The sequence below is a fragment of the Capsicum annuum genome, chromosome 4 (assembly GCF_002878395.1).
Source record: "Capsicum annuum cultivar UCD-10X-F1 chromosome 4, UCD10Xv1.1, whole genome shotgun sequence".
NCBI classification, from domain to species: Eukaryota; Viridiplantae; Streptophyta; class Magnoliopsida; order Solanales; family Solanaceae; genus Capsicum; species Capsicum annuum.
This window is the reverse complement of record NC_061114.1, coordinates 207,370,158-207,442,246: the sequence shown is the minus strand read 5'-3', so window position 1 is coordinate 207,442,246 and position 72,089 is coordinate 207,370,158. Positions and strand designations below refer to the sequence as shown.

The following is a 72,089-nucleotide window of genomic DNA, read 5'->3' as shown; positions in this document are numbered from 1 at the left end:
CTGATTATAAAGAATATTGGGGTAGAGAAGGTCCAAATGGATAATGTATATTAAGGAATCATATGGCGGACCCTAACTAGTTTTCGGATTGAGTTATCGTTGTTATGTAACTCATTTTAAGAATACGGCCATCGTCATCCTTTGGACTCACATGGTACAACCAACAAAAAACTTTTCGTTGAAGTGGGTTAATGTTACAAAATCATCTTTCAATTACAATTATTAAATATAGTGCTTCTTAGTCTCAAGAGCACATTGTCCTTCCCTCTTCTATTACAAGACTATTCTTTTTGGGTCATTTCAAGATAATGTTTGTTTCGTTTGAAAGAAAGTTTACCATTACTTGGATCTGTTCATTGCCTTGAAACGCCTTTCTCACTCTTTTTATTCCTTGAAAACCAAAAAAATTTCATAGAAAACCAGCGTTAAATCACGTTAAATATGTATGCAATGCGTATATGTGCATATGCACATACATAAAATATGCACCAAGCGTTGTCTCGCTGTCTTTTCATATTAGTAGTTGTAGTATTGTTCCTGTAGTCTCTTGTCCTTCGATTTCTCTTACTATTTGTTGTTTCTTGTACTTTGATTATTGTTTGTTTTGTTGTTGCACCAGGGATCAACTTTTAGTCCGTTTTTATTCGCTTTGGTGATGGATGTGTTGACACGGAATATACAAGGCGAGGTGCCTTGGTGTATGCTTTTCGCAGATGATATAGTTTTGATTGATGAGTCGCGACAAGGGGTTAATGATAAGCTGGAGGTTTGGAGACAAACCCTGGAGTCTAAAGGTTTCCGGTTGAGCAAGAGCAAGACGGAGTACTTTGAATGCAAGTTTAGTGGCTCGAGGCACGAGAAGGAGGTGGTAGTGAAGTTGGATTCTCAGGTGGTTTGCAAGAGGGATAGTTTTAAGTATCTCGGGTCTATGATTCTGGGGAATGGAGAGATAAATGAGATGTCTCTCACTGTATTGGGGTTGGTTGGATGAAATAGAGGCTCGCTTCAGGTATTTTATGCGATAAGAAGGTGACCCACAAGCTAAAAGGCAAATTCTATAGAATTGCAATCCGACCTTCTATGTTGTATAGAGCGAAGTGTTGGACGGTTAAGAATTCTCATATCTAGAAGTTGAAAGTGGCGGAAATGAGGATGTTGCGTTGGATGTGTGGTTTCACAAGGGCTGATAGGGTTAGGAATGATATTATTCGGGAGAAGGTGGGAGTGGTATCTGTGGAGGAAAAAATGCGGGAAGTGAGGTTGAGATGGTTTGATCATGTGATGAGGAGGGGTACAGATGCCCCAGTTCGTAGGTGTGAGAGGTTGGCCTTGGAAGGTTTCAAGCGGGGTGGGGGTAGACCGAAGAAATGCTGGAGAGAAGTTATTAAGCGTTACATGGAGCAGTTACAGTTGACTAAGGACATGACCCTTGATAGGAAGGTATGGAGGAAAAACATTAGGATAGAGGGCTAAGGATGTGGATGAGTCATAGCCAGTAATTAGGTGGACTTTGGTGTTCTTTGTTTGGCAATGTACAATCTTCTGTGGATGTCATACCTATGTTATTTTATCATGTTCCTTGCTTTTGATGCTTTTGTATACTGTCTTTAATCTTGAGCCGGGGGTCTTTCGGAAACAGCCTCTCTACCTCTTTAGAGGTAGTGGTATGGACTGCGTACACTCTACCCTCCCCAGACCTCACTTTGTGGGAATATACTGGGTTTTTTGTTGTTGTTGTTGTTGTTGTTGTTGTTGTACTATCTGCTATTTTTGTCAGTGTTTTTTTTTTCTTGTACTTCCATTACTTCTGTTTTTCGGGATTGCTTTGGACTTTTTTCTTGAGCCGATGGTCTATCGGAAACAGCCTCTCTACCTCTTAGGTAGGGGTAAGGTAAGGTCTGCATAAACTCTACCTTCCCCAGACCCCACCGTGTGGGACTATACTGGGTATGTTGTATATTTGTTTACTTCTCTCTCTCTATTATGTGTGTCCAATTTGGATGGCTTAAGACATTTGAATTTCTCAGCCCTAATGGACGGCACTTTGGCACATGCAAGGAAATTTCTTCATATTTGCTTTTTCTTCATGGTGAACGGAATGAAAATCTTCCTACATATGCTAAGAGTAGTGAAACTGTTGAGATCACTAATGCATGTGCTTTGGTTAGTGTAAGTTTTAACTTATTTTTTAAAATATAGTTTTTTCTCTTTCTGCTTTCTTTTTCCCTTACACAGTTTCATCAAATATGTTTCAGACTTCAGCAGATCTCAGAGTTCAAGATGGCGGCGAAAAGGAGAGCTCTCTTTTTCATAACTCAGCCCCTGCCGTTGGTCATGGGGAGTTTCAAGGTTTATTAAATTTTGGAGAACTATCAGAGGTCCAAGTAGGAGATCTGTTGCACTGTGACAAATGCAATGTGACGTTTAATAATAAGAATGATTTATTGAAGCACCAGTTATCTTCTCATCAGAAAAGGAGATCTAGAAATGGTGGTCAATCCATTACTGATGGAGTAATAATTAAAGATGGAAAATTTGAATGTCAATTCTGCCATAAGACATTTGAAGAAAAGCATCGGTACAATGGTCATGTTGGGAACCATGTCAAGTACCAGCTAAAGACTGCAGATGGATCTCTTCCAATCAAAATGGGAGGGTACGTTGAACCTGTGGTGTCTAGCAGAGCCATGCTAAGGGAGCCCATTATGCAGGATTCAGTTGTTCCGCTGAGGAACCTGACAGAAAATGCTGGTGCAAGTGTGGATGATGGTGACAATCATGCACCTCCTAGTAAAATCCAGGAGGACGATCACATGGAGACTGATGATAAGCTAGAAGGTCCAGGTGAGGCTATGGATAGTGCCTATAATAAAATTACTTTGTGTTTTTAAGTTTTGAAGCTGTGTTACATTTAATAACAATGATGATAATTATTGTGGAACACCATGTAACTCATTGTTTGCTGATATTGCAGCTGAAGGAACCAATAAGGGCTGTCATAACCAGGAAGATATTTCTGTGAGTTCCCCTATTTCATCGAACGAAAAAACATGTACCGATATAAGCAAAGTAATTGTCTGTTCCAACATAGAAGAACCTAAACAGGAAGGTTTACTTTGTTCAAATGGCGTTGTTGATTCGTGTGGTGTTAGTGTGGAAGATGGCAAGTTTTTCCCTACAGTGGATGAGAGCAAATTAGAGAGTGATAGGTTGGTGGATGCTGAGTCAACAACTGCGTTATGCAGAAATGCCAGTCTGCCGGATGAGAATAGTTTGATAAGTGCCAGACAGGTTCCACTCACTGAAGATCACTCAGGGAAGAACATTGATGTTCTGAATGGTGTATCCTTTCTGTCAGAAACATCCAAGGAAAACAGAGATTTTAAGAGCAGCCTAGGTACCCCATCTTGTGACAAGGAAGGATCCACGGTAGATTATGTAGGAGTTCATTCTGGGCAGGACAGCTATTCATTTGTTCCACATCCAGATGAACATGTAAATACAGCTGAAAGAGATGTGACTGATGTTTCTGCTTGCGTTCTAGACGGTCTTGCGCAGCAGAAAGGTGACGGGAGCAGTCTGCTTTCTCCGTCATGTGACAAGAACAGTGAGATTGAATCTCAGATTTTTAATGATTTGAAAAGAAGTGCAGATGAGCCCAAGATTAATCAGCTGCAGAGTGTTACTAGTGATATAGTGGGATTTACTTCTAGTAACAATCATGCTGTGCAAAAAGTTGATGCCAGTAACATAGAGAAGGAAAAAAGTCTTGCATTCTGCTCGCTTTTTCCAGTCACGAATGCGAGGGCATCTTGTGCAGAAGATCACGATACCAAAGTTTACCAGAGCACAATGGAAGTTAATGATCAGCAAAGGTCTGCGAGTGCATTATTTTCTTCAACCAATGTGCCAGAAGCTTCCACCAAGGAATACACCATGAACAGGAGCTATAACAACTCTTTGGATGAATCTAAATTTGGTCTTGAAAATTCTCGACATCATGATCTCAATGTTGTTTTCAGCAATTCTCATGTGGATCTAGGTGCAAATTTGAACTGTACAACGTTCCAACTTGGCATGGAGGAAACATATGGAGTTCAGGATAATCTCCATAGAAGATTGGAGACCGATAAACATGGAGAAGTTGGGATTGATTTAAGTAATTCAACATTCAAGGGAAAAACGGGGGATTTTGGAAGTAACTTCAACACAGTTTTTCATGGTCAGTTGTGGGATGAACAGAAAGTAGATGAAGTTGATAACTCTGGAAAGAAGATAATTACTAGTTTTGGTTGTGGAGATGCCAAACCTAATGAGGATGTCATGGCCGGAAGCATTTGGAGAACGGGTGTGGAAAATGTCATTCAAGGTGGCTCAGCAGACAATTCAACCTCAGTAGCCCAGTCATCTAATTGTTTCCAGAACTATGATGTTTTGTCAGATAAGGTATGCCTTAAAATATATTGTGGGATTTCACTGGGTGTGTCGTTTTCTTTCTCAAAAATTTACAGTTTGTGTGTGTTTCCAGACCCCACTTTGTGGGAATATACTGGGTATGTTGTTGTTGTTTTATGTTTGTGTGCGTTTGAGACTACTTTAGTATGAGAAATATACCATTTCTGCCATGTTTTTGAAGAAAAATGCTATAGCATATTAAATTCGTAGTAGTTGCAGTTCTCTTTGCAGATACTTTTAACTCATTTTCCTACAAGACACGATCAGAAAAGACTTGCAGATGTTTTTGGTTATGAAGATTTTTATGAATTTATTATCCACCAAAAAAAGATTGTTGTGAATTTATTAGTTCAAAGCTTTTTATTGATCAATTGACAATTACATTTTGCCATACCTCCTGACTTTGATGTTGACAGGAGGCTGACAATAATTTAAGTTGGTTATATTCGGCAAATTTATCATATGTTTCTCAACATGCTATTTTGGACAGGTTCACACTCTCTTCGGAGAGAATGAGAAGTATGACGGCAACACTGGCTTTGATGGGTTGAGATCTGACAGAAGTGGACCAGTGGAATATAGTTTCATGGGCACACACAGTTTAAATTCTCTTCAAGAAGAGCCTCAAGTTTATATAGAACAAGGATTTAATTCGTCATTTTGGCTTGGAAAAGACAATGTAATGCCAAATTTAGCAGGCAGGAATCCGACGACCGTGGTATGTGTTTGGTGCAGAAATGAATTCTATCAAGAGCCTGACCAGTTAGGAGCAGAAGCAGGTTCAATTGGTTTTATGTGTCCAACCTGCAGTGGGAGGATCTCAGGGCAGTTTAGCTTTATGTAGAACTTGTCATTGATCCACATTGAACGTAGTTTTCAGACGGAGGATTTGGTCAAAGGGAGAGCTGAAAAAATTAATTAGAAACTCTAGATTATGAGTGGATCAAGATCAATGTTAGTTAAGTTAGCATGTAACCTTCCCTATTCTTTTGACTGAAGTAAGTCAAATCACTTACTGTGTTTTAGAGAAGAATTTGAGGTTTTAAGCTCCTTTAGCCATTTTTTTTTTGTCAATGTAGTCATACAGGATATGTTAGGATCAGAATCCATCAGTAGGACCTAAACATTTCCTGATTATTAGATTATTAGGTAGGTGCTGATTTGTTTCCGATTTGAGTTGTGGATGGGAGCATGAAGAGGCAGCTTTGATCAGTTAGCAGCAGTGTGACGGAGGATGGATGAAGAAGCAACTCTGATTGGTTAGCAGCAGCGTAATGGAGGATGGATGAAGAAGCAACTTTGAGATCAGTTTGTAGAGATGACTGTGATATCCTCCTCCTACCAATATCTCATTGAGATTCTTCTTTCAAATGATTCTATTACTTGTTACTAATTTGAACTTTTACAAGTTTCTTGTAGAATTTGAATTTGCAGCTGTGTGTTATGTTTTCTTTTTTGCCTTCTGATCACTGATTTGACTTTTATGACCGGCAATCACACTAAGGGGTTGTTTGGTACACTGCATAGGATAAGTCGGGATATGCGTATGAGACTATTTTATTCCACCCTCCATATGGGATAGTAATCCCACCATTTCAGGACAAATTGTGGGATAAAATAGTCTTGGGATCTGTTAATATCTCAAACTAAACACCCCCTGTACCAATGACCCATTGCTTAGGTGATGGAGTGATGAGCAGTAGCAGCTTATTAAATAATGTGTAAGAGTGTTGATTTAATCTAAGTAAGATCTAAACTAACCATCATATAAAGAGAATGAGGGTTAGGGGATTCATTTTACTTGCACCTTTTGGACAAGAGGTGTGTCTTTATTTTCTAGACCAAGGTTTATTTTTTTAAAAAAAGTTGTAATCGTTGATATTCATCAAACTGTAGGATATCCTCAAATTATAATGCTCCCTTGACTAACTTGGATATTCTTAGGTTTGAAAGTTGTCCTTTGGTTTTACTTCTAGGCTAAATTAGTTCAAATGTAAAATCAGTTTTGTGGAGTTTTTGGGTTTCAACTCAAAATGGCCATAACAAAGTGCCTAAGATCCATTTCCCTTTTTCATATTAGTTTGGTGGAACTACAGTTCAAGCGCTACAGTTGTTCCAAAAATCATACATCATTGATATTGGAATGATCTTAAGAAGGTAATGTATTTGTTTTATTGACTTATCTCTGCTTTTTATGAACATCGAAAGTGCTTATAGCAGAAAAAAATTCCTCAGTTGGTAACCTCCAAGGTATGATACTTTTCTGGCTTATAAAATACTTTTGGTTTAATCTAACTTTTTACGATCACCCCTAATTATTTTGTAATTGTTGAAATACTCTTCTAAAACATAGTAACCTATATTGATCTATGTATTCTATTTTTGTTTTTCATCCTTTTTCTGTTCAAGTGCCTTTAATTTATTGTTTATTTAATGCATTTTTGATATTTTAATTAAAAAAAAAGGTGTCTATTAGCATTTTTTTTTTTTTTTAAAACAAAGCGCATTAGTAACCTATTTATCAATTTCAACACTTCCTATTCAAACGTAACTATTTTTTATTTATCTACAAAATTAATTTCAACACCTACTTATTATCTACTATTTTTAATTACCTAACCCAAACAGGGTCTATATGGAGTGACCTAACATTGAATATTTTTGGGGATTTATTGCGTTTTTGTCTTGCCCCTAATGGATGGAGATCATAGTGTGACTGTGACATGTGCTATAGCAAAAACAAATCGTAAAATGAATTTATTTGAGCCTTTTGACTTCTACTCACAGTAGATGAGGAACTAAATTTTCTTATTAGTTGGAAAGAAAGATGGCAAGCCTAATCAGGGCAGATATTTTGTTAATGTTATGCTTGAATTTGTGGGGGAATCCAATTTTTATTATAGGGATTCAAAATATAAATTAGTTGAGATGTGAATAAGTCAAAGAAATTCAATATCTACTATATCTATCTGTCTCTCTCTATATATAAATTATAGTACAACACAATTTTCAATTAAGAATATTTGAATGAATCAACAATAAAGGACTTGTACTTTTATAATTTGCAAGTGGAGTCAACCAACTTGAGCGTCACTATTGATCTTTTAGGACTTGTCGGACATTATATTCCATATGCTATAACTTTATGATACGTTTATTATAATTAGGTTTAATGTATACATGTGAGTGCGTATTGCATCAATCAATAAAAACATTATATTTTATATGCAATAACTTTATATGACACTTTTGTTATGACAAGATTTAATATAGGTAAAATGGTTCGATAGATTCTTATATTATATTTGATTTGTAATGTGGATACATGCCATTTTTGTTATGACAAGATTTAATATAGGTAAAATGGTTCGATAGACCATTGTACTATGTTCGATTTGTAATGTGAATTTTTTTACTTACATGTTTGTCATCTGGATCTTAAACCCACTAAAAAAGCAACATTTTAAACTCCTCTAACGGTGTGTGTAACACATCGCCCCACATCAGCTGCCACATCATTTTTAAATATTACATTAAATTTCATGTAATTTTTAAAATGCTACATAAAAAATTAAATATTAAAATAAATTTAATTAAATAATTTTTTTTATAAATTGTAGAAATTCTAATATACAAATACAATAATTTTTTAATTTAAATTAATTTAAATTTTTAACTATAAATTTAAATTTTCAACTATAAATTCTAATACACAAACACAATAAATTTAACTAAACATCAAATTTTTTCCAAATAGTTGAAATTTCTTTTCAATTAATTTAAAATTTTAACTATAAATTCACGTACATAAACATAATGAATTTTTAATTTTTATTTAAATATCTTTAACAATTTGTAAAAGTTATAAAATTAATCCTAAACAAAATAAAAAAATAAAATTAAGAAAGTGAATTAAAAAAAAATGGTGGGGTGTGTGTGTGGTTTAGGGGGGAGGAGAGTGAGGAAATAGATTGAGCTGGGGGGGGGGGGGGGGGGGGGGGGGAACGGGGGGGGGGGGGGGGCCGCGGGGGGGGGGGGGGGCACTTTTTTTATTTTTTTAAAAAAATTATTATTTTTTAATTTTAAAAATATATTTAAATTTAAAAAGAAGGGGGACTTTTTTTAAAATTATTTTAATATAAAATTGACCCCACTCACACGCACGCATTTCGTCCTACTCAGCTATTTTAATACGACATAGGTCTAGTCAACGGTCAAAGGGTTTAAAATGTTGCTTTTTAGTGGGTTCAAGAGTCCAGATAACAAACATGTAAGTAGAAGTATCCACATTACAAATCGGACATAGTACAAGAATCCATCGAGCCATTTTGCCTTTAATATATTCATGTACATGTGCATTGTATCAATCAATAAAATATATATACAAGAAAAACATATTTGATTACATTTAGCGAGTGAAAAAAACGAGTCATCTATAAGTATAAAATCTACTTTTATAAAAAGTTGCAATTTATAGAAGAGTTAAATTTAACATTAGGCATTTGGATATGAATTTGTTAATATTTTTCTTTTTTTAAAAAAATATCCTTTGAAGTTCAATTAGAAAAAAGAGAAGCGTATTTTGCAAGTGATTGTGTTTGTCAATCTATTTTGGTATGGCATATAAAAATTAAAGGTGCCCTCCAAGTTGACATAGTTTTGGGACCAACGTTTTGATTTTGAATGCGACTCTTTCGATAGGATGAATTTTGCGAATATAATTCACCTAACTAGATTTATTTATTTCTTTCAACTTAGTATTTTATATACATATGAAAAGAAAATTTTAAAATATGCATTATAAATAGGATTACACTTATTTTACATTCATTAATTTTAAATTTTGAATGAGTTTTTGTCACTAATTTTTCAACAAATTAATAATAATATCAAACGTTTTATAACATATAGTTTTGGATAAACCTTCATTGAAGGCTATAGCAACCTATTGTGCTCATCATTGATATCAACTACCAACCATAGGCAAACTAAATTAATTAGCTGTGATTGTGAATAATGTTGCTGCTAATTGTGTGACATTTACATTTTTTATTTGAGTTTTAAATTGTTTCTTCATTCTGTTTTCAAATTTAATATGTTCATCTCATGATTGATCAGGTAACAGGCTTCCTTTTGTTTCTTGGCAAAAGATTCATGGAATTTTGGACATGGTTGGTGTTAGAATTAGATATATTGTAACTTGATAATACTATTTGTTCATTTTTGTTTATTAAATAGAAGGGGTTATTTGCAACAAATTTTAATTTATAGAAAATAAACAATCATAAATAAAATCTGAAGAAATAAGAATATTTTATTAATAAAATTTGTGAGTACAATTCTGTTTATTCTCTTGATTTTATCCGTGATTTGAAGTTCGTTAGTGGCATATTTTTCAAACTTAGGACGATTTGAATTTGATCTCCATAAAAGAAATTTGTGTATCTTCTTGAAGTATTTCATTTTCAAGAAGAATCCACTCACATCTTGATCTCTATATGAATATTCCAAGTATATGTGGGATTTTGAAATGCCTCTTCAAGGGTATATGTTACCCTTTAAATAGACGTGATTTACCATTTTGGGTAGAATAACCTCCATGAACACAAATATAAATTGAATTCTTCTTGTAGAGTCCGCAAAATTTTAGTGTCTACATGGTGTCTTAGAGCAACGATAATTTTGTCTTCAGATGATCTATAGGTTACAAATTCTAGTGTCTATAAGGTGTCTTGGAGCAACGATAATTTTATCTCTAGATGATCTATAGGTCACAAATTCTGGTGTCTTAATGCACGGTGTCTTGAAGCAACGATAATTTTATCTCTAGATGATCTATAGTTCACAAATTCTGATGTCTTAATGCACGGTATCTTGGAGCAACTATAATTTTGTCTCGAAATAATCTATAGGTCACGAATTCGAAACATGAAAGCAATGACTGACACTTGCATTATAAATGATTGTCTATATCACATTTCTCAAGTGCAATCTTTCTTCGAACCTTACACCTTAATGGGAAAAAATATAAGTAATACAGTAAAAAGTTTTTTCCTCAAATGTTCGCTGTAGAGGAGAGTGTAATACTATGTGGTAAAACTACCACGTATAATATCATTGCTGCCTAGAAATAGCCAATTTTATCCTATATCTAGATTGTCTTAGTACTACATAAGAGAAAAAACATTGTTTTCATCCTAAATTATACCCGAAAAGTTGAAGCTACACCTAAACTATACTAGTGACCTATTACATACCTAAACTATAAAAAAGTGAAACTATTTACACCCTGTCAGGCTACCATCACTTGCATGTGGTGTAGTGTTTTACACGCGCTGCCACTTCAGTAAAAAGTATCCCTTTTTTTTATAGTTAAGGTGTATAATAGGTCACTTATATAGTTTAGGTGTGGATTCGACTTTTCGACTATAGTTTAGGGTAGAAACGATGTCTTTTCCCTTAATGTTTTTAGCCATTTACTTTTGTTATTTAATAGGCTGGACGCGCCTAAAATAAGTGTAACACGCACGCCTTAGAATGGGGGTCGCGGGGAGGTAATAATATCACTTTATATAGTTAAGGTATGTAATAGGCCACTTATATAATTTAGGTGTGACTTAGACTTTTATTGTATAGTATGAGGTGGAAATGATGCGTTTTCCCACTACATAATGATTTTGTTTTATGTTACTATGGGAAGCAAACTTAATTTACACTAGAATCATCTTCGTATTTTTGAATAAAGTTGGTGATGAGGAAAAAAAAATTTTTTTTGGTTCTTCAAACTATAAACGTTTCTTCCATGATAACACCAATATACCAACTAAGTTTCTCTGTTCACTTTTATTTATCGCATTTGGCTTTTCGAAAGTCAAGTTGTTTGTGACCAACATTTTAAGATATATTTACTCATTACATTAATATAAGAAAGACATGACTTATTTTCTTATAATTTTTGAATATTTAACTTTAAAATATTAAATTATTCTAATTCAATTTAGTTCGAAGATTCTGATAGTTAAAAGTGTACGGAGAGAGTATCAATTGAGTAATATATGTTTATTTATGTTTATAAGTATGAATTAAGTAACACATGTTTATGTTTGTATTTTCTTATGAAACAATTTACATAATTAATCCAACAAAAAATGAACATATATGTCTTTTGGTTAGATCTTCTGGAGGACAAAATGAGACATAACCAAAAGAAGTTAGTTTGGTCTCAGCAGGTTCATGATTATCACTCATAACCAATTTAATTAATGTGCTTGCCTGCCTAAACCTAAAAGTTGGGCAAATAAACTACACCATTACTATGTTTCATCACAAGGAATCATGAAGCAACAATAGGGATAATGTTTGTCTGCGGGGGTGGGGGTTGAGCAAGTTCAAATGGCTTGAATTAATAAATGAGTTGGGCTAAAATGATCAGTACAAAAGCTACTTTGGATAAAATGATCGTTGGGATGAACTGGGCTAAAAATTGATTGAGTCATGATCTAACCAATTTGGCCCTACTTTTTTGAATGGTCCACCTTCCCGCTACCCTGACCCTAACTCGGGATTCGCCCCGACTCGAGGCTTGGGATCCGACCCTTGGCTTTGATCCAAGACTTAGGAACTGACTTCGACTTAAAAATCGAGCCTCCACCCGACGCTCGAGACTCGAACCTTACTAAAGTCCTAACGACGGACTCAGTCCTAATTCAATTATTCGATCTTCAACCCTCAATCTCTACCTGAGACCTGATCAAGATTCAAGACTCAACCGAATCCTAACACGAGAATCGAGATCTAGGACCCGACATTGACTTGGGACCCAAGACTCGAGCCTTGAGCTCTTCGTTAGATCCCAAGTTGTATGTTGAGTTCTAATATAAATTAATGATTGATTTAAATAAGCCAACAAAAAGATGCCACATAATTAATAATTTTTAAAATATTATTCTCAGATCGGTCGGATCAAAATATAGATCATGATTGATTTTTGTTATTTGTTTAGAAAGGTTTTTTCTTAAGTAACTTTGTATTATTTTAATGAAGAAAGACTTAAAATGACACTAAACAATAAGATGAAGGATACTTAGACACAAAAAATTAAAGTCAGAGAGCATTTGTAACTCAAATAAACTGTATTATAATGTTATATCAAATCTCATAGGTCAGAACATTAGACCCTGATCCATAATAATATATACAAATGAGATTTTTTAAACAACTCCTGATAAAATAAAATAGAGATTTAAGACTTTTCTATTTCTTCAACAATTCAACTTGTTTTTTTTTTTAACACTTACAACTTGTTTATACTTGCTCCGCAATTTCTTCAAATTCATATTCTATTAAAAGAACAATATTAAACATTTTATTAAGTAAAACAAATATGAAAATGAATTTTGCATACAAGATCACATTCATTTTGCTTCATATAATAATGCTCACGCGAAATGTATTTTCAATTTATAGTTATACGTTATAACAATATTTAAAACACGTGTAAATTCTGAATTCTAATAGGATTTCATTATCATTATCATAAAAACAAATAGGATTCGATGTCATTATCACCAATTTTTTTAAAAAATCTAATAAAGTATAACAAAATCAGCAAAAAGTACAACCTCACAAATACACTGGTCCCATATACAGAGTGGATCTTGATGTTCCAACAAATCCAAAAAAGAAAAAAACGCTGTTTCTAAAGTTACTTTTTTCGATTGTTTTTATTTGTTCAACATATTCAATAGTATGTATTTAATTCTAAAAAATTAATAAATAATTTATTGTTTTGTATTTATTATTCTTTCATCTCATTTTATATATCGTTATTTGACTCAATACAAAATTTAAAAAATAAATAATAATTTTATAAAATTCTTAAAATTGTTTCTCAAAAAATAATAACACATAAAATGAGACGAAGAAAGTAGTAGATGTTATTTATAATTTTTTATTAAAATATGTGTGAAATTAATAATAATAAACTAATAAAGATAAGTCCACTGACTTAAAACCAAAAAAAAGAAAACAAAAAATCTATCTCTACTAATATTCTCCTCTTATACAAAATCTGGAGCCTTAACGCTAACATGCGCTGGGCTCTCTTTTCCACCGCCACGCCCACCGTCACCACCGCCGGTATCACCGCCATCAATTCGCCGATCTAGGGTTTTCTCTTGGTGGGTTCCGATCAAATTTTATAAGCATAAAGAATCCTTTGAATTCTTGAAAAATGGGTGTTTTAAGTGCTTTTGCAGCTGGGTTTTTGGTTTTGTTGATGTTTATCGAAGGGATGGGGTCGATGGAGACTGTTAATGTATCGTTACGTTCAGTTTGTGCGGTGAAATCTGTTAAAGATTCGGTCTTTTTGGGGTTTCAAGATTTGACTTGTCCAATAGATGGGATCCAATTTTCTTATGTGGCTGAAGTTATTCAGGTATATTTTAATTTGCCTTGTATTGTATGTTATTCAGGTATGTTCAATTTTCTAACCTTTTTTTTTTTGTATGAACCTGTTGGATTTTGGGTGGTTTATCTTGTTAGCTAGGTGAAAAAGGTAACTTTCTTTTTTGGACAATAACAACGTATTCGATGTAAATGCACAAGTGGGATTCAGTGAGATAGAGTGTATTTCTGATAGACCGTCAGGCTAAAGTAACTTTCCTTTTGCAACAAAAACATATTCGGTGTAATTCGACAAGTGTGGTATGGGAGGGTAGAGTGTATGCTGACCTTATGTTTACCTCGTAGAGAGAGACTGTTTTTGATGGACCCTCACCTTAAAGTAACTTTTTTTTTTTGAGTTAATGGAGATTAGTAGTGGGGTAAAGATTGGCAGATGCAGTTAAGTTTTTGTTATTTGAATGTATAGTGAAGAGGTGGTGATGATTCTTGTCTTTTGAGTTGAATTATGGAAAAGTAATAAGATTCTTTACGACATTATTTTTTGCTGATTACCTGGTTTCTAGTGAAGGAGAGTCTTGGTGTAGCTGTAAAGTTACTGCCATGTGACCAAGAGGTCACAGGTTCAAGTTGTGGAAACAACCTTTTTTGGAAGCTAAGGCTCCGTATAGACCCTTATGGTCCGGCTTCCGTTCCCCCCACTTATGCATAAATTACCTTGTTTTAGTGAGGGGAGTCTTGGCGTAACTGGTAAAATTGTTGCGATGTGACCAGGAGGTTACGGTTGAAGCCGTGGAAAGTGGAAACCACCTTTTCAGCCAGATAAGTTTGCTACACAATAAACCCTTGTGCTTCCCCGGACCCGTGCATAGTGGGAGCTTAGTGTACCGAGCTGCCCTTATCTTTTACCTGGTTTTAATGAGTTAAAATTGTCTTGGAGATAACTAGTCCAGAATTTTGAAATATTTGTGACTTGGTTGCATGCTATTTCGGATGACTTAGATTAGAATAGCATTCGCAGAAATGTTCTAACATAGACTAGAGTCAAATATGGAAGAGATTCAGTGACAACAGTAAAAATTGGTTTAAGAGTGAAAAACATGAGGCAAGTTCCACCAATTTGCTATCTACTTTTTAAGTTCCCTTTAGAGCAAGGATTTTGACTAATTGGACTGTGTGAAGGATCAGCATATGAAGAAGCAAGTGTGGGATAGATGGCTTAGACCATACTTGTTCTGATGAGTTTGAGCTCTTAGATGAGGCTGTATTTCCTCCTGGTTTCATGTTTGCATATTCAAGTCATATATGTAACAAACAAAAAATTGGCTGTTTTCTGAGCTTTTGTTGTGTTTATTTGTCAATCTAGACAAAATAGCGAAAGCTGCATTGGGCCGTGTTTCCGAGCTTCAAATGCTTTTCGATAAGCTTCAGATGCTTTTCAATAATTGTTGCTAGTTCAAATTGAGTGGGTTTGTGTAGCGAAATCTTATTCAGTGTAGAATGAATATAGTAGTTTTATTAAATAACCGTTCTGCTTTGAGGATCTGAATATTTGGAATGCAGAGTCTATGGATATGTTCAGTTTCGTAGCATCTTGGGGTAGACAAATCAAAACGTGTTGAAGATTATTTTTTTATGGTCATGTTGGCATCACCCTTTCCCTTCGCCTGATTTTAAGTTGGTTTAACTACAACAACATACCCACTGTGTTCCAACAAAGTGGGGTCTGAGGAGGTTGGAGTGTATGCAGTCTATACCTCTAACTTGGAGGTGAGGTAGAGAGGCTGTTTCCGATAGACCCCTGGTTCAAGACAAGAAGACACATAAGAGCTAGTGTAGGTCATTAATGTTTTCCAGAGGATTCGTACCAAGTGAAAGATACATACATGTGTGGGGCTTAGGTCTTCATTCATTCACTGCACGAGGGTCCATGGGATCATCATGTATTTTCCCTAGGGTACCCAAAGGGGAAGGAATAAACACGACTTGTACTGGTGAAACAAGAAAAGGGGAAAAAAAGAATGAAGAGCAACCGAATGCATGTATGTTTCACGTTGAGTTCACCATTTTTCTTTAAAAAGGAATGAAATGCAAAGTTGCTCATGCCCTTACCTTGCAATTATTCAAATAGTACTGTTCTTTATCTATGTGCCACTCCCCATGAATCTAAGGTTACAATGTAGAACCTTTTCAGATGTAAGAGTACATAAGTGCTGTGTCAAGCTGTTATAAAGTTGATGACTTGCAATTTTCAAATTCTACACGTAATAGAAGTTAGAGCTCACCAAGTTGAATCACTTTGGCTGTTGAATGTGCATTACCAGTGGCTACACCCTTGTGTCATATGTTAAATATCAGAGTTCTTTTTGACTTGCATCCTCCTCCACCTCCATTAAACTGTTTCCCTGTTCTCTTATTATGTGAGGACAACATATATAAGTTTGTTCAAACACCCATCCCTGCCCTCACCCACAGAAAAATGCTGCTGTTTTTCATTTTTATTTGCTTGAGGAGTTCTAATTGTTCTGCGTTTTATTTTGCAGGGAGATGAACTGTCATTGCAGAGGGCGTTAAATATGATTCACCGGAATACACATGGTTATGTTGCTTTGCTTTTCTATGCATCCTGGTGTCCTTTCTCTAAAAGTTTTAGGCCAAAATTTTCGATCATGTCATCATTACTTCCTTCAATCCCCCATTTCGCAATTGAAGAGTCAGCTGTTAAGCCAAGGTCAGTTTGAAACTAATGTTGTACATCATATTGCTTTCTCTATGTTGTAATGACAACTAAGAATGTCTTTTCAGCACTCTCTCTAAGTATGGAGTTCATGGGTTTCCTACTCTCTTCCTTCTAAACTCAACAATGCGCATGCGGTATCATGGCTCTCGCTCCCTTGATTCAGTGATTGAATTCTATGGTGGCACTACTGGTAAGCATGCTTGTTAAACTGTATTATGGTGTTTGAACTTAGTGCCCCCTAAAAAAGAATTTTATATAGGATAGGTGACCTTGCCCAACTCAACCCCCCTTCCTCCAAAAAATAAAATACTCCATAAAGGGAAACCGTCTGGATGGATCCTGAGAGTTTCAAAACTAAGAATGAATTGAAATTGTTGGGATATTGTTGGTGACTTTTCCGCTTATGCTAAGGTGATTTTTGCATCTTGCACATGCTTTTTGACAATTCCTATGCCTGGCCTTTTCTTTTCCATTTCCCTCTTTGAGTACTACGCTTCAAATTGTTGAAGAGTCATATATTGCCTGTCTTATCTATTTGATATTGTTGCAATTAACTATGTTTTCTAGCTCCAAGTAGGTTTCGAGCTAAAGCTTGTTACATCAGAATTGCGAAGTATGGTTTCCATTTATTCTTTTAGGAATGCAGCTTACCATGTGCAGCAATCATCCAGACCTTTTTCTCCCTATTGTTGACTTTTCTACTGCTATCATAGTATTCCAAAATTGTTGTGGGACCAGCTTAAGTTGTCCACTTTATCTGAAGCCTCTTTTAAATATGTAACAGGTTTTCAGAGTGCTTCAGTGGATGCCACCACTTCTCATGGCAAAACCAGATGCTCCTCAAATCATTTGAACCTGCATGCAAATGACCAGGAAAACTGTCCATTCTCCTGGGCCAGATCGCCCGAAAACCTTCTTCAACAGGAAACATATTTGGCCTTGGCCACTGCATTTGTGCTAATGAAAGTGCTTTATATGATATTTCCAGCTTTGCGTAAGATTGCTCAATTTGGCTGGGGAAGTTGCATTTTACATATAAGAATTAGAAACTTGTGGGAGCTTCCTCTGCTATATCTGAATCGAGCTGTACAATTATGTAACTCACTGAAGGAGCCATGCAAGAGAAGCAACTTGCAGGAAGGAGCTATGAACGCCAAGGCCTGGGCTTCCAAGTCTTTAGCTTCTGTTTCATTTGGAGAGTCTAGCGCTAGCCGGGTGGAACCAGTAAGTTCAACTCACTAATTGCTTTGATGGCCAATATCTAAAATCATAGTGCCCTTCTATAATTGTTTTGGCCACCATCATTGGTGTTGGTACTATCTGATTGGCACACGCTATGCAATATCAAGCTTTTGAAACGATCTGCTTCAATTTGATGTCATGTAGGTTAGAATTTTTTCTCACCGTCAGGGAAATAATGTATCCACATTGTATATAGCTTTAACTAATAGGCAGAGCTTTTGTATTCAGATCTTTGTTTATTTAATCAAGACACCTAGTTCCTTTTGTATGCTAAGTTGACTTGAGTTTGATCCCTCGTGAACAAAATTCAGGTAACCCATCGAAACTCAGAACATATGTTTTTGCTTTCTATATGTAAACAGTCTGCATGCAGAGGTACTAATGAGATAAAGTGCAGAAGTGATTAAATCTATTTTGAAGAATTTGCTTGAAACAATATGCAATCCAAGAAGAATTTGGTTGGTCCTAAGAAATGTTGAGCTTGAAATGCTTGAACTTCGTAAGTTGTTGAATTAAACGAAGTTCGGAGGTCGGCCTCATAATAGAGGAAATTCCTATTTGCTATTTTATTTCAGTTTGTGTACACCTTTTTCACAAGGATTCTCTTTTCTTATTATACTGAGTGTTGAAGCTTTTGTGTGTGTGATATGGATTAGTCTTGCCAGTCGGCCCCATCTTTTACTTTTTCAATTACGTATCATTATCTAGGATAAGAACGTTATATTAGTTAAAATAACTAGAGATCATTTCATAAGGCATAAAACGTAAATAGACTGTTCCCCTTTTCCTATTGTAGGCATTCAAAGTGGTTGGCAACTGATAAGTAGTGATTTGTTTGAATCATAAGGTACTGTTGTTTGGTTGTTGCTTTACCGTGTCACTTTTGAATCATTGACGCTCTAACCGCTTTTGAGGACCTCCTCCTCCCCCTCCCCCCTCTTCTCCTCCTTCTGAAGCAAGGTCGTCGTGCACTTCCCTGTGCAGTCCAAACCCTTGTTATTATGAACTCGGATGAACTTGAAGAGTTATGTCCTACAAAAAATTTCTAATGTTTATTATGATGCCACAAATTGAGCTTAAATGAAATAGTTGATTCGTGTAGCCTATCCCTCTATTTTGTTTGAGACTTAGGTGTAGCAGTTATAATCACTGCTAGTTGCTCACTGTGCTCCTCTCTTGCTTCACAATCTGATTGCTTTGGTTAGTTGTTAGTCAACAATCTGCCTAAATGCTGCGTGTTAATTCCACACTGTGATAGCCAATTTAAGTTCCTTAATGGCTTAGAATCAAGTACAACACATACTACCTCCCACTAGCATCATTGCGGTCAATTAGTTGAGATATGCGTAAGCTGGCAAAAAAGAGTCCTGTAGTACACAGCTTCTCTAGTCAGCTTTTGATGAAAAGCAGCTTTGTCTGCAGAGTTGGAAGGGTATAGATGCATATGGTTGTTCAGAGACAGAAGTTTGTATTACAATTCTTTATACCCTTAAGTTGTCATTTTACGCCGGTCGAGAGCAAATATCACTCACTCTCTATGATATATGATTTACGTTTTGAAATATGAAATGTTTCAAATCCCATCGGAGACCATAAAACATTAGGTGATTTCTTCCAATCCTGGTGGCAGAGTTACCTGGTACCTGTTGCTACCTGATGCTGGTGGGAGGTGGCAGCCTGGCAGCTACGATAACAATGCTGTGGTTGTCAAAAAAAAGAAAAATTCACGTAGCTTGTGAAGTTACATTGTCTGCGGAGGGTGGAAGCTTTTTTGGTCAACGAGAAAAGAGACCGGCGAGGCACATTGTTTGCCAGTTAACAATATGATAAAATCAACCCCCCCTTTATTTAAATGTGATTTGATTTGGTTGATTACATATATTAAAAATATTAGTCTAACTTGTGTGTTTATGTTCTCGTTCTACTTTTGGTATTCGTATTTCACTTCGAATGTTGATTAATTCTTTTATGGACATCTGAGAGTGACTTTTGAAATCATCTTTCAAGATATTATTAGGTACTTACAGAAATACTATCCAGGACTTTACACTGATTTGATTTTTCACCATAAAGGTAGGGTAAAGGTCAGCATATACAGTACCTCTCTAGGCCACTTGCGGGATTACACTGGTGGTGTTAACAATTAAAAAAAAAATAAATTATATTTTCACTATGAAATTGCGTCTTTTCTCCTCCTCGTTGCTTATTTGTGATCGTACTTGTGTGGGTAATGTTTCTTCGAGTTTATATTGTATATTCGTTAATGATTTGGATTTCGCTTGGATTAAAAAAAATTGAAGGCAAAGTAGTTGGTCTATCAATTTTTGAAGGTTTAGGTTGAACGTAGCAATTAAAAGTTGGTGAGATTGATGCAAGAAGGTTGAATATGGAATCATTTAAAATTATTTTGTATCTAACTTTGAAGGTAAAACGTGTTTGGTTAATTTCTACATGTTGGTTAGAAGAAATGTTTAAAATATTTGGGTGATTCTAAAACTCAAATTCTCGTCATAGTTTTGATTATGTTAAGGCAAAGTCTTTGCCCAAATATCAAATAAGAATTTTTTAGCAATATTAGTAAGAAATTTTGATCAATACCAGGATCCTGCTCTTGATTTTGGCAAAAAGGTTATGTTTGTAATTTTTTGACTTGTACAGAAATTCTATTTGTTGAAATCACCCAATACCATCGAACTGATAAAGTTCTTAGTTCTAATAAAATAATATACCTAGTGTAGTCTTATTTGGAGAAGTGGTGTACATCGCCTTATTCCTGTTTGTGAAAGTAGGGAACTTGTATTTGATAGGGCTCTCGGTTTAAGTAAAACATGTCAAAGATAAGTACGACAAGGAAAATATAGGAGTGAAGAAGTTATGTTACAAAATAAAAATATTAGAACAAAAGTAACAACAAAAAAATGTGATGACTGATGATCGAAGTGATGTAAACAACAAACAATAATAAAATCGAGAAATAAAATTGTAGGAGAGTAATTATAACAGTTTCAAAAGGTTTGTTGTGTTGATATAAAGAATTATGAAAATCGAAAAATTACGATCTCTTCACCTAAATAGAACAAAATGACCTTGCAAGCTTGTTAAAAACTAAAAAAATAATTTGTAATTACTTAAAAAATACAATTTAGATTTGACCAATTTAATACTTGAAATTTGTGAAAATTAAACATAAAAAATGGAATGTGTTGGAATAAGTAGTATCTTCATCAATTAGTAAACTGACCCACTTACTCATTTTGGTTTTGTCTAAAGGTTGATCTTTTCTCTTAAAAGTGGAAAAATCTCCCTTCACATCCAAGTTAATGTGTATAATAATTACATCATTTTGTAGTACTCCCTATATATCATTGTACTTGATTTGACATCTAACAAACTCCAATTCCTTTTATTTCAAGTTATGTATTTCAACAACTTCTCAATCAGATGAATGGATTTGTCAAACTTGGCCTATATATTTTTCTGAAAATTGAATGAGTAGGAATGAAGGTGCAGGCATGAATTTTTACCTATGGAAAAAAAAATAAAAAATAGCAAAAGTTTGAGTAATTCTAGATTTAGCCACCCAAATCAATAATAGCAGTATCATAAAATATAAGTAGCAAAATCAATTATGAGAGCTACAAACCGTTTTGACAAACACTTTGAGAGTGTGTATATATATTCTTTTAAGAATAAAAATTGAAAATATTGTTTGTTCATTTTTTGAAAGTTTATCTTAAAATGATTTTCAAGTTTCAAAAATCTGGCTTTGATTGAAATTTCAAGTCACTCATGATACTCTTAAAAAAAAAAATGCAAGTAAATACATTGTCAAACACAACTTCACGGTTTCAACAATTATTTTTCAACATTATTTTTTATTTTTTGAAAGTTTTAACAAAATCTATGACTAAATGCTAGGTTTGAGCTATATTCCAAAGATAAATAGGTGGGGAGCATCAGACTCATTACTAAAAGTTTGACATTATTTACTACTCTCAAATACGTATGCCTACTTACCTTCGTTATCACTTTTACAGACCAAGAACGTTTTACCCACAGGAAGTTTTCATGTTTAAATATCAATCGAGGTAAAAAGTCGCAAGGAGATTATATCTTTCGATCTGTCCAAACTTTGATAGACAAAAGTGACTCCATACATATACTATATTGATGTGAGATAGCAGATATCAAATGAAATAATCGAGATGTTGAAATATGGAAAGGGAAATGTATAGAAGGAAGGAAAGGAAAAGCAAAATTCAAGGGTCTGGCTCGATGGTCAGTAGATCGATGAAGAACTATGAGGCCTTAGGTTCAAATATCAACGGAAGTAAAAAGTTGCAAGGTGAATAGAAAGAGTAACTCCATACATATACCATATTGATGCGAGATAGCAGATATCCAGTGAAATAATCGAGATGGTATCTCAATAAAGGCGAAAGTCGACGTTGACAAAGCAAGGGATTGCAAAGACTAAATTGGGTGGCAGCAAACATATATATACAGTCACTAATTGATGACTTGACTGCCCCCACCTGGCTCCCACGTTGGTCTTAACTAATTTGAGAGAAATGGTCAAGTCCATCATTGAATGGTAGTTGGGACCATCATGCTTTAATTCAATCAATTTGTTCTCTTCATCATTCAATTCTTGGCTTTCAACTTTGCTTGTTTTCCTTTTTTTTTTTTTGGCCTTTGGAATCTACAAGCAATGATACATCATTTAGAGTAAACACAATAGGGTTTGATAAAATCGATTTACGTTTAAGTAGCTCGGACTATATATAATAAAGAAAAAAGTTACTCCCCTTGCTTCCTTTTTTACTTGTCCAAAAGAAGAAGAAGAAAAAAAAACTTGTATGTGAATATTAAAAATAATGTACTATCATCGAAACAATCAAACTAAGTATAGTGATAACTATTAACTCAAGATGAAGACTTTGAGAATAAGTGATCAAGAATTGTAAATCTTTCATTAATTGCCCTCTTTTGGAGTAGCCAATTCCATTTATGATAATCAATGAGACAACTTACATAGTAGTATAACCAAACGACTAATGTCCTAATGAAAGAAAAACAATCACCTAATATGAAGGTGAATATTTATGGTTTATAAAGGAGGTGAAGCCACTAATTAGGTGGTTTAATTTGCTTATCCCTTTCATTATCAGCTAGTTCAATTAGAGGTGGATATAGAGCGAGCTCGGTGGATTCAGTTGAACTCATTTATTTATGATTCAAATATTAAATTTTGCAAATTGATTGTGCATAACGAATTTTAGTAATGGTATATTTAATAGATTATGCATATGTACATGTCTTGAATGTCATGATTCTGATTCACCCATCAACTTTGATGCTTATAATGTACCAAAAGTACGAACTTTGATGTTTTATCATTGGTGATAACGTGATACATATTGGTTTACTTTAGGCTCAAAAAGAAAGGTGAGAGCATGACGTGGGACGTTTTATTGAGTACGAGTTAAGGTGTAAATCCCATGAATATTTAATTTTTGATTTATTTTTTAATAATGTAACACAATAACACAAACTCACAAAAAGCTATAGAAAGTACATTAGAAGTTTAGAAAAATTAAAGAAATTCGTAAATAAAAAATACCTGACATATTTGTACAAGTATAAACAATATTGTGGCGTTAAAGTTATCACGAGATACATGTTAACTATATCGTCTTAATTCTCAAAACAATTTTAAAAACATAATTTCTTAAAAATAGTATTAAACTAGACATATTACTTCTCTAAGAATATATAAGCAATAAACATATTAAAGTTTGATAGGTTTGATAAATATATAACACAAACTAAGACATGAAGACAAATAGAGTGAATGTATAAGCATCTGTTGTCTAACTATTTTTGGAAAAGTGTCCATCCTCACAATATTCCGAATTACTTCGCCCCTCTTAAAAATATTCATCTCGAAATCTTTTGTCATTTTAAAAGTATAAGACAAAATTAATTATTTTTTCTTATTTTACCTCTAGTAATAGCAATAAAGACTACAAACACCTCAATTACGACACATAAATATAGTTAACATGCAATGAACAAAGATTATATCTCAAAACACAAATAAAAACAAAATAGTTAAACACCTTAACTGTGAATTAACGAGGCTTATTTTGAGTTTGTAACTCCGTTTAACTCATATTGGTGTATAAGCACCTTTTACACACCTTTATATACGAATGATAATACTTTGTGTATAATACTTTTTTTTTTTTTCAAATATAACCTATATTTTATTGGGTTATATATTTTCAAAGTTTTCCCGGTAAGTTTTGTACTAATTTTAACAACTTCAGTTATCATTTGTGGGAGATTTTTTGTTAACTATTGTGAGGAGTTATCATTTGGATTAGTTCAAAACTACCTTTAATATTATGCATATTCTTTGTTAACCTATGGGTTACGTTCATAAATTCCTATTGTTAATTTTTGTTTATATACATCTTTAAACATTTTTAATTTCATGGTAGGATCATTTTCAAGAGGGTAAGTAAATGTGATCAATTTCATGTAGTTCAACGTGACTTACCATTTTTAATTCCTTGAAGATTCATGTATTGAAAAACTACCTCCATTAATCAAAAAAGATATATAGATCAATTTTATAGTAACTATTATATTTGGCCTAATAATTAACGAAAAGCAAATCGAATCATTTCATATACATTCACAAGATTTAGGGCAAATTTGAGTTGCCTACCTTTTTCCTAATTATAACGTTTGCACGTTTTGTTGGGTGTACGAACAAAATCTCATATTGATATTAGATGCAATGAATGGGAAACTACATATAATTATTATGTAGGATCTCTTAATGATGTGAGATATTTTAGAAAATCATACGGACTTAATTTATAGAGGATAATATCGTACCATATAAAGAGTATATTTGGATTAATGTTTTAGCCCAACAATATTATAGTCAGATTCAATAATAGGATGAGTATGATGGCGAAAGATGACAATGTGGGGCCTCTCTTTACGAGTTTAGAGATGCACACATACAAGAAAAACTTAGATTCATGTTTCGATTACCATAAAAATGCTCGCGTGATGGGAAGACATACAGTCAATCTCAAAAATTGATCCATGCATCATGATGATAAGCGCTAGCTCGGAGACAAAGTTTCATATTAATATTTAAAAAGAACGAAAAGCTACTTATAAGGTGTAGATTATCTTAATATTGTAACATCGTTTAAAAGAAACTATGTAAGTTTAATCAAACTGGATAATATTACACCATGTCAAACGTATATTCGGACTAACTTGAGCACAAAAGTGTTCTTAATGTGACGCAATGCATACGATAAGAACAAAAAAGGTTATGCCAAATTGAATTCATTTAGTCTATGTCTTTATCTCAAATACTCAGTTTAATTTTTTCAGAGAGACATGATAAATTAAGATTAAATTTTCAGCCTATACTTTTTGATATTTTACCAATAGCTATGTTGTGTGCCAATTGGATTAATCATACCTATTTCGCAACAAATATAATAGTTGAAGTATAGTTCTGAATAATTGAAAAAGTTCAAATATTCTTCCATGTGGCTTTTATCATTCAAGCCAGTTGTATATTTAAACTCTTTTTATTCTTTAAAAGTAAATTTAAAACAGAAGAAATAATGCAGCTTTTAGTAATCGATAGTTAACAAAGACACAGTAAAAGAAAAAAGTTACCACTAGTATTTTTGACATGTTTCACTTTAAAATTGCTGTTGGTTAAAATAAAATACTTTGTCAAATTTTGTAAAACTATAATTTTCTTTTTAAAAAAAAAATTAAATTATTAGTAATATCTATATATTTCTTCAATTAGAGTATATAATCGGACAATGTTGAAAGCAGATAAGAGTAAAAATGTTAGTGAATCCGACACCCAGCCATGTGACCGACAGCTTCCTGTTAACATCATACTCTGCACGCTCAATCTAACGGTTGATATTTTCTCCTGCGTAAATATCCAATGGTCGAGATTTAATAGCCGGCAATTGGGGAAATGGAGGGCAGAATTAACCGCCCATTGTTCCCACTAAACCAGTATCAAGTACATGTACATCCCCCCTACACTTTGAATACAGTGGCCAAATGCCGCATATGTTAAAATAAATAAATAAAAGGTTTAATATATATCTCGAAATATTTGATTTTGACATTCAAATTAAGTTATATTTTAATTTAATTAGACACTTTAGCTTTAATAAAGACTCTTAGTAAGATACTTTCCATCTTAAAAATATTCATATATTTTCATTTTCTATTAGGCTGTTAAGTTAAATTAATAAGCATTTTCTCTATTTTAATTTGTTTATCCTCTATTATAATTTTACTCTAAGTCTTAAAAAAGTAAAAAGGGAAAAAACTTTTGAATCATATGGTTTTTAATTAAAAATGCTTCCTTCGTTTTATTTTATGTATCTTCATTTGATCGGGTACGAAGTTTGAAAAATAAATAACTAGTTTGTAAAGTTTACAAAATTGCTCAAAGTTTATTTATTAATTATCTTTTATTATAAAGTGGAATCTACTAAAGATAAAATAGAAATGATGTCATTAAATAGTTATCAAACAAAAAAAAATGATATTTTTTTGAAATGGACCAAAAAGATGACAACACATTCAGATGTATCAAAACAATCTTTAATTTTATGTTTTAATATGTGCATAGCTGGAACTAAAGAGTTGTTTAAAAACAAAAATAATATTCTTTCAATAATAAATTAAATAAAAAAATAGGATAAATAAATTGAAATGGAAGACGCGTGTCATTTCCTTTCCTTGTATGTTGTTGAGAATACTACATCACAAAAGAGAAAAGAGTGAACCGATAATCTTTTTTATATGAATTTCAACAATCCTTGTAAGCTAATTTTTTAGGGTTGAATTAGGTCTAACGTTTGTTCTTTACATATGTATTTATCTTATTAAGAGTAAAATTTTTGACATTTTAAAAATTTTATTTTGTATAATTATAGAAGATGAATGAAAAGAAATGTATTTTTCTAAACAAAATTTAAATAAAAATATTTTATTAGAAATTGAGGTGTTTAATTCAGGTAAAACTTTATTTAGATATATATAAGTGAAATATTCCTAGGAGTTGAAGGATGTGTATTATGCCAAATGAAAACAAAGGGTATCTTTAATTTGGTGATTTTCTTACTAGACTAGACAAATAAACAGAAAACAAAAGGAAAAAAAAAGGTTTAAGAAAAGGTAAAAGTGTTCACATTATAGAATCTCATATATAATTCAGCAAGAAAATACCCAAAGAGAGAGTAGAGAGAGAGAGAGAGAGAGAGAGAGCAGAAATGGAGAAGGAAAGAGAGAAGCAAGTTTACTTGGCTAGGCTGGCTGAGCAAGCTGAAAGATATGATGGTATATATTCATTTTCATTTTTGTTGCTCATGCTCATTCTGATGTTGATGTACTTGTGTGTTTATTTCTGTACATGACTAGATTTTTAATATCAGTTCTCTGGTAGTTTTTTTTTTTTATTTCAAAAGGGTGTTTTTTTTTGTGTTTTTTTTTTTTTTTTTTTTGGTTGTTTTGTTTGTGGGGGGGGGGGGGGGTTGCAAAATCTTGAGAGAAATGGTGTTCTTTGATTGTTGTTGTTATGCTGCACTTGTTTTTTTTTTTTTTTTTTTTCTAATTTAGTGTCAGTTCTTTGCTTGTTCTTTGATTTCAGAAGACTGAATTTTTATTTTTGGGTTGCAAAATCTTGAAAGGAATACTGGGTGATCTTTGGTTTGGTCTCTAGATTTTGTTGTTTTGGGGTTTCTTAAAGTTTTACTTAAGAGGGTTTTAATTAATTTTTTAGTTGCTAAAAGTGTTAAGAGAAGGTGTGAGTGTTTTCTTGTTTTTGTCTCTAGATTTTGTTCTTTTGAGTTTTGCTAAAGTGTGAACTTTTTTGCTCATTTGCTTTCTTTCTTTCTTTTGGGGTGCCCCTTTAACATGCAGTTGCTGATTGTTATGCTAGTTTGTCCTCTCTCATTCATTCCTGTTGTTTTCCTTAGTTTCACCTTTTCTTTAATAAATTAGAGTGGAAATTGCCTTAAACAGTTCTTCATGTTCCATTGTTGATTTTTTGTTTTTCTTAAAAGACATGGTGTTTTGGTCAGCTTGTGGGCATCTCGACTAATTCCCTAGTAATTCCATGGGGTACTTGATACTGAGTAATTCTATCCTTCAAGTTTGAACATAGAGGAAGAAATTACCTATTGTTTTTGCCTCCGTGGAGATGGATTGTACGATTACTTTTTGACATCAATTGAGAGAGTTTTTACCAAGGTGTAGTGAACAGGAAAACAAATGGTGAATGATTTGGCATTTATTTGAGATGATCTATGAGGGAAAATGTTAACTAAAATGAACTTGGAGAAAAAGTTCTCCTTTATAATTTGTTGTCTAAAGTTGTGAACTTTTTTTGCGCAATTGCTTTGGTTTTATTTAATAACCATGGTGTTCTGGTCAGCTTGCTGGCATCTCGATTAATTCCATGGTAATTCTGTGGGGTACTTGATACCTCCCACTGGCACAGATGTTGAGTAATTCTATCCTCAATTTTGGGCAGATGGGAAGGAATTACGTAGTATTTTTGCCTCTGCTAGAGATGGACTTTATCCTGAAGACTGAATCAGAAGCCCTTTCAACCAGAATTATTTTCGTTAAGAGTAATCAATCGAGGGAGTCTTTGGCAAGATGTAGTGGACAGGAAAAATATTGGTGACTGATATGGCTTTTATTTGACATGATCTATACTTCGTTGTCGAGGTTTATCGAGTTTGGTTTACATAGCAGGACATTTATTTGTTTGGTGTATGTAGTACTGTGGTGGAAAATACTGTTGAAGCTATGTGAATGTTCCGTCATTTTTCCAAAAATGGGGTAATATATCATGATTTAGAAACACATCTTATGATTCATATATGGTAATATAACAGAAGGCAAAGTTTAAGGTCCTGATGTCATGTTGAGAGATGAAACTCATACTGATTATGATCTAGGATGAATATTACATTGTAACATGAAGCGTGGATGAAGCATCATTTGAGCATAAAATGGGTAGTTTGGCTTAATCACATCGGCCTTAGTCTATCTTGTCTAATCTTTCTAATAGAGGAGAAAGAACTATTGTGCTTAGAGCTAAAAACTACGAATGAGAGAAGGGTTGAAACTTTCAAATTCATAGTAAAAAAGTGTTGTTGTGCTTACAGGCGCACACTACAAACGAGGGATGACTTAAATCTATCCTATTCATAATTAACTAATAAGTTTGTGCAATCTTTTATTTAATATTACCATTCGGGTTGTTTAAAGTTCTGATAAATTTGTGATGGTGCACTCTACTGTTTTTGTCCCAGAAATGGTGGAAGCAATGAAGGCGATTGCTAAGATGGATGTCGAACTCACAGTTGAGGAGAGGAATTTGGTGTCAGTTGGGTATAAGAATGTAATTGGAGCAAGAAGGGCTTCATGGCGGATATTGTCTTCGATTGAACAAAAGGAGGAGAGTAAGGGCCATGAGCAGAATGTTAAGAGAATTAAGACTTACAGACAGAGGGTTGAAGATGAGCTTACGAAAATATGCAGCGACATTTTGTCAGTGATAGATGAGCACCTTGTTCCTTCCTCCACTACCGGAGAATCTACTGTCTTCTACTATAAGATGTGAGTTGCTGATTTTTTTCACTTGCTTTCTTTTCTTTTATTTTCTCCCATCTTTTTTATCTTGTTCTTCTGTTTTGGTGTGGCTCATTATTTGTGATGGAGATGAATACATAGTTGCTTTCCGAGTGACCCCGTTTTGGTTTATTGAAGTTAGTTGTCTTTCTTCCTTTTTGTCCTTGAAAATGATTGATGAACTTACAAATTTACCTCCTTTTACTCCACCACTAGGAAGGGAGATTACTATCGCTATTTAGCAGAGTTCAAAGCAGGGGATGATCGTAAAGAGGCTGCTGATCAGTCACTCAAAGCTTACGAGGTTTCTTTTATTCAACGCTTTCAGATTTGGCTCAAATGTTCTTCTACATCTATGTGAAAGATCTGCAGCATTTGTTTCCTATATTTGTTGTTCATAATTGCACATTATTTTTGTATTTATTTGGTTTTATGTCTTATTCTTTATTTAGGTTATTGCTCTATTTTTGTAGGCTGCTACTGCCACCGCTAGTTCAGATCTTGCTCCTACTCACCCAATCAGACTTGGACTTGCGTTGAACTTCTCAGTTTTCTACTATGAGATTCTGAATTCACCTGAGAGGTTAGAGAACAATCTTATGGACAACAGATATAAATGTTATAACTAGACAGAAGCTGTTAACTTACTATTAGCCTTAAAGTATACCTCTTGTTTCGCACCTGAGGGTGTGGCGTAGTGGTCAGTGAAGTTGGTTGAGAACCATGAGGTTTCGGGTTTAAAATCTCAGCAGAGACAAAAATACTAGGTGATTTCTTCTCATCTGAGTTACCTGGTACTGTGGGAGGGTGGTAGGTATCTCGTGGAAATAGTCGAGGTGAGCGAAAGCACCCGGACACCACAGTTATCAAAATAAAGAAGTATACCCCTTCTTTCTTATTCGTCATTTCATAATGAAGCTAGCTTGATACTAACGTGAAAACTCTTTGAAAATGGTTCTCTCACCAAACAGTGAAATTGTGAATCATTTGATGATTTTGTGCTGTTGCCTTTTCAAATAGAAGTACAGATAAGAGTTTAAGTGCAATGAGGAATTTATCTAGTGTAAACAGTGTCAATGGATAATTTTGGTAATATAGTATTCGACATTTTGCCGTCCTGCTTCAAAAACTTTCCTTCTGAGTCGAGGGTTTATAGGAAGCAACCTTTTTACCCCACAATGGTAGGGGTAAGGTATACGTACATCCTACCCTCCCTAGAACCCAATTGTGGGACTACACTGGGTATGTCGTCGTCATCGTTGTACGGGTGTTTGACATTTCTTCGTTATCTTTGCATATGTGATTCTGCCTTGGGAAGGTAATTTAACTTGTGATCTTCTTTTATTATGGATACTTCCCGTAACTTATTTCATTTCCCCTCTAATCCACCGCATACCAGGGCATGTCACTTGGCCAAGCAAGCATTTGATGAAGCTATTGCTGAACTTGATAGCCTAAGTGAAGAATCCTACAAGGATAGCACCCTTATCATGCAGCTTCTAAGGGATAATCTCACTTTGTGGACATCAGATCTTGAAGAGGGAGGTATGTCTTATGGGATGCTTCAATCTTTTCTAAGTTAATTCGCTTCCCTATCGTAGCCGATAATTATGAGCTTGGTGTTAACTGTTGTTTTATTTGGTAAATAGGGGAAAAGTTATTGCATTTGCAATTAAAATATAGCTTTTCTTATTTTGCATAGATCCATGTAATTAGTTTCTGTAGATTAAAATATATTGATCCGACTTGAAGGGGGATATATGACAAGAGAAGACTAAGAGCTGATTTTGAATCTTTATCAACCTATGTTTCTTGGACTCTTCAAAAGTGTCAATGGGTGCATGTCGGATTCTCCAAAAACAGTGTATTTTTGAAGAATCCGGCACGGGTGCGGCATCAAAAGTGAAGAGTCCGCACAACTTATTTATCAAAGAAAAGGATTTATTGCAATCAGAAAATAAAGAAGTAAAAATTCTACCAATCTAATATGATGTTCACATGTGATCAATCATTTGTCAGGTGAACATTCCAAGGGTGATGAGCGTCAGGGAGAGGTACGATTTCTAACCGTTAGTTCTCTTACTATCACTGTTATATGTTTGGTTTTTGAATCTCTTCAATGCAAAGATGTTTACTACTTGTGTATACAAACTATTGGTTCATGAAAATAACTAGTAGTAGAAGTGTCAGGCAGGTGAGGTTCAAATGCAAAATGCTGAAGCAAGGGTTCTTTTACTTGCACCGTACACAACTGTATAATGTGTTTTTCATCTTATTGGCTGTATTTTGCATAGGATATTCCAGGCGTAAAGCATAAGGCAGAACCAACTGACCAAATCATTAGTCTAGAAACATATACATTCTTTAGGACGTCTTAAACCATGCGATCTTCAGGAAAAGATTTTTTCTATTTTTGTTAAAATTCTTCATATACCATTGGGGGTACCTTGGATACATGAAGAAGCCGCCCTTTTTGTTTTTGCGTCTTTGCAGAACTAGTTGAAGGCGAATCATTGTTATGGTGGCTCCTTGGAGACATGTTAGCTTGTGGAAAGTCTTTGTTTTTCATATAATGTTCAGGGATTCATGCCTATTGGCTTGTATGTTCATCCTCCATACATAAACATTCCCAGTGTACTTTTCCTTTTCAGTAAAAAATTTGCTTCTGTTGTTGCATGATGCAATGCTCTGTTAGAAATATAGCTTAATTTATAGGTGGAGAATGTGCGGGTTGGGTCCCAACTTAATGGTTACATCGCACAATAGTGCTTTGTCGATATGACTAATGTAAAGTTGTGCGCTTGAAAACCAACACACTTGCATGGTATAGGGGGACTATATATGGAGCAACTCGGCATAAATTGATACCAACACTTGAGGTTTTTACGTCAATGGATCATGTCAGTGTGGTGGCTTTGAATGGGGCCTATCGATCTACAGCCCCGGAGAGAAACTGATATTGAGTATATAACTATGTAGGGTTACTTGTAGTTTGTTCATAGTGTAAAATAAAAATTCTTTTTATAATAGTTGAAACTCTTCATAGGATGATGATGGCTCTCAATGTGAGCAATACAAGAATTAAATAGCAAAAAATGAGATCACACATTATGGTTTTCACCAGTAATAGATAATTTTCCAAAGTTACAAGTGAATCATGTTTGGTCCTGAGGATTGTTAGGAGGAGGGCTCTTTGTGGAACCCAAGAGAAAGGATTTCAAAGGCTTATGGAAATCTTTGGGTTTCTCATAAAGAAAAGCATGGCCTGCATTCTTAATCACAACCAGCTGAGCATTCTCCCCTATTTGCCTGCACATAAATATTCACAATTTAGTAGGGACTTCTAACACAATATAGTCATGTATTATAAGCATATATTTATGTACTACATGTTGAAGCCCGTGCCAACACGGGCCCAATAAATGTTACTTTTTATTTCAATTTATGTGGCATAGATGAAATTTGAAAAATCAATAAATATTTTTATATATTTTAAAATTATTTTACGTTATTAGTTATTGATTTATAGTGTTTTTTACATAATTTCGGATACTTTATGCTAGTTTTTGGTTTCAATTTATGTAACACTGATGAAATATTTGAGAAAGTCAATCAAATTTGTTATATAGTTTTAGATATTTTAAGTTAATTATATTATGATTTAGACGACTTTCTACATAATTTTCAAGTATTATCGCTCTATCGCAAATAATATGACATCGATGGAATTTTGAAAAGTCAAACAAATAATTTCTACATCTTTCAAATATTTTAGATTGATATTATTTTTCATGAAATTTTCAAATAATGTATCCCAATTAATGTTGCATTATCGTGATTTATATTACTTTTCACGAAATTTTTAAGTGATATATGATAATTTTTGTTGCACTGATAAAAATTCAATCAATTTTTTTTATGTCCCTCCAAACAATTTAAATTATTAATTGTTGTAATTTATAATTTTTTTACACAATTTTCAAATATATATATATATAATAGGTTTTAGATTTTTTAAGCTATTAGCTATTGTTATTTATAATACTTTTTGGGCATTGTAATTTAACGCTTTAAGTTGTTAGCTATTATAATCTATAATACTCTTTTGTTCAAACTTTTGTGGCGTTGATGGTGAATTATATTTTAAAAATAGTTTAAATTTTTAATTATTGTGATTTCTAATACTTTTTCTTTTATTCCGATTTAAGAGACATTGATATAATTTCGAGAGTCAACCAAATATCACGATTAAAGTAGCGAGGCAGACATGTTTTAAATAACTCGTAATAACTAATTAGAAGTATACAACAAAATTGCTATAAAAAATACACGTGAAATTTTTTTTAGTGGGTCTCATATAAGATGTCAAATTAATTTAAAATACCAATAGTTAATTTATTATTTTGTATCTATTTTATCTTTTTTATTAAATATTATTAATTTTTTAATACTTAGACGACTTATAATAATTAATTAGGGACATATAGTAAAATTACGGTCCACGCAGCTTAAGCAGAGATGTCATAAATGTGTATTTTATTTTTTATTAAATATTATTAATTTTTTAATACGTAAATGACATATAATTAATTAAGAATGATATAGTAAAATCACAGAGTAAGCAGGCAGCTGGAAGCAGGCATGAGAACCGTCAGCTGCCTGCTTGAGGTGCTAGCTAACTGACGATTATATATATACTAAATGTCGAGGCCCGTGCCAGCACGAACCTAATATATGTTATTTTTTAGTTTTAATTTATGTGACATAAATAAAATATAGATAATCAAACATATTTTTAGTATGCTTTGAGTATTCTAAATTGTTAACTATCGTAATTTATAATACTTTTTATGTAATTTTTAAATAATACATATTACTATCCTGGTTAAAGGGAAAACACATCATTTCACTCTAAACTATACAAGAAAAGTCGAAGCCACACCTAAAATACTAGTGACCTATTCTACATCTAAACTATACAAAAATAATACTTTTTACACCCTGTAAAGCATTATACCACTTGCATGTGGTGTGGTGTATTACACGCGCCTGCCACGTCAGCATAATACGAAAAAAATAATAAATCTATTATTTTTATAAATTTTTCTTTTTTCTTTTTAATTTTTTTTTTCTTTTTCTTCAATATCCAAAATCTCCATTATTATGAGGTCAATTTTTTTTCTTTTTCTTCAATATTCAAATCCTCCTTGATGCTTCACCTAACACAATATCAATTTCTCTTTATATCTGTTGATTAGAAGAAAAAACGAGAAAATTATGAACTTTGAAAACTTTTGTATGTATTTTTTAAGTTGCCATGAATAGGAAGATCTGCAGCTCCGACGGGGTTTATGAACTTGCAAATTCATCACAGCAGAGTTTACATCGGAATCATTGTAATGTAGGGATATGATAATGTCATGTCAGATCACAAGCATTTATCATAATGTATCAGACATGGATAATTGTGAATTGCTTTATCTCATCATCCATAGCAAGTCTAGTTTAAAAAAGAAAGAAAAGACTGTTAAATTAAAGCAATAGAAGAAATAGAAGTATCAGATCTTTCTATTCAGATGAGGATCATAATACTCAAAAACATAAAATCATTGTGGCAACTCAAAAACATGAGAAAATTAAGCTTGATTTGCAGCTTCGATGGGGTCAATAATTAGGTTCGATGGTTGAATTAAATTGGGAGAAGAAGAAGGAGGAGGAATTTCAGCCATTGTTAATCGTTCGAAACTCATTAGCAACTTGAAATTGAATGGAATTGAAATTTTCAGTTTGGGGATTTTTGAATTTGTTTGAATTTGAAAAAGAAGATGGATTGGAATTAACAACTTGAAATTGGAATTGGAATTTTTAGTTTAGGGATTTATGAATTTGGAGAAGAAGAAGATGGATTGGAATTAACAACTTGGAATTGGAATTTTCAGTTTGGGGATTTTTGAATCTGGAGAAGAAGATGGATTAGAATTTTCAGTTTGGGGATTTTTGAATTTGGAGAAAAGATGAAGATGGATGCTGAACGTTAGGGATGAGATGGAGAATATTTTCATTTTTTTGTGTTATTTTTTAATTTAGACGCGCTTTTTTAAAATTAAATAATTATATTTTTCCCACGTCAGATTTAGGGAGTAAAAGATTTCACTTTTAAGTAGTTTAAGTGTGTATTAGATCACTCCAATAGTTTAGGTGTGTCTTAGACTTTTTGAGTATAATTAGGGTGGAAACGATGTCTTTTTCCTTCAAACTTTTGTAGCATCGACAACCAATTATACTTTAAAAATAATTTAACTTTTTTAATTATTGAGATTTATAATATTTTTTTAATTTTAAATTAAGTAACACTGATATAATTTCTGTAGTCAACCAAATATTTTATATCCTTACAATTTATTAAATTATTAATTATTATGATTTGTAGTAGCTTTTTGAGTATTTTTTTGAAATATATAACAATTTTTTTTAAAATACTTTAAACTGTCAACTATTGTAATTTGTAATGTTTTTTATATGATTTTAAAAAAATACATATTACTCTCCTTGTCCTAACTTTTGTAGCATTGATATTCAATTATATTTTAAACTATTCTAATTTAAGTGACACTGATATAATTTTGAAAGTTAATCAAATATTTTATATTGTAAGCAATAAAATTTTATCCGTACAAAATTCGGATAATATTAAAATTAAAATATATTAATCTCAAATAAATATTGTGGATTAATGTAACTAATTGGATCAATTACTTAAATTCAAACTTGTGTGGGTTTAATTAAAGTCCAATTCTTTTAATTGGGCTAGTCCATTAATTTTGTTTAAAAAATAATTAGCCTACTTTATCAAGCCCAAGATGTCATCATATTAATTTGACTTACAAATGATTGAGCCCACTTTATCAAGCCCAAGATGTCATCATATTAATTTGGGCTACAAATGAATGAGCTAATGGGACCATGCCACGTGTCAAAATGATGCAGTAAATTAAAAGCCCATAAGAAATGTCATGTCACTTAAATCTGATTGATCAAAGGAAGTTCATGTTTATCATGATTCTTTACTTCCTACAACTATAAATAGGGGCCTCATAATTCAGAAAAGGCACCGACAATTTTAACAAGAAGTAAGAGAGAGCTCGTAGATCAAAGCAGCAGATTTCTCTACAAATTCAAGAACAAACTCAAGATTTCAAGATCAAGAGTTCAAGGTTCAAGAACAAGCTCAAGATTGCAAGATCAAGAGTTCAAGATTCAAGAACAAGCTTCAAGCTCCAAGCTTCAAGATCAAGACTACAAGATTCAAGAACAAGCTCAACGACCCGTGAATTCAAGTACAAGTTGAAATCAAGTTCATCAAGTTTTCAAATCAAGTTTAAGTTCAAGATCAAGACCGCAGGATTCAAGAACAAGCTACCAAACCCTTGGATTCAAGCACAAGTCAAGATCAAATCCATCAAGTTCAAAATCAAGCTCGAAGCCCTTGAATTTATAGTTGAAAAGACAAATCAGAGAAATCATAGAGATTGTAACACTCACTTATTGAAATCAATAAATCGATTGTTGTCGTATTTTTCTTATCTCAGTTATTTATTTTTGGTCTCGAGAATTTTATTGTCCATCATATATGTCTTAAATTTGTTAATTATAATGATCTATAGCATTTTTACGTATTTTTTAAAATATATAATAATTTTTTTTAGATATTTTAATTTGTTCAATGTTGTAATTTATAATAAATTTTATATAAATTTCAAATAATATATGTTACACTCCTTGTTCAAAATTTTGTGCCATTGATAATCAATTATATTTTATAAATAATTTAAGTTTTTAATTACTGTGATCTATAATATTTTTTCTTTTATTCCAATTTAAGTGGTAATGATATAATTTTGAAAGTCAGTCAAATATTTATATGTTTTAAATTTTTAATTCATTAATTATTGTGATTTACAGGATTTTTTCATTTTTTTTTTTGAAATATATAACAGATTAAAAAAAGTAAGAAAAACAAATTAAAATAGATGAAAAAATGAAAGCAAAGGAAAGGACCAATAAAGTTGTGCCAAAGAAGGTAAATCGGCCTCTAAACTTTTTTAGTTGTTAATTATTGTGATGTATAATATTTTTTACGTATTTTTGAAAAATATTTGGTAGATTAATATTTTTTTTTCTATCATTAATTTTTTAAAACTCAGATGACTTTATAATAATTTTTTAATATTAATTTTTAATACTTAGATGACTCATAATAATTAATTAGGGGTGATATAGTAAAATTATGTCGAATCAACTGAAGAAGACATGTCAAAAATGTGTTTTATTTTTTTTATTAAATATTATTAATTTTTAATACGTAAATGACGTATAATAATTAATTAGAGGTGATAAATTAAAATTACGATTAAAGTAGCTAAAAAAAAATCTCCAATAATAATAAGTGAAACTTTGAGGAACTTAGTAGTCATTTTGAAAACTATTCTTTTATTAAATATTATTAATATTATAATACTTAAATGAAATTATTTATAATAATTAATTAGGAGTGATATAGTAAAATTACGCTTGCAGCAGCTGAAGCAGCCAGACGACCTGAGCTGCTCAAGATTGCCGCTTCTATTATAAGACTAGCCAACTTACTTGAAGCAGTTGAAGCAGGCAGCTCAAGCAGCCAGGACGATCCTAAGTTGCGCAACATTGCCGCTTCAATTATAAGATAAGATATGGGCTATGATATGTAAATATTTTTGGCCTTTAATGGAACAAGCAAGTGGAGATGACAAGTAGAAATAAAAATTTGAACTAACCCAGTAGGGGAAATGAACCTTTTCAATCTGTGGCCCAACTCTAAAGGAAATATTTTGTCTTGATCACCCCACACTATTAAAGTTGGCTGCAAAATGAAGAGTAGTAATATTAGAAAAATGTTGTTACATGAGAGAGAGAGAGAGAGAGCATTATTAATAGTAAAGACAAGTTAAAAAAGGGAAAAACACCTGAGTGATCTTAGGTAGATCAGAAAGCTTCCTGTCTTTGGCAATTGCAAGAAGCAATTCTTTCTTCTCCTCTACATATTGTGTAAACATTTCCTGCTCACATATAACACCCCAAACATACTCTCATTTACTAGTATTTCCATTTCATGGCAAGAATCATCTTTCATGAGGGATGCACAAAAACCATAAAGATACGTAATGTGGATTACATATTATTTATATTTATCAACCATTTGTGAATTATAAGTTTTTTTCTTTTTTTTTTTTAATTTCATTCGATGTTCAAAATCTGCATTGAAGTCTCACTAAAATCCGATTTGGGACTTTATAAAAGAATATACTATTATTTTTCTTAAAAATTTAAAACCTTCGTTAAATTTTGTCCTTAGGTCACTTATATTTGAATCGCCCCACCATTACACCACATCCATATCCTTTGGTGGTGAATTGTTAGTTATTATTCGCAATTACCATACATTTATTTCATCTTCGAGGTATAGATATATTTGCGTTTTGTTTTTATTATTTTTGAGATGTCAAAGTCAACGTTTCCCTGCCCAATAAGCCAAAGCTTGTGACAAATAATCATTTAAAAAAAAAAAATATGGATTCAAATAAGGATGTGACAGAAACTGGTTTAGGTAAACATCATATGAACATTCCATTTGGGCACCGAGTCGGTCAGGCCAGCACCATTCAATATTTCCTCGAACTATGATCAAAGTTGCTATGATATACTTTAACTTCACAAAATTTTCATCATCCCTGAATTCAATTTTTACATAATTTTAACACCTTTTTATGTTGATGTAACATTTTCATTACATAAAATAAGACACACGTTAAAAACGTCACATCAGCTGAAAAGATTAATAAAAGATATCACATCAGCATAAAAGAATGTAAAAATATGCTAAAATTGAGTTCAAAAATAATAGGACCTCCATAAAATTTGAAATATGTGTGCAACAAATTTGATCACCAAAAAATAACATGCATAGCAATTGATGTGGGAGATTTAGTTTTGCAATTTTTTAAATTAAGAGATAATACATCAAAACCCTCTCAACTTGTCCTCTCAACTTACTTTAACACTTAAACTTAACTTTTATTTATTTACCCCCTTAACATCTTTAAAGTGAATTCTTTTCACCTCTTAATATTTAATACCACTCTCATAAGGGAGAGTGCATCACAGTCACTGCCACATCAGCGCCATATAAAAAGTTCAATTTTTCTAAAAAAAAAATTAATACTCCACACTTTATTTTTATATATATATTTTTTAAAATATATATATATATATATATAAGGCACCCCTCCAAATTTTCTTTCTTCTTCACCTCCCCCCTCCCCCCTACCCTACAACAAAGCCCCTCCCTTTTATATCTTCTTTAAATCACCCCAGCTCTCACCTGACCTCTATTTTCTATCTTCTTCAAACTTAAAGCATATTACCAATTCGAGAAATAATAATTCAAGAAACACCAATTATTCCTTCATCAAACCACCAATTGAAAAAACTCAAATTTCAGGCACAACTTTACAACATCATTAGAAAACTCCAATAATCAATTTAGACATCAATCATGATTTCAACGAACTCATTTTTTTTTGTTTTCAAGCTTTTTCAAGCTTCAACAATGGTGGATACAAAATTAAACTAGCAAAATTCATACCAATCAAACTCAAAATTCAAGTACAACTTCACATCATCATCAAAAAACCTCAATAATCAATTTGAACATCAACCACAAATTCAACAAGAAATTGATTCGACAACAAATTTTAACCCATTAAAATTCATAATTTTTCACATATACTTTTCATTTCTTGAAGAAATTAATGAAGATAATGAAAGTGGAGATGGAGAATTAGAAGAAGGAGAAAAGAAATAAGTTCGGGTGGAGTGAGAGGTAAGAGGTGGGTTATATATATATATTAAAAAGTGGGATCATATTAGTTTTAAAATTAAAAAACACATTTTTTTAAAATCCACGTCAGCTTGAGAAGTGAAAAGAATTCACTTTAAAGATGTTAAGGGGTAAATAAATGAAAGTTAAGTTTAAGTGATAAAGTGAGTTGAGAGGATAAATTTAGAAGGATTTTGATATATTATCTCTTAAATTAATGTAGTATTATTTTATTTTAGTTATATGACCTATTTCATCAAAGACGGGTCAAAATAACAGATGAAATATATTATTAATTAAATAATTTCCTTATAATTATTTTTGTCTATGTAAATTATCAGTTGGCATAATAGATTACTTCATCAATTAGAAAAATAACTATAGCATACACTTTTAACTTATTCATATTTACACAAATTCCACTCTCAACTAAGTATTTTCATTAGATATATCAAAGAGCTGATTATGTATCTTGATAAATTCAAATAAAAAAAATGTATCGACAGCTAATTATGTATCTTTATAAAGAAAAAAATGTATCTTCGTTTGATATATTGGGAGCTAATTATGTATCTTGATTGATCCAAAATTAAGATTTTCAATAAATATGTAAAATATAAGAATTTTCTATAATTAAACTCCAAACCGTCCATGAATTTTATGTCGTTCGTCCAAAAATTAAAGAAGCAAAATTAAGTGGGAAGTTTGGCATTTGTACAAGTGGTTGGTCCACTTTAATTTGCTCCATACCTTTGGTAAATGAAAGAAGAATCTAGGGGCATTCCTTTATCTACCACTATATGTTCTATCGAAACCAACCACTAATACCATTCCACTCAATTTACTATAAATAAGATTGTGTATTAATTAATAATATAATACTTTAGAACTAAGATTGCAGCTAAAAAAAGGGTATCATGTATTTGTCTCAATTTCTTCTTTCGTATTCAGTTTCTTCGCCTTCACTATTTATAAAGTGAAGAAGATACGTATTTATGCGATTTTATCTTAAGGAAAAAGTATGTTTTTATTCCACACTTGTAAATTGTAATTCACGTTAGCAAGCATAATATGCTTTGTTTATTCATGTTGTAATTTCCGAATGTGGAATAATCCTTTCTTATTCAAGTACTTCTACCACTTAAATAGATCAAATAGTCATTGAAACATTAAATAGGTAGATATATTTCTTCAACTGCTCATCAAAACGCATTCAATGTCTTTACTTCTCAACAACACACATTGAATTTAAGAAGACTCGAGCATAAGATTTTTAAAATAAAGTTTGTATACTTTAAATTATTATAATTCAAAATTTCGCTATTGGTAGAAAATGATACCGATCAATTCAGCCAGCAGTTGTCTCAACTACGAGGTAGGTTGGAAAATAAACATTAAATGAAAAATTAATTTTAACTCTCCAAATTATAATGCCGCAGCATAAAATGGAAGAGGACGATATATATTTAGCTCCTGTTTGGTTACATATTTTGGTGGTAGATATTTTTTTAAAAAATTATTTGTTCATAAAATTTGATCAAATTTTACGAATTTGTCTTTAAAGAATTTTCATGTTCTAATTTTTAATTTCAGATTCTTTCCAAACTTAAATTAGCCACATCTTCATTTGTAACACCAGCTAACTAATTCGTCAAACTTAGTAAAATGAACTTGTATACACTAAGTAGTATTTTTCATATTTACAATGTATCTAACATCCTTACGACTCACAAGTTGTCTGTCTGAATTATTAAGTTTCATTATGTTTAGGCAGTTTCCCGTAATAATTTTTTAAAATAGTCTAACAAATTACTTTTATTCCCTTCCAATATATTATAGAAGTAGAGGGACGACCCGGTTCATACCTACTCCGTAGGTGTCGGGGAGGGGGGACCACTCCGGGCCTGACCTATGCGCCCTCACCCCAGCTTCGCTGGAGGGGCGTTTCGAACCCCCGACCCTGGCACACCACGGTAAGCAAGCTTACCGCTGAGCCAAGGCCAATATATTATAGAAGTAAAATTCTTAAAAAATAAAGGTATTTTCTTTTTATTCTTCTCCGTTTTTTTACCCTTTCTAGTCGCTTTCACTTTTTTACTCTCTTATCATCTCGAATCATAATGCTTAACTATGATATGACTAGAGAAAAATAAGCTTAATGTAAAAACCAAACAAAGATGTAAGAAGAAGATACTTTTGAATTTTTAAACTATTTTTTAATGTTCAAAATAAGTAAATTGTTCATATATTCTTCAAAAACATACGGTGAAAATTTCTTCCAACTTTACCCTTCAATTACTTTCAAGAGACTTAATTAACTTTATTTTAAATTAGGGAATAGTTAAATTGAAAAAAAATAAGACAAACTTACGTCAATGAAGTCAGTAAGCAAGCAAGAAGGCAAAACTTTAGCTGGTGCTTTAACGAAAGTATAACCCATGAGCTCTCTCATTTTCTCAGCTGTCTGCGGCAGCAATATATTGGCCGCATCTTCCACACTGCTAACCGCAAACAATCCTTCTTTTAAATCCTTCTCTTCCAGACAAACACCGGCGCAGCATATCACTACTTTTTCTATACAGTCCCTAAACTGTGCTGCCATGGCATATGCCACGAATCCCCCGTAGCTCAGACCTACTACGCTCATCTTTGTTACTGAGTTTGCTTCCATCACTCGTTTTACACATTCAGCCTGTTGGGATCGAAATAATCAGATTATGACAAAGATACTAAAAGAAACATAATGTTTCCTTGTGCCTTCACTCACTTTTATCTTTTGTGACATTTGTACTTGACACACGATATTACTATTTCCTCATATTATTTGATGATTAGTATTTTCTTCGTCTCCAAAAGCTTGATATTGAATTTAACAAAATAAAAATAAAAAATTTAAATATGTGAGCTTAAATTAAAGCTATAACAAATGTATTAAAATATTGTTTAAACTCGTGGTCTTATACATGAAAAATTAAAATTAAAATACTATTTAAAAAAAAAGTCTTTCGTTTTTAAACGAATTTAAAAAGAAAAAAAGTAGGTAACTCATTTTGAAACGAAAAAGTGAGTATTAGATATTGAAAAAAATGGAGAATAGGTTAAGCGTAAAATATGAATAAAAATAAGTATATTTTCTTGATGGATTAAAAATGATAAATAAATTATTAAAATTTATTTTAAAATAGTAGACAAGTAAATCAAACAGAGAAATTATAATTATTATATGATTTTATCAATTGGAATGATATGAAAAACAAATAATACTCCATAAAAGAAAGAAAGAAAGAAAAACTGTTGGTGAGAAAATGTTCCAATCTTGGTTTAAAAATGACTCCTTTAATTACTACATCATGAATTAATTCAGTAGAAAATTCAAGGCAAATCTATAAACCTGAAACGACTCAGTCCGTTCGGGTCGAGTGGTGAAGGAGTCACCAAAGAAGACTAAGTCCGGTACATAGACGTTGAAGTGGGTTGACAGGATCCGGACTGTGTCAGCCCATTGCCACATAGAATTAGCTCCGAATCCATGGATGAGTATCAAGTCGGGTCGGGTCGTTTTTCTGGATTTGGGTACCCAGCAATGCATTATGGTACCATCTTTGAGGTCAGTGAAAGTAGATCGGAGACCTCGACTGCTGAAACTTGATTTAAGGCACCGGTTTTTAGTTGCAGTGAAGCTAAAACACTTGCTTGGCATCACTGAAAAAATATAATATATGGATTTTTACAACATGCAAAAGTGCTAACAGTGTGTTTTTTGGAGAGTTTTGAGGGGATGTTTATGGGAGAAAGTGGAAAATGGAAGAAGAATTTTTTTCCATATTTATGAATTGTGTTTAGCAGAGGTCAAAAGGAATGGTCAAAGACATGAAGATGAATGTGTGATTTTTTAGATACTGTTGAAATAAGGAATTGTCCATTATTGTTGGCTCCTCTTCATGTCCTAATTAAGCATGAATATTTTGAGGAAAATATTTACTCCCTTGTTTCACTTTACATGATATTAGTTTGATTGAATATGTAGTTTAAAAAATATGGGAAAATTTTATAACTATTTTTTGCCATAATAAGTGTTATCGGATATGAAAAAAAATATAGATAGTATCATAAAATATATATTGACAAAATGTGTTACTTTTCTAACAGTGTATTGAAAACGCGCTTCATTTATTAAATTGATAGACTTGACACACACAAAAATAAAAAAATTAAAAGGAAAATTTTTAAAATTTATTGCATAAAACAATCTTAGATATTTGTGTGATATACTTATCATTAAAAATAGAAAAGAAATTATAAAATTACGTTGTTCCAATCATATCTTAGATAATGGGTGATATAAATCATATAATTAAAGATATAATTTTTAAAAATAAAATTAGTCCAAATATTTTCAATCTATGAAATAAATAGTTCTTTTAAAAAATAAACATATTTGACCTTTTAATATGTTTGGCGAAACAAGTTAGTACACTATAGATTTGAGATGGAAAATGAGTAATAAATTCCTATTTAATCGTATAAATTTTTATTGATATTTATAAATTATAGTTTTTGTATTAATTCCTTTATTTAAGCTCTAGACTCTCCATGCTGGGATTTACCCTACACTAGAAAATAAAGTCGAATGCTGCTTTCATTCTTGAAGCTAGGACCTAGGTCATTATTTTTTGTATTTTTTTTTAATTTGGTAAGATCATATAGTCTGGAGTTTAGACAGCTTTTTGGAGTCATTCCAAGTAAGTGTCTCTAAAAACTTTATGACAAATAATTTGGTGCCAAGTTGTTATCTTAGGAAATTGTCTTTTTTCTCCCAAAAGTTTTCGAACATTACTTTAATAATATTGTAATAAGTAGAATAATGTGGAAAATCTATTTCTAACAGTGACTAAACAAACATTACGCAGATTGGTTTTGAGTATATCACGTGATTCTTAGGATCCTTTTGATTATTGAAATTATTACTACTTTTTTTGGAACAATATTTCTTTTATTTTAAAATTAGTATTTGGTTAAATATTTTATATTCAACTGAAGTTATATTTCAAATTTGAAAAGTTATAACTTATTAATCCAGCTCCTTTTTCAGTTTGGAAATTGTATTTAATTAAATTTATTCAAGCATGCAATTATTCTAAATAGTCTTTGCATAAAATATAACGAAATAACTCCATCTTCAACTACTCCGACTCCATATATTCTATATCCAACGATTACTTGAATTAAAAGAAAAAAGAAAAATAAAAAGGAAAAGAATAGGAATCTGCAATCTAGCTAGATCCTTATATGCAAACAATTCTTTGATGAGAATTTTCAAAGTAACTAAATTGAATTGAAAATGATTATAAACATAAGAAAAGTAATTAATTCTCAGTCGTGCATAAATAAAATAAAAAGTGATTTTATGCACGTTTTATATCCCATTGGATTATTATTATTATTATTAATATTAATATTATTATATAGTTCAATGTTGTTGAGCTAATTTTCATTTTCCAAAAGCATGAGAATAAAGTCGTTTTGCATCCGAAACTTCTTGACGACTAGACAAGTCAATAAATATATGAAATGATTTATGGACAAAATTAAAGAGCACCATATGCTTCAACTTTTAATGTGGAAATTATAAGAAAGAGTCACTTCGTACTTTTCATTATCCAAGAATTATTAGTAAAAAAAAGATATTCGTTTCTCCAATATTGGTAATCTTTTTTTTGGTAACTCAATATTGGTAATCTAACATCTTCAAAAGGAGAATTCTTGTGTTTTTTTTTTTATTTTTTAATGTTTGAGTTTTCTAGTATTCGTTTAATTTTCTTACAAAGAATTATAAATTTATAGGCTGTGAGTGAATTATAAGTAAACATTCCTTCTCATTTAATTAGTATAGCCTGTGAGTGAATTACATGCCTCGTTAGGTCACTAGCAACTACTAAAAACTTTATTAGGCCTCACGCGGCCGTCGACGACACCAGTGACGGGCTTAGGATTTAGGAGTCGTGGATAATCAAAAGGTTCAAATACATAATATCGTCATTCAAAGGTTTAAGGTTTCACATGAAAATCAAAGCACACAGCTATCTTCTTGGTTTGACGGGTGCTTTCTTTTATCCTATATCAATTTTAATACACTTCGTATATTATTATACTCATTCTACGTGGGATTTAATGGGTGCCAGAACACTATAATTTTTACCTAGGTCCGCCCCTGGACGACATAGACTCATAACATGAAAATTATTTGTTATTTTGGAAAAGGAATAAATATATCCATGAATTATGATAAGTAGATTTTAATTGAGATCAGATCGGGTACTGATTTTATTGGGTCAAATAGTAAATTTGAATTAATTATTTGAATATAGACGACTAATAAAGCTACGTTAAAAAATTAGAATTTCGATTGATATAATTTTTCTTTTATAATAATCTGTTTTATTTTGCATTTGGAGTTTGCTTTATATTGGTTTAGCCTTTATAAACACCTACTTATTTTTATCCTAATAGGCATGTGCGGTGATAACAAAGGAGCATTTAAGCCTCGGTAGCAACGTTAATCTCCACCTTTAAATGTTTGGTTACTTGTACAATTTATTACATTATTGAGAGCACAATGTTATACTACTTCCACTGGGATCAATGTTATCATTTATTCATTAACATGTGTCATGACTTCTAACTCTCAATCTATTAATCGATGATAGAGGTGCTCAGTCATTTACACAAGTCTCGCTTGTCGTTATATGTTGGTTGACTACCTAACTTTTATCTTATTGACAAAAAATTAATTTTCAACTAGGTATCCATCCCCTCTCTTCTACCACCTATTCTTAGAATTTCTATACGAACCTTAAAATTAAATATATAGTAATAAATGGATTAATGAATTCTTAATAGATAGTATTACTATACAAAATTAGGATAAAAACAAACAAATTCATGTGAATTTATAACTGTATCTGCCAGGTCCGTCTCAGCCAATTTGGACAGCTGTATAGACTTGGAATAAAGAATTCTGTAGTGTCATGTCATCATGTACAAAATTTTCAGTATTTTAATGTAAGAAAGAAACAAAGAGGAAAGGGCAAAGGGATTGAGTTCAATGAGTGGTTGTCGTTAAGAGTAGAAAGGTAGTTGAACAAAACTACTTACTACATATTTCCAATTCTATAACCTTTTATTACTTTTCATTCATTATTATTGTTTTATATAATTAAAGAGGTTTTACATAAATGATAAAGTTATTGTTATGTCATTAGGAGGTTAGAGATTTAATTTGTTAAAAATAACTTTAAAGCTGTCTAAAATTAACATTTGTCATTCAGTTTTTCTCCGAACCCCGCTTAGCAAAAACTTTTATACACCTGACCCCTTATGATTTAAGAGGCATGGTTGATGTGAAGTGTCCTCGTGAAGCTCCATGCTTTCTCCTTTTGAAAATTTATTGAATAATAATTAATTATGCACCATATTAAGTCATATCTCACGAGACAGAACTGGACATGTTCCAAAACCTCGATACCAGAATGGTCCATTTGTGTATGGTTTGGTCATTTTTTGAGTAATTAGGTAATCAAATTTAATTCAATTTTTTTTTTGTCACTATGCGATAGAGAACTGACCACAGAGTTTGCTCCATTCGTCAGAGGTGGGGATCGAACTCCCGACCTCTTACTTAAGGAACATGACGCTGAACCATTAGGTCAACTCTAGTGGTTTTGTCCCACTCAATTGGTGTATAGTAGAATGCTTTCGTGTTGGTGTTTTTTTTTTTCAATCTCTATTCATTTCAGTCCCCTATAAAAAATTCCCTCTATCGTTGTACATGCTCCAGTTTGGTTGTTTTTATCGCCTATTCAAAGTTGACCCCTTCTATTACTATCGAAGTTAATTCAGTTAGCTAAATTTGTCAAAGAAAAGTCATCCGACGAAACGTAATCCACTAAACTAACGGGGGAACAAAAATTAAAGAGGGCTTCAAAAAGGTCAGATGGTGCAAATATTTGGTGAACAACCGATCCTATATTAGCACTTTAGCAATGAAGAATAACTCCAGTTGAATATATAGATTTTCATTTTATGACACGTATGATGTATTTAAGTAATACTTCCTTCGTTTCGTATTAGGTGATTTCTATAAAATTGACACATTCATTAAAAAAAAATATTTATTAGGGATCTATTTTATCAAATTAGCCTTATTAATTATACTTTGAAAATATAAATGTGAATATGTACAACTTGTTTAGTAATTTAATGATAAGGATATTATTAGAAGAATATATTAAAATCCTCTTGATTTCATCAATGCGACAACTACTCCCTCCATCCCATTTTACCCGTACCAAATTGGGATGACACAACTATTAAAAAAACAATTATTGGTAATGTAACTTTATCATTTTTCCAATATTAATGGATGACTAATAACAAGGAGTAATCAATTACACTAAGGGTATAATGGGAAATTTTTTTTTATCTTGTCTTGATAAATAAAAAAGGACAAGTAAAATGAGATATCAAATTAGAAAATTTAGGATGGATAAAATGGGACGAAAGAAGTAAATTGAAACAAATATTTTTAGAATGAGGTTAACTAAAATGAAACGGAGTGAGTACAAAAAGAAATGATGAATTAATAGTGGATTTTACTAATCGGGGATGAGAATTAAGTTTAGATTGTAAAAATCGCCTCATTATTTGTTAAAAATCGTAGAAAAAGAAAACCATTGTTGTTATTCTTTGGGTGTGCACTAGGTAAACCTAATCCTATACTATAACTGACCACACAAAAGATGTAAACAACATGCGACAAACTCTGATCGGAAAGGCTATTAATGAGGAGAATAGTCTTGGGTCTTCTATATGGGAAACTCACCCAATCCTCCCGGGTAGCCTCATTTTTACTAATAGACTTTTTCTCTAGATTGACCTGCATATTTTGTAAGAATGTCTAAAAAAAAATAAATTGTGAAAATACATTGAGTATATTGTTGTTGTTTCCTTTCTCCCTAGGGCAAAGATTACTATCATTATTTATTTTAGAAAAAACAATCCAACTATCTTAAAAAAAAAAATAGGCGTGTAGATCCTAAAAATGTCGAAATAAGAGATGACAAATAAATGAGTTATATTAAATTTGAATAAGTTAAAATGAGTCCTTCTCTCATTTTTATTTTGCATTTTGACAAACAAAACCAATGAAAGTTGATTTAATTCATTTTAAATTATTACTTTTAAATTTTAAAACTAACCTTAAAAATGGATCTTAGTAGTAAATGAAATTTTAAAAATTAGTAATACGCAAATTAATTTTGTATGTCTAGATTTACAATGCGGTCTATTTCTTTTACAACTTAAGAAAAAAAGATTCAAAAAAAATTTAAAAACTGCCAAAAATATTAATTCAGTTAAGATTACTGTCTTTATTCACTTTCATTAATCATTACAACAATTTGAAATTTTCACTTAAGTGACACAGATAATATTCAACTTTCTAAAACATTATCTCAATATCAATATAGTCGTTATTATTTTATTTGAAACTTATTAAAATTCATAATTTCTGTCATATTTGTTAGAATATTTAGTATGATAAGAATGGACTGTTGTCTGTAGCTATGGTCTGTGACAGAAGAACAAAGTTTGAATTTTAATAATCCTTGATAAGAATAGACTAATGTGGATATGATCTATGATGAAAGAACAAAGTTATTGGTTGATAAGTTGGTCAAGATCCAAAGAAGTGATATTTGCTCTGATACCATGAAAGAAGTTAAATTAACTTGATATTCTATGAATTATTCTTTTCAGTGATGCATTCGATATTTAAAATTACATAAGAGAGAGAACTTGGGACTCCTAAGAAAACTATTGATAATTCTTTCAGTGATAGATGACACGAGAGTTCTGCATAAACTGAACGAGTACTAAACTATACTCCCTCCGTTTAAAAAAGAATGATCTACTTTTCTTTTTAGTCCATTTTAAAAAGAATGACCCCTTTCCTTTTTTAACAATATTTTAATTTCAACTTTTCACATGGCATGTTTATGACCACAAGATTAAAGGGCATTTTAGTACATTTGACACTATTTTAATTTAAGGCCATAAGATTCAAAAATCTTCTTTATTTTCTTAAACTTTGTGCCAAGTCAAAGTAAGTCATTCTTTTTTAAACGGAGGAAGTATTTCAATATTCAAATAGTAAAACACACACAAAAAATAAATTATATTAGACATGTAAGTAAAATATTTTATTTCAAAAAAATTTACTTAATGTGCTTGAGAAGTCAAAGTGTAGTGTGTTTCAAAAGCTGATTTTTATTTAGAGAAAAAAAATTGTGGTAACTTTTATTACTTGAAAAAAAAAATGATCGCCTTTTGTTTCAAGTGACACTTTTATTTTCAAGTCTCATAAGCAACATTTTCTCTATATAACTTATAAATAGGCATTCTTTTACTTCAGCAAAAGTAAGAAAACACACTTTAAGAAAATAAAAATTTGTCATTAGCAATCTTAGGCAGTAGCAATTAATGTCATTCGCCTCTCTTTATTTTAATCTTGCAAAATAAATTATTCTTATGTTTTTCTAATTTATTTTTGAGTTTTGCTTGTTGGTGTATGTATTATTAGTTCTGCTGATTCCTGTATTCTTTGATTAATTAGAAAACACTTATTTAATCATGGATATTCTCTAATAAATCAGGGACATGTTTGTTTAATTCTAAAATAATTTTACGCTGCTGAAATAATTTCTTAGGATAGTGCCTAACGCGATTCAAGTATAAATAATATATCAATTAAGAAAATATAAACAACATATCAATTAAAAAATATCGTAATAATATTTATTATTCAATATCATTAACTTGCTAATAAGTAATTATTAAGACCATAATATTATTAATTAGTATTGTATGTATTGTTATATTATTATCTTGCTAACAATTGTTATTGATGTTTTCCCACTGTTTTTCAACAATCTAAAGAGATCCTGAAATTATTGATGATATTGATATTGGTGTTGCCCTGTCGGCTACTGTTCCAGTCATCTTATTAGAAGTTTACAGTATCGCAGAATACAAGTGTAAATATAAACATGGTTACATTTTCAATGTTAATAATAAATCAATATAAAAATAAATTTCATTGAAACTGATGATATAATTATTGCAAACATTATGAAAATGAATACTACAATCAATGTAAGAAACTAGGAGATAAACTCTGATGCTACAAAGCACATTTGTATAAATAAAAATTATTTATTTCATACATCAAAGTTGAAAATGAAGAAAAAGATATTTATCTTGGGACCTCAAGTCCTACTGAAATTCTTGAAAAATACAAAGTTCTTCTCAAACTCACATCTAATAAAACTTCGACACTAAGTATTGTGTTACATATTTCTAATATCATAATCAATTTATTTCTATGGAATTATTAGAAAAGTTCGGATGAAGGTCATTTTTAAAAATAATAAAGTCATATTAACTGCAAATAATATATCTGTGAGTAATGAATGTTGTAATCATGACTTATTTGTGTTTGATATTTTAAATAATGTTTGTGACAGTGCACTTCACTACTGAAAATGAGGGCTATGGTAACGATTGTGTAGCAACGGTTATAGAACCATCGCTATAGATACTCTACGGCAACGATTTTAACCGTCGCATAATGTGGCCATGTCTAATGGTACAATTAATTAACATAACCGTCGCATATTTGATTTAACCGTCCTATTTAATAACACTATTGTAATGGTTATTAGAACCGTTGCTATAATTGACCTATAGCTACGATTAAATTGTTCCAAAAAAAAAGCCTGGATTTTTTCTCCACCCATTATTTACACCCTTCTAATATTAATATAATAATTTAAAAAATATTTTTTTTTTGATAAAATAGAAATTTTAGGATTTCCCATTTCATTCACCCTTTTACTTCTTTATCTGAGCTTCAAGGTACGAAGAACATTAAAAGGTACAGAGAAAATTATTCGTGAATAATAACGTTGTTCAACATAATAAGAACGTTGTTTTCTTGGGATTGTTTTGGGATTAAGAGTTGTCAGTAACCCATTTTATTTTTTCTTTTTTTCTTCTTTGTCTGATCTTCAATGGTACGAATAAAATTAAAAGTTTAGGATTGTTCGCAGATAAAATTGGAAGCAGAATAAAAGGGTTCTCTTGGGATTGTTCTAAAATTAAGAGTTGTAAGTAATGAAAATGGGATTTAGGGTTCACTGAGTTAATTTTGATTTCCAAATAATTTATGTATTAAGAGTTTTCTTTGTTCATGATAATTGTACGTATAGAACATCTCTCATTATATTGTTTATCAACTTTAAATCCAGATTTACATATATAGCTGACTGTAATTGGGATTTTGGAGGTATATTACTGTATGAATTTTGTGTGAATTTCAGTTCGATATCCGTTTGCATGGTGGATTTCAATGAGAATTATGTTTTTTCATTTCTCCTCAAGACGTTTTATAGTACTGTTTTTGTATCGATTTTACTGTTGATTTTTTCATTTTGATTTACTTCATTCGAATTTTATGTGAAATTCAGTTTGACATTTGAATTTCGATGAGAATTGCGTGTTTTCATTTCTTATATGGCAAATTTTGTATTATTTTTGTATCGCTCATACTGTTTTTAGTTCTGATTTCTAAGTTAGAATTTTGTGCGAAATTCACCTTAACATTTCTTCGTTGTGAATTACGATGAGAATTTCATATTTTCATTTCTCCTCTAGACAGTACATATACTGTACTATTTTGTATCGATTTTACCAATGTGCCAACACTTTGATGTATTCTCTGTGTTCAAAAGCCTTGCTTCTGTTCACATTTGTCGTAATTATTCTTATGGGCGTTCTTATTATTATGACTATATTAACTTCCTTTCTCCTCTAGACGATTTAATTTCTTTATGTCATTTTTCTTTCCTCTTATTTGTATATCCATTTTACTACGATGAAAAAATGTACAAAGAGTGTTTCATAGTTTCGTGTTTTTGATTGGGATATCTTTTAATTTCTTTATGCCATTTTTCCTTTCCTCTAATTTGTATACCCATTTTGTCCTGATGATGAAATGTACAAAGAGTGGTTTTATAGTTTCTACATATTAGAAGCATTGCTTCCAATATGTTAGCTTTAAGACACCAATTACAAGGTTAAGGGTTAATAATCTTCTTGCAGGGTTAGCTTGATAACAAAGGTTGTTTTTAGTGCTTTTTATTTGAACCTTAAGCAATATTTCTATAGAAAAGTTCATTCTTTCCTTTTTAATTACAACCGTGACCTTAAAAAAGTCACATGTACTTAGCTGGAATCACTAGAAACTCCAAACTTCTAAGACCGTTGATGCTTAGACTTTTTTCCTTAAGAATTACATGTACTTTGCTGGAATCACTAAAAACTCCAAACTTCTAAGATAGAATCAATTTGTCTCTACTGGTTCTGAATACACTATCTTTATGAATGTATTTATTTTTAGAAAAGGCGCGTATTTTCGGTTATTGTGTTGACAAACAGTGTCTCAGATTATAGCTCCACTTGTCTAGCCGTAAGTGCTCTTACTATTTACAAAACGTAATATATAGAAGCCAGAGTAACTTAATTCCTTGTTTTGATGCTGAGTACGTAGTAGTGTATGATGGAGTATGCATTCTCAATCTTTTCTCTTAGGTGGAATATATTTACTCTAATTTACTCTAGTTGTGTAAGTTAGCTATTAGAGTTTGGGAAAATGTTTGCGTGCATTGATTGTGTGTTAATAAATGGTCTCCATTTGATGGAGAAATTAGATAGTGCTAATATTTATGAGGTCAATTGATTGAAATTATACATCTATTGGGGCTAAGCAATCATTTCTTGATTCAAAAATTTATCAATTGACCTTCTTTAATTATTTGTGACTAGTGTTTATGAACTTATAGGCTGGAACAAAATTATCTTATATAAGAGGGTTAGGTTAAATTATTGAAACAATGGAAATTATCTTTGTTTATTCTTTATTAAATATATGTTATACAAATTATTTCACATACCTAATGATACTGTTTGTACGTTGATACTGACTTTACTCATATTTTTTTTCTTCAATATTTTAAATGCGTAACATAAACTATTTAATGGTTATTAGAGATAAAAGTTAAATGTATCTTTCAAGATCTGCCGATGAGTACAAAAATAGAGTTAAGGATTTTTCAATAAGGCTGAACGAGATTCTCTAGGAAATGAAATATTATGCCCTTGCAGATTGTGCTTTAATCGCTATTGGTATTATCAAGATGTGGTAGAGGATCACTTGTTTGATCATGGATTTTCTCCTAATTACACTCAATGGGATTTCCATGGAGAAGGAGTTTCATCAACAAATATTCTACATCCAAGGCATGAAAGGCTTAAAGGAGTAAGTCAGGGACTATTTAATGACCAATATGATGGTATTGATAAACTACTTCATGATACTTTTAGAAATATAGATGATGAGTAGAGGCATGAAGGAGTAAGACGGGGACTATCTGAAGATGTTAAGCGATTTTTTTATATTAGTGAAGGAAGGAAGACAAGATTTATATCCGGGGTGTAAAAGTTTTTCTAAGCTGAGTTTCACCATCAGATTGTACTTGTTTAAATTCATTCATGGGCTGAGTAATATAGCTTTTTTAGACTTGCTAGACTTGATAAAAGAGACTTTTCCATTCTCTCAGATTTCTGAGTTTTTCCACAAAGCAAGAAATGTGATAAGAGATTTGGGTCTCAATTATGAAAAAATTCATGCATGCCCTAATGATTGCATGTTGTTCTGGAATGATAATGCAAATCTCGATAATTGCGTTGTGTGTGGGTCTTCTAGATGGAAGAATGTTCATGATGAATTGACTAATAAGACCACTAAAATTCTGGCGATGGTCTTAAGGTACTTTCCTTTAAAGCCTAGGCTTCAGAGGATATTCATGTGTTCTGAAATATTTGTAGCTATGAGATGGCATGCTATTGAACGACCCAAAGATGGAAATTTAAGACATCCCGCCAATGGGGAAGCTTGGCAACATTTTGATTCCATGCATCTTGACTTTGCCAAAGATATTCGTAATGTTAGATTGGGTCTTTCAAGTGATGATTTGAATCCATTCAGAACATGAGCATTTCTCATAGCACATGACCGGTTATGTTAATGAACTATAACTTGTCACAATGGATATGCATGAAGCCGGAGTATATTATGTTATCAATGATTATTCCACGTCCCTCATCTCCTGAAAATGATATTGATGTATACTTGCAGCCACTAATTGCAGAGTTGAATGAACTATGGAAGGTGGGAGTGGAAACATTTGATGCTTAAACTAACCGACATTTAATATTCGTGCAACTTTTTATTGGAATAGTGATTTTCCAACACTAGCAATGCTTTCTGGATGGAGCACCAAGGAAATATGGGCATTCCCTACTTGTAATCATAATACTTGCTCCCAATATCTCAAACACAGTTGTAAGATGTGTTACTTGGGTCATCGAACATTTTTTTCCCTCTGATCGTCCATATCAAAGAGATAAAAATTATTTAATGGTAAAGAGGAGCATAAAGCTGCACCCACTCCCTTATCAGGTAAAGAAGTCCTTGAAGAGCTACGTGAATTCTATAATATTTTTTAAAAGGGCAAAAAAAAAGCGAAACAGTGATGGTCCTTGAAAAAAAAGATTCATATTTTTTGAATTGCTGTATTGGCCGCAAAATAAATTGCGGCACAACCTTGACCCGATGCACATAAAGAAGAATTTTTGTGATAGTTGGCTTGGTACTTTGTTGGATATAGTTGGAATGTTCAAAGATCAAGTAAATTCTCTCTATGACTCGCATGAGATGGGGATAAAAAAGAGATTCAACCAATAGAAGATGATAATAGTGGAAAAGTTCATCTGTCTAAAGCTTGTTTCTCTATGAAATCGAAGAAGAAAAGGTTGTTTTTCACTATTTTAAAAGCTACCAATTTACCTAAAGGGTTTGCCTCTAATATATCAAATCGAGTGCAAATAGATGAGATGAAAGTATCTGGATACAAAAGTCATGATGCTCATTTCATTATGCATCACTTGCTCTAGGTTGCAGTTAAGAACGTGTTACTGAAGAATGTGTCTTAGTCCTTGATTAGGTAGGGAAATTATTTTAGAGCCATATATATTAAGGTTGTAAGAAGAAGTGATCTTGATAAAATGAAGGCTGAAATCATTGATATAGAATGTGTGCTTGAAAAGATTTTTCCTCCAACCTTTTTTGATAAAATGACACATTTTCCTATCCATTTAGTAGATGAAATTAAGCTTGGTGGCCGAATCATTTGTGTCATATGTATCCTATTGAAAGAAATCTATGTAGCTTCAAGGGATTTGTTCGTAATCAAAATACCCCTGAAGCATCAATACAGAATGTTTTTTGTCTGAAGAATGTTTGAACATTTGTTTGAGATGCCTAGATGATGGGGTGAAGAAAAAATTCGGTAGGTATCCAACAGAGGATGATGAGGACATTCAAATAGAGGGAGCTAGTTTTTCACCTATATTTCCTAAGACTGGTCATCCAATCGGAAGTAAGAAGAAAAGGAAGGACAAGACTTTTGATCTGGATAATCATCAGTGGTTTGAAGCACATCAATATGATTTGTTTAATACCGAATATGAACAAGTAGAGCCATTTATCAAGTAAGATAAAATAATTATTTGTATTTTAACTTCCTTTATATAATATCATAATCTGTTTAAATTTCATTGATCTACATCGTTATTGATTTAATTTGCAGTACATGCTGGTAGAGAGAATAAGGATTTAGTTAATAATCGTACTAGAGAAAATGTATGGGCAAAAGCACGTATTCATTATCGAGAATTTGGTGATTGGTTTAACAAAAAAGTTAAAAATATTGAAGTGTCAAATCATTTAATATGGCTAGCTATAGGACCTAATTTTATGGCTAAAAGATATACTAGATATTTCATTAATGGATGTCAATTTTATATAATGACACGAGACATCGCAGGTAATACTAAAAATAGTAGAGTGACACTGTCAGCAACAACAGATAGTTTTGCTAGTGCTAGAGACCCAAACCCCGTCAATGGAATGGTTATCTATTATGGAGTTATTGAAGATATCATCGAGATATATTACTGGAGTTGCTTTAGTGTTTTACTATTTAGATGTGATTGGTTTCATAATGAATTATATGAATATGGGTTGACTCGCATAAATTTTAATAGAAAATCCAGCACAATTAACCCTTTTGTGCTAGCATCACAAGCGCATCAAGTGTTTTATTTGTAAGATACAATTGATAAAGGGATTTATTATGCAAGAAATAAAGTCCCTGTTGATTTGTATGATTTGGAGGAAGAAAGTTGTCCCAATATTGAATAAACGTTTTGTAGGGAGCCTAATGATGACATTGGTTCATTAGAAAGAGTACTCGATGTTGATGTAAGATGGTCGAGAGGCGATCTCCCTGTTGATATTTTTGATGTGCCTTTCCTTGCCTGACACTTGGGATTGGATGGAAGCTGATGATTGACAAAATTAAGATATTCTAAACTTATTTAAAATTTCTTGTAATGGTAAGTAGTATATTAGACTCTGTTTGCTATCTTTTATTTTGTTTCTTTAATGTGCTTAGTTTTCAAAATGTCTTAAATTAGTGGAACTTAACAAATACATATGTGCAAAGAGTTGTTGGACACATCGTGTAGCCTTTCTTTCTAGTATCTCTTTCTTCTTTTGGGATTAATTGTGTTGCTAAGTCTTTTTATTTCTTCTTTAATTTTAGTATTCATCTTTCTGCATTGTCTCTAAGCAATCTATAACTTCAAATTGCCCTAGGAAAAGTTTAGATTCTAATCTCTCTCTCCTTGTCTATCTCAATCTCTCTGATTAATACTTCATACTTGATAACTTGTGCTTAAAGTATATAATAAAGTCGAATGTAAAGATGAAACTCTCAGTTGTCCTATATATGGGATTCAATAGATATTGATGCTTTCACTAATTTTCTTGATTTGAGCTAAAACACTCACTGAAAATGTAATATGTGAAGTTATTTAAGCTCATGTTGTGGGGTTGTTTCATTTAATGTCATTGTCTTATACTACTGCAAGTTATACGAGATGTCTTTCATTGTCTTGAGTCTTGTGAATAGAGAAATTCTTGATAGAGAACGTTTTACCTATTAGTGGGTTTATCTTGTGTGAATGCAAGACTTGTAGCTTTTTTAATTTTGACATGTGAAATTATCATCTTACACATAGACATCCTGGACAGCCTGTGCTTGACGAGGATGGAATAAATGATTTAAGGCATTTACTTATAGCTTATGCTCGACACAATCCCTCAGTTGGATATTTCCAGGTATACTACATCAAAATATGTAGTTCCCCTTCAAACGTATTACAACTTACATAATTTCAGTAGTTTGTGCCTCTTATGAATAATCTATACCATAAAAAATATCCTTTATTTGAGATAATATTTTCTGTTTACACCAAATGTAATACAAAACTAAATAGGTCATCTTAAACTGCTCTGCTTATCTTTAAAACACCTCTTTTTCCTTTTCTTCCAAACTATCCACCAAATGTAAGCAGGGACAGTCTTCCATCTCTCTTCCTTCTTTATTGTGTTGCCAACCCTATTCTAATAATTAAGAAGACCTATAATGTTCCTTGTCTTTATCCACTCCACCTTTCTCAAACTTATGAATATTTCCACAATTGATCAATCCAAATACAGTGCAAAAGGAGATGGTTGACTGTCTCATTTTGCTTTACACTCAGGAGGCACATGGAGCACAATTGGAAACCCCTTTTGTTCAAACTTTGATGGGTCCGCACTGCTTTTTATTGCTAAAAGTCATGTAAGATAGTTCACTTTATAAGGAATTTGAATCTTCCAAACCATCCTCCATGGCCAGTCCTTCTCCTTGGCTTCAGATGTATTCAATTCCTTATATGCTGAACTACTGAGAACATACCAGTGTTATCCGCTTTCCATGAAAGTTTGTCCCTCTCTATTGTTAAATTTCTTAACTCTGGCATAGTTTTAAGGAAAAAGGTTATAATTTCCAGCTCCCATTCATTCAAGTTTCTTCGTAACTGTAAGTTCCAAGCTTGTCTAACTTACATTTTAGCCACAGTGGCATGTTGTTGTTAGCATAATGACTATAGTACATGGCAAGATTGCTTTAGGGGTATTTTCTCTATCGAATTATCATTTTAGAAGGTCAGGTCATTACCCACCTTGATTTTAGCATTGGGGTGTTATAATGCCCATAAATTTTTGATAACTCTCTACACTGTGCAACCATAGGAATTTGACTATTGTATTATTTGGTGTGTTTCTTGGAGTAGCTTGCTTATGGTATTATTAGATGTGCTAGTTTATATTATATCTTGTTCTTTTCCTATTCCTACTATTACTATACCATCTTAAGGAATATTATATAACATAAAAAAAGAAAGAAAGAAAATGTGTTTCTGTTTACCTAAAATTCTCATTTTTGCAACTGCTCTGGAAACTGCAACATCAAAAGACTCTGAAGCTGACATCTTGCCCTAGCTTCTATTCTGTTCTAATGTTTAGAATGTGCATCATGTTCTCAAGTTAAGTGAATATTCAAAAACTGTACTATCCAGAAAAAATATATGCATCATGATCTTATATATCATGAATAGCGTTAGTTATTCCAAATATGAAATGTGTTAGCTCCTAGTTATTAGTTTATAAACATAGATTTGAATAGTAATATGGCACAGATCTGGCTGATTTCTTATGCACTTCGATTGTGCTTTGTTAACATAGGGCTTAAACTATTCAACAGTTATTCGGTTAGCAGGCTACGTGTCCAACTTAATGTATTATGTCTATATACTAAATAAGTTGTTGTTTTACAAAAATGTGGTATTCATTCTCCAAATGATTTCATGCTTGTTTGGGGTCGATTAAGACTAACTATGCTCCCATTCTCCTCTTTATCTTAATATACTTTCTTATCAAACTGTTGCCTCTTTTGCTTAATAGAAGCATTCCATAATATATTTTTCTTCAAGTTCTGATTTGATGAGTAGCTAAAGGAAGTGTCAACCAGGCTGGATTTTTATGTTCCAATGAGGCACTTCTATAGTCTGTAGATATAAATCCATCAATTAGAAAGAAAACTTATGTTTTGTTCTCAAAATATAGGTTGTATGGTTCCTGGCTGTTTTAAAATCGGCGTGCCTGCATAGCATCTTAGAAAGTCACAGAAGTATCAAGCAATACTCTGTAGAACATAAGGTTACCTTATGTTCTTTTTCCTCCCATGTTATTTGCTTATTTGATTCTATTTCATTTGATGGTCTTTTTCGTATTGTCAATGGAAATATGGATGATTACAGTTTCATATTTTAGTTATCCTTTCAATTTATTTTGTTTTGGTTGTCTTATATGTTTATCAATTTTTCTTTGGTTCACATCATTGTATAAGTGAGCTGATTACAAAAGTAGAAGCAACTTAGAGTATGACAATTGCAACATTAGCCGTGTCCTTTATTCTTGATGAGAAGACTGGCACTTATCTCCCATCCACTTCCTTCGAAAATGGAAATATAAAAGTGAACAAATAAAACTTAAGCTAGTAGACAGATCGACAAGGTTATTTTGATTTTTTACAGATGGGCAAAATTGTTAAATGAATAAAGCTATTGAACTTCCTTACTGCAGATATATACTTGAAATTGTACACAACTGGTCTGACTTCATTTTTTTGCTACTTCCAAGTGAGGTTAATGTTGACTGTTGGGAACAATTTTTTTTAGAGTTTATGTTGACTGTTTTGTTGTGAATTTTTCCCATTTCAACATTCTGCAATTTAACTTGTTCTATCTTAAATTTATACAGGTTTGTATAAAAATGAATCAGTAAGAGCCTTCAAAAAATAACAAAAGAGAAATGAACAAGACATTTAGTAAACTTGGATCATTATCAGCCATGGCAAATAGAAAACGACGTATGCTGACAACAAATGAAACTGTTCAAGTTATATGATTGGAGAAAGAGAGTCTTCTAAAGTTAATTGAACAAGAGTAGCCACCAGTAGCACCACCAGCACCAAAATCTAGAAAAATTGAATAATCTATAGTGGAACACCATGTTGTAGAGGAGCAACATGCAGATGATGAGAAATATGTATTGGATCAGGTCCAAATGACAGATTTCGCCACTCCTACAACAGCTGAACATTCTAAAGCACAAGGTAATTTATAGATTAGAAACTTATTGAATTCATTCATGACCTCTAATTTCTTCTATTTTCTTGTAACTGAAGGGGCTTCAACTAGAAAAACAAGAGGCAAAATACAAATGCACAAGGTACATGGCTGACAAGAGAAAAAATTGATCATATTAAACCAGAACAACCGACCTGTTGGTCCTACAGATAAAGTTGTAACTGAGTTAGGAAGCTTCCTAGTCACATTGACGAGGAAAGTGACCCTTTTGCCTATTGGATATATTTGTTTGTAGGCATATGGATACTAAACAGGAGTTATGGGAGTATACCTAGGTTTGTATCTGAATATTTGATATATTTTTAGTTGAGTAATTCATTATATATTTGATATATTCTCAGTTGAGTGGTTTTGTGTCTATGAATATGGTGGCTGCATTTTCTAGCTTTATCTGTTTTTTTATGTTGTTGTTGACATTTGAATATCAAGATACATATCATTATTTCTAACTAAATGGAACCAACTTGTAGGCAAAATATGATATTCCTGATGCCGCAAAGATTGGGTTTTGGAAAGAATTTGAGAATCTTGGAGAAAGCATAGAGCTGATTTGAAGAGAGATCGTTATGATCCATATGAAATAATGATTTTCAATTGAAGAAAAGGCCCGATAGTGTTCTAGAATGTAAATTTAAAGAGCTTCTCCTGTATTGGAATTCCAAAAATTCCAGGTAAAACGTATTTCACCATCTGCAATCATATTACTGTTAGTGCTAAAGATGGAGCCCTTTATTACTATAGTTAACATAACCGATTCATTTTTTTTAGAAAATGTCCCAAACCAATATTGGGAATCATATAAAGCTAATGAATCCACACACTACTTGGAAGAAGAGTTTCTGATGAATCCACACACTACTGGGAAGAAGAGTTTTGCTTTAATTCGCAACAAACTAGTGTGTTCTCTTGTTTATTATTTAGTTATAACTAGCCATTTAAATAGTTTTTGATATTCAATAAATATCATATGAATAGCAAAATGAGAAAGGGAGAACTTTGTCTCTAAAGAAGATGTTTGTGGTCACTAGAGAAATAAAACCTAATCATACATACAAGGTGTCTAATGAAGACATCACCAGTAAAATTGAAACTTATTTTTTTCAAGTTTATATTGATATAAATGATCAGTATTTAATTTTTAATTAACTGAATATTCTTTTGAATATGATTATTAGGCTCAAATGGAGGAAATTAAAACATAACAGGGTGTAATTGAACAACCCGTTGATGCATTTTTAGCCGTTATGGGTGTTGAACATTCGGGCGTGTAAGATTGATTGGAAGGAGGTTACAAAGACTTCTTTAAAAAGATTAAATGGCAGCTCTGGACAAACTTTAAATGCCACAAATGATGTTGTGCAACAAATGCAAGAAATGATGTAAAAAATGAAGGATCAAATCGAGGAGCAAAAGAGAACCATTCAAAAAGAAGTTATTGCATATATAATTGCTTAACTTCAGAATGCAGGAATAATTGATCCTAAGATACTGGAGGCATTGTCCATTCCTTACCAACGGAATCGACTTCTACACTAGCAGCTACAGGGAGAAACAGTCAAAACAGTAAAGGTTAGTGTTTGAAATTCTGAATTATACTTTAGTTCATTTGGTGACTGATATTTATATTGTTGTTGGACTTTATTGGATGGTTATTAGTGGTTGGTAACTATGTGTTATGTTAGGATATACTATTAACCACGTAATTTGTGTTATAGTATTATATTTTCATCCCATGTAAAGATAATTTATTATATTAATAAAATCTTTATTTGAATAGATCATTGCATTAACATATGTGTCATTTACTTATATAGTAGATAATTTTATGTATGAAGTATTTTAACTCATGCACGGAAAATTGAAATGTCGGTTCTTAAGTAATAAATTAATGTTCACAATCAAAGAAGAGGTAGGACAAACATCTTGATGATTATAGCACAAGATTAAATATAATTTGATCTTAATTATGGGAGTGGAAATATTCCAACTTCTTGTGTAAGTACATTTCGTATGTAGTGAACGGACTAATTAGAGATATTCGTTTATGTTCTAAATATTAATAAACAATTTCTATAGACTATTACATGTACTTATAGCCGGGTTAGTATTCCTAGGACTGTGTCCATAGGTAGGAGCCCCTAGTCAGGAGGGTCTGGGTGTGGCGGGTGTCTTTGGTCTGTGTGTGTACGTTACTGCTAGGTGGGGGTCGTATTCCAGATGTCCTATGGCTTACCTCTTATTACCTTATTTTCATATTGCTCTGATTTCTATTTTATTATATCTTATTCCTTTTATGTTATGTCATCCATCATGCTTCATGTTTCATTACGCTCCTATTTACTGTTCTCTATCTTGAGTTAGGGGTTTATCGGAAACAACCTCTCTACGTCTTTTGAGGTAGCGGTATGGACTGCGTATATTTTACCCTCCCCAGACCCCACTTTTGTGGAAATATACTGCGTTTGTTGTTGTTGTTGTTGTTGTATTACATATTCTTATACTCTTAATCTTGATATAATTATTATGATCTAAGCGATTTGATTTGTCATTTTAAACTATTAAAAGGTGAGATTCTTTTATGAGTCAATATATTCCTAATAGATTTGATGATGAATAATAACTTAGTAAAATATTAATTAGTTGATAGAACCATGTCTCAGACTTGGGATAGAAGACACCCCTTTATGGTTGCTTATAAGTTTTCACGTGAAAACCCTGCTGGTGGATTTTGTATCCGTCATGTGAAATAAGTTAAGCATTATAAATAAAATATTAAAGTAACCAATGAGTTAAATTTTCAGAGAATTTAATTTAATTGATTGGTGTTGGTAATTCTAACATGGGGAGTTAAATAAGATGTAATGGAGATTTCAAAATTAAACCGAGGAGTGAAATTACAGATTTTCAGTAATTATAGATTTTCAGTGGAATAATTTATAATTTATTATAATATGATAATTCTTTCATTATCGAATTAATATCATAATTGAAAGCGTCAGTTAATAAATTCACGGTCCCTACTATGCCTGATTAACTAATCAATTTTGAAAAGGATTATTTTTAGAAGAAGTAATATCACTGGTCTTCTATATAAAGGGTCTTTAATATCAATAACAAGGTTTTGAATACCAATTAAAGTGCTGAAAACGTTTTTCCTTTAATAGGGGTAATTAAGGGAAAAACATTTTGCCCATTATGGTGTCATTAAGACAGAAATAATGGTAGAAAACGTTTATTTTCCCCCCTTGTCCTCTTTAATAGAAGATTAGGATAAATAAGGGTGTCTCTTTCAGCAAAATATAATAATTCTTTTCCAGCAAAAAATAAGTCACTTGCCCACACAAGTGTTGATTAAAAAAGTTAATCAGAAAGTAGTAGAAGACAGCAGACCTGGCAAACAAGGTGTTGAACAAACTGCGTGAATGCTTCAAGAGGTAAGTTTTCTGATTTTTCATTTTGATTACATTATCTAGACTATATGTAAGTTATACTAATTATGGTAAAATGATGCTTCCGCTGTGCATGTTCTAACAATTGGTATCAGTAGTCTTCTTACATATGCTAGATAATGTAAAATAAATTACATAATTTATTGTACATATTTTGGATAATAGTTGTATAAATCATATTGTTGCTGGCTGTTTTTTGTGTTTTTAATGATGTTAATGATTTTCAAAATCTAAGTTTATCATCAAGAAAATATAAAAATGAACTTAACACATCCCACAAGAATATTTTTTATTGGGGTGATAGCTTTGAAAAGACAAATTGCCAGTCTTTTCTTTCATCTCGGGAGAAATACGATCGAGAGGAGCTAATTCAAACCCCTCCGGTAAAATAAGAACAACCCCCAAGTTCACCCCTCCTTTTTACCATTAGCAAGAACCTGTTTCAGTTGCATATCATAAGGAATTCGAACAACTGTTTCAAATACGGTATCAGGAAGTACCGCTTGCTTAGTTTTGTCAAATTCACTTTTTTGGTGGATTAAGGGCAAAATTATGATAAGTTTCGACTAAACCCAACTATAGTCGTTACTCACTGTATGAACAACAGTAGTAAGTCTAAGCTGTGCAGGCAGCCCTGCTGACCCCCGCAACAGTCCGGCCAATAATTGCCGATTTGGTCGGTTTTGGAGTTTTTCAGTTTTTGATGAACTCTGAATGACCTGAAAATTGGTGAGTTTATTGGAATGAACTACTGAACAATACACACAGCTAGCTATGAGTCAAGCCATTTTTTGGCCATTTGGGGTCGTTTTGATGGGTTTTTGTGCATTTTTATATTTTCAAAAAAATTAAAAATTCTAAAAAAATTATCTTTTGCAAACCAGTGGAGATATTGATCATCCCTTATGATTTTCAGTGGTTAATAACAGTAAATAATATTAGTCTATATATTGATATCGGTCATCTTATTATTAGATAAACTTGTATATTGTAATACTATTTTTGTCACGACCCGAAATAGGATCATGACCGGCGCTAAGGAGTTTAGGACTCCAAAGCAAGCCTTGTCAGAATTCTACAGAAAATCGGGCAGAGTTTTCCTTGTTTTTAGGCCTAACAAGAAAATTTTCTATCTCATTTCAACAACAAAACAACCCAACAGCACAACCACCACACAAATACAACCACAATTCATCATAGATCATCAACAATTCACCAATACCACCAACTAACAATACGAAAACCATCTCCAAAGATGAGAGAAAATCTAATATTCCATAAATCCAAAATAATGAAAGAATACTCAAAACTCTAAAGACATGACTATGGAGCAAACTAAGAGTTTTCAAAAAAAAAACATAATGAATAAATAAACTATAGCCCACACGACCAATTGCGGGGCTCACCAGGAATATGCTACTCGGATCCTTTAGCCAACGCGTTCCTTACCGTTACCTGTGTTCTCTGAAAAGTAATATCGAGGAGTGAGACGCGATCTCAGTGAGTAATAACACTAAACCACAACCGTTTAAATGAGGACAAGTCAAAAAACATCATGAAATAACGCTCTTTTAGAAAACAGTAACGATACACATTATCATTGTTTCATCTATGCCAAGTGAACCAATAGTTCAGTAATAAACTCAAAAAGCATCGTATCATATCAAATATTACATATTTGGGAGGTTTACAAGAATGAATCATGTAATCAGTATGACATTCTTCTTCATCAAGAATTGCCCATAAAAGTGGACCCCTCATAAAGAAGTAAAATATCATATTAGTAACAGTATGCTAGTTCTACTTTCCCACTAGCGACAACTCTAACAGTCATCAGTAAATACAAGGTGCATCAGGTTTAACGATCCCGCCGTTAGCTATGGGATTCAAATCAAGATCTACTCCCATTTATAAATTCTTTGCGAACAATAGGATATTCATATGAAAACATTTTTCAGAATAGTACATATCATTTAAAGTTCGTATCAAATCATGTTATATGTAAACTTGAATAAAAATATATATTTCTCATGTAAGTGAAGAATATTCACAGTAATAACATCATATCTTAAATAACAATTTCAACATCATATCAAGTAAATGACTTTCCCCACATGCAATTTCAAAGTATTTCGTAACTCATTATTTCACCAAAAACACGTATAAATATGCAATTTAACAAGCACAAATTGTGGAAAGATTACTACTCACAGTACATGTATCGAAATACCAAACTTGTTATCCTGAATAAGTCGTATCACTTCCTTAGATCAAACCTATAATCACATCATATCCATTCTCGTGTTAAATCTCTTATTTTAGGCTAATTCATGGTAAAATTAGTCTACCCAACCCACAAGGTTTCATGGTAACTTTCAATTCATCAAACTTTGTATCCCAAAACAACACCTTATTTCCTAAAATTCTTGTCTTTAGTAACTAAATTTTAATACCCAAAATAAATTATCAAAACTAAAAATCACGATAAAGATATAGGAATGAATTTACCTTAAACCCAAACGAATTTTCCAATCAAACCCTCAACTTTTCTTTTCTTTTAACTGAAGGAACAATTGATTTTTTTTCTTTTCCCTCTTCGGCGTGATTGGCAAATTAGTTACTGCCTTGGTTGCCCCCTAATTGGTGCTTTGCTAATGGGTAAAAACCCTTTTTATCAATATATATATATATATATATATATATATATATATATATATTAATATATATTATTTCTCATTCCATTTGAATTTGGGCAAAAAGGCACGCCTTATTTTTCCTTTTCCCCTTTTAAATTGGGCTTTAGCCCAATAGCCCAATTTCTCCATCTTTTTTTCCCTTTTTTTGAAGGACTAGAACTAAAATGATATGGGATATTACATTCTCCCCATCTTAAGAAATTCGGTCCACAAATTTAAAACAAGTGAATACCTGTAGACTTAAACAAGTGAGGGTACTTGAGTCTCATATCCTTTTATGACTCCCATATAGCTTCTTCAATGGTATGGTTCTTCCATAATACTTTTACGGATGCAAACTCTTTCGACCGTAGCCTTCTTACTTGTCGATCAATTATAGACACTGGTTCCTTCTCATAGGTTAAGTTCTTATCAAGTTGTAAGGTCGGTGCTTCAAGCACACGAGAAGAATCTGATATACACTTTCTTAGCATGAAGACATGGAATACTGGATGGATGAAAAACATCTCGGGAGGGAGTTCCACACGATACGCCACTCCTCCTATACGCTTAAGTATCTCATAAGGTCCTACATACCTTGGACTAAATTTACCTCTTTTTTCGAATCACATCACACCCTTCATAGGAGAGACTCGTAGAAAAACCTTATCCCTAACTGCGAGCACCAAATCTCTTCTTCTCTTATCTACATAAGACTTTTTTCGGATTTGAGCTATGAGCAACCTCTGTCTAATTAATTGGACCTTATCCATAGCATCCTGTACCAAGTCTTGTCCTAAAACTTTAGCCTCTCCAACTTCAAACCATCCGATAACAGAACGACATCGCCTACCATACAAGGATTCATATAGAGCCATCTAAATACTTGACTAAAAGCTATTATTGTAAGTGAATTTAGCTAAGGGTAAGTAAGTATCCCAACTACCTCCAAAGTCAAGAATGCAAGCTCTCAACATATCCTCCATGATTTGTATAGAATATTCAGATTGTCCATCTGTCTGCAGATTAAATGCAGTACTAAGATCTACTCGAGCACCCAATGCTTCTTGGAAAGATCTCCAAAAGCATGAAGTGAACTGTAATCCTCTATCATAAATGATGGACAATGGAACTCCATGAAGTTGGACAATTTCATTCATAAATAACTGAGCATACTTCACTCCACTAGATGTAGTCTTAATTGGCAAAAAGTGAGCAGACTTAGTAAGTTGATCTACAAAGTAAGTCGATCTACAATTACCCATACAGAGTCATGGCCTTTAATGGTTCGCGATAGCTCGATTACAAAATCCGTGGTAACTCTTTCTCATTTCTAATTTGCAATCCTGATCTCTTGCAATAATCCTGCTGGTTATTGATGATTTGCTTTAACCTGCTGATAAGTCAAGCAACTAGAGACAAAGTTAGAAATATCTTTCTTCATACCTTCCCACCAGTACAACTGCTTCAGGTTATGATACGTCTTAGTGGAACTAGGGTGAATGATATATCTGGAGTTGTGAGCCTCCTCAAGAATAGCTCATCTTAACCCATCTACAGCTGGTACACATAATCGATTACCCACTTGAAGAATACCATCACAATCAACACTCATTGTCTTATTTGGACCAGCTAGGGCCCTATCTTGATATTTACACAACTGCACATCCTCAAATTGAGTGGCCTTTATGTGCTCTACCAAAAAAGATTTAGCCTTAACACAAGCCAACAACATCCCTGTCTTTCCAACACCAAAATTGAATCCTTTTCCTTTAAGTTTCTGCACATATTTTGATAGACGTCTCTTTCCAAGAGCTATATATGCCAAACTACCCATAGATTTCCTGCTCAAAGCATCAGCCATAACAGTAGCTTTTCCAGGATGATACAACATAGCACAATTATAATCCTTGAGTAGTTCCATCCACCGCCGCCGCCGAAGATTTAGATCTCGCTGTTGAAAAATATACTTCAAGCTCTTATGATCAGTATAAATCTCACAAGTTTCACCGTATAAGTAATGCCTCCAAATCTTAAGAGTAAAAACCACAACGTCCATTTTCAAATCATGGGTAGGATAATTTAGCTCGTGTTTCTTCAACTATCTCAAAGTATAAGTAATAACATGATCATGTTGCATGAGAACACATCCTAATCCAACCCTTGAAGCATTATAGAATACCTTAAATCCTCCCGAACCTGATGGTAAGGCTAAAATTGGTGCAATGGTCAAAAATGTTTTGAGTTTCTGAAAGCTCTGCTCACATTCTTTCGTCCACTGAAAGTTCACATTTTTCTGGGTCATTCTGGTCAATGGAGTTGTAATTTTAGAGAAATTCTACTCAAAATGCCTGTAGTAATTAGCCAAACCTATAATGCTAAAAATCTCCGTAGGTGAAGTAGGTCTAGTCCATTTTTGCACTGCTTGTATCTTTTTAGAATCCACCGTGATACCTTCTCTGGAGACAACATGCCCCAAAAGGGATATTGAGTCAAGCCAAAATTTGCACTTCGAGAACTTAGCATAAAGCTTATGTTCCCGCAATGTCTGTAATACAGTCATTAGATAATTCTCATATTCTTTTTGGCTACAAGAATATATCAGAATATCATCAATAAATACTATCACAAATTTATTCAAAAATGGCCTGAACACCCTATTCATCAAGTCCATAAATACAGCAGGAGCATTGGTTAACCCAAAAGGCATCACAAGGAACTCATAATGCCCATATCGAGTTCTAAATGCTATCTTTCATATATCTTCATCCTTGATTCTAAGCTGATGATAACCCGATCGGAGGTCAATCTTTGAAAAATGAGCAGCTTCTTGTAACTGATCAAACAGGTCCTCTATATGAGGCAACAGATACTTGTTACATATTGTTACCTTGTTTAGCTTCCTGTAGTTAATACACATTCTTAGAGACCCATCTTTCTTTTTTAAAAACAAAACTGGTGCACCCCATGGCGATATACTCGGTCTGATGAAACTCTTATCTAGTAAGTCTTGTAATTGCTATTTGAGCTCCTTCAACTCCTTTGGTGCCATACGATATGAGGGTATTGATATTGGCATAGTGTCAGATACCAAATCAATACCGAAGTCTATCTCTCATCCTGGGGGTAATCCTGGCAACTCCTTAGGAATACATCAGAAAATTCCTTCACCACAGGTAGCTCCTCCAAACTAAGGGCTCCCTCTCTAACATCACTTATCATAGCCTAGAGACCCATGAAACCTTTCTTTAATAGTCATTGGGTCTTCATAAAAGATATAACTTTACTTACCTTTGGAACTTAACTCTCTTCCAATACAAAACTAGATTCGTTGGATATCTAAAATCAAACTATCTTTGCATGATAATCTACGGTAGCATAGAAAGGAGATAACCAATCCATGCCCATCAACACATAAAATTCAATCATATCACATACAATCAGGTCAGCAAGGGTATCCCTACCTCTCACTATAATCTCACAATCATGATACACATACCCAACTAATAAGAAATCTCCCATGGGAGTAGAAATAAGAAAAGGACAATCTAACATCTCAAGCTGTCTATCAAATCTCACAGTAAAGTATGAGGACACATAAGAGTGGGTAGAACTCGGATCAATCAAAGCATATGCATCAAAACAACAAACGAAAAAAATACCTGTAACCACTGCATTCAAGGCCTGAACATCCTGTCTAGTAAGTGCAAAGACTATAGGTTGGCCTCTACCATCATTTCCTGTGCTTGATTTCTAGCAACTCGTTCTCCATTACCTCGAACTCTATTTCCCGTACCTACAGGATTACGAGCAGCCTGACTAGGTGCAGCTACCTGACCAGAACCCTGACTAGCATTTCTCTGAAGCTGAGGGCAATTCCTGATACGATGACCTAACTGTCCACATCAAAGACACTCTTTAATAAAAATACGACATTGTCCCATATGTGATTTGCCACAAGTTTGGCAGGATAGAGTAGTGGCATACATATGGATCGAACTACGATATCCCTAAGATCCTGAAGACCCTTGGGTACCCTGTCTAGAAAGTGGCTTAACTGCAGACTGTGAAATCAAATTTGTCCCTGTTTGATGGACCTGATGCTTTCTCTTATTTTTCGCTCTTCGATTCGCACTTAAGTCACCACTAAAAGA

At 32.4% G+C, this 72,089-nt stretch overlaps 4 protein-coding genes across 7 annotated transcripts in view; 3 read left to right on the top strand and 1 right to left on the bottom strand.

Moving 5' to 3' along the window:
• LOC107868709 overlaps positions 1-5,924 on the top strand; it is a 12,632-nt gene extending 6,708 nt beyond the window's left edge. The window contains exons 2-5 of one of the 2 annotated variants that reach the window (XM_016715372.2): positions 2,028-2,169; positions 2,256-2,844; positions 2,975-4,446; positions 4,946-5,924. In XM_016715372.2, coding sequence (XP_016570858.2) covers positions 2,028-2,169; positions 2,256-2,844; positions 2,975-4,446; positions 4,946-5,299 — 2,557 coding nt within the window. In that variant the 3' untranslated portion in view covers positions 5,300-5,924. The remainder of the gene's footprint in view (positions 1-2,027; positions 2,170-2,255; positions 2,845-2,974; positions 4,447-4,945) is intronic. The other variant, XM_047410952.1, reaches the window with a different exon arrangement.
• A 7,523-nt stretch (positions 5,925-13,447) lies between these two features.
• LOC107867498 (5'-adenylylsulfate reductase-like 4) lies at positions 13,448-19,834 on the top strand. Its single transcript, XM_016713758.2, has 5 exons — positions 13,448-13,891; positions 16,401-16,588; positions 16,663-16,787; positions 17,382-17,821; positions 19,470-19,834. The coding sequence occupies exons 1-5, from the start codon at positions 13,688-13,690 to the stop codon at positions 19,494-19,496; spliced, it is 984 nt and encodes a 327-aa protein (XP_016569244.2). The 5' UTR covers positions 13,448-13,687; the 3' UTR covers positions 19,497-19,834.
• A 6,812-nt stretch (positions 19,835-26,646) lies between these two features.
• LOC107867501 (14-3-3 protein 7) lies at positions 26,647-32,236 on the top strand. Its single transcript, XM_016713762.2, has 7 exons — positions 26,647-27,256; positions 29,242-29,548; positions 29,777-29,864; positions 30,034-30,143; positions 30,960-31,105; positions 31,580-31,614; positions 32,054-32,236. The coding sequence occupies exons 1-7, from the start codon at positions 27,190-27,192 to the stop codon at positions 32,057-32,059; spliced, it is 759 nt and encodes a 252-aa protein (XP_016569248.1). The 5' UTR covers positions 26,647-27,189; the 3' UTR covers positions 32,060-32,236.
• A 328-nt stretch (positions 32,237-32,564) lies between these two features.
• LOC107867499 (pimeloyl-[acyl-carrier protein] methyl ester esterase) lies at positions 32,565-44,495 on the bottom strand. Of its 3 annotated transcripts, XM_016713761.2 has the most exons (6): positions 43,867-44,463; positions 42,847-43,167; positions 38,563-38,655; positions 38,374-38,459; positions 38,207-38,269; positions 32,695-32,869 (listed from the first exon to the last, which is right to left on the bottom strand). In XM_016713761.2, the coding sequence occupies exons 1-5, from the start codon at positions 44,173-44,175 to the stop codon at positions 38,230-38,232; spliced, it is 849 nt and encodes a 282-aa protein (XP_016569247.2). In that variant the 5' UTR covers positions 44,176-44,463; the 3' UTR covers positions 32,695-32,869; positions 38,207-38,229. The 3 variants fall into 3 exon arrangements, with proteins under 3 accessions (XP_016569245.2, XP_016569246.2, XP_016569247.2); XM_016713759.2 differs by lacking the exon at positions 38,207-38,269 and having other exon boundaries at positions 32,565-32,869; positions 43,867-44,495; XM_016713760.2 differs by lacking the exon at positions 38,207-38,269 and having other exon boundaries at positions 32,565-32,869; positions 38,392-38,459; positions 43,867-44,461.
• Positions 44,496-72,089: the final 27,594 nt, after the last annotated feature.

Bases quoted from the DNA above. Each gene is read 5' to 3' on its own strand.
- LOC107867499 (XM_016713759.2), bottom strand. From the start codon at position 44,175: ATGCCAAGCAAGTGTTTTAGCTTCACTGCAACTAAAAACCGGTGCCTT. The intron at 43,168-43,866 runs GTTTATAGATTT...CGATCCCAACAG, and splicing joins AACGGACTGAGTCGTTTCAG to GCTGAATGTGTAAAACGAGT. The intron at 32,870-38,373 runs GTTAGTTCAAAT...ATTTATGTGCAG, and splicing joins AGGTTCATTTCCCCTACTGG to GCAAATAGGGGAGAATGCTC.
- LOC107867498 (XM_016713758.2), top strand. From the start codon at position 13,688: ATGGGTGTTTTAAGTGCTTTTGCAGCTGGGTTTTTGGTTTTGTTGATG. The intron at 13,892-16,400 runs GTATATTTTAAT...TTTATTTTGCAG, and splicing joins ATGTGGCTGAAGTTATTCAG to GGAGATGAACTGTCATTGCA. The intron at 17,822-19,469 runs GTAAGTTCAACT...TCCTGGTGGCAG, and splicing joins GCGCTAGCCGGGTGGAACCA to AGTTACCTGGTACCTGTTGC.
- LOC107867501 (XM_016713762.2), top strand. From the start codon at position 27,190: ATGGAGAAGGAAAGAGAGAAGCAAGTTTACTTGGCTAGGCTGGCTGAG. The intron at 29,865-30,033 runs GTTTCTTTTATT...CTATTTTTGTAG, and splicing joins AGTCACTCAAAGCTTACGAG to GCTGCTACTGCCACCGCTAG. The intron at 31,106-31,579 runs GTATGTCTTATG...ATCATTTGTCAG, and splicing joins ATCAGATCTTGAAGAGGGAG to GTGAACATTCCAAGGGTGAT.